The following is a 72089-nucleotide window of genomic DNA, read 5'->3' as shown; positions in this document are numbered from 1 at the left end:
GTCTTATATATTGCACAGTAGTTACACGTCATTGGCTAATGATAGGGCAACTCAGCTGTTTTGGCTGTAATTAGCATATCAGAGTCAAAGATTGGTTTAGAGGCAATTACCTGCTAATGAGAAGCATGTTAAAATGCAAGCAGCTGGCTATGAGCAAACATTCTGTATGTGACTTTCCTCACACAGAGCACACCATTACGAAACAGTACTAGTAGCACATTTCAACAGAGGAGTACTGCACTCCACCAGGTATGTAACTGTTTTTTGTATATAACAGGATTTGGATGGGAGGATAGAGGTATGGGGAATAGGGATTACAACAGTAAGCCTGTCTTAGACCTGTGGTAATGGCATGTCATTGATACCCTGCTGTCTTATAGATACAGGGGATGTACAGCATATCAGGGTTGCATTGTTTTTTGTCATTGTGGCACACTGCTGTTGTTGGACTGTCCCAATATAGTGGTCATAATAGCCCACTGCTATTTGTCCAGCACTGGTCTCATGACATTTTATTGGGTGGCTGGTCTTAGGGGACACACCACAGTGGAGCGGAGTGTTGGGTGTATGATCCTACAGCAGAATCTCTCATGGCACACAGGGAACTACCTCAGTAATGATATTATCTTGGTTGTATCCACACATGTTGTATGTTGTCACACTGTGGGGTATGACGTGTGAGCAAGCAGTGGATAGTGCCAGCTATTTTGTGCTTGCTGTATCTCTACATAAATGGACATCCATGTATTTGATCCTGTAATGTGTTTCCCTTTTGGTGTTTTTCAGGACTAATGTATCGGAGAAGGCATGCCCCCTTCTCAGATGCAGAGAATGGACCTATACTTCAAGGACTATGGTAGCATCCTCCTATCCAGGGGGAGGCATAACAGGACACTGTGGGCTGCATTGTGGGCAGATCTTGTCCTGGATGTGAATGAAACTGGCCACCAGGACAGGACACATGAGCAGGTTCAACACCTCGCTACAAAGATGGTGAATACTGCACGATGAAAGGCAACTGATGTTGCCAGGGATTGTGCCTTCACCGGTAGAGGGTCTGTACAGAACAACTACTCATGGCCACTGAGGAATTCCTGGCAAACCTAGGGTCACATGACAGCTCCCAGGCATCCATCACACTGTACATCATAGAGGTGGGTACCACAGTGTCCACAGCAGAGGAGCGTGCAGGTAAGCATACTGTGATCACCATTGTAATCTTGTAGCAGTCATTCTGTCAGGCTGTACATACCTTTACGTGGTTGTCAGGTCTATGTGCTGTGGGCAGGGTTTATCTCAGTTCTATACTCATACTCAGAATGTCTGCATTACATCATGTAACACAGTAGCTACTGTACATGTGACATATATGCAGAAATTACCTTGTGCTGAAACATGCGGTGGTACTGAAATTACCTCACCCTCATCTTTTTACAGGTCCATCAGGAGTTGTCCAAGGCCATGGTCCTGCTTCTGGTAAGCTTGATACTGTTTTGTTATGAGACATACATATGCTATTTATGGTAAGGGCCAGGATAGTTTCCTAGAGTGGGTAATCACAGGAGTGTAGATGAATGAGCAGAAACACCATTGCAGTTATAGATCAGAGTGAATATTATAGATCAGAGTGAATAGGCCTTTGGGTGTACATGAGGCAATTAATTCGACATGGCTTGTACATACCAAAAGGTCGATGGTACATACCTTAGGCACTGAAACTTGTTTTTGTATATATTTGCTAAGATAGGTATACTGGGTTTTATGTGCTATCTTATCAGATATAGTGCCATATTACATACCTAAATGGTACATTGTACTGACCAAGTGTCATGTGATGTACCTGATGTGCTTGTTATAAAGGCCTTAAGTCGAATGTGTTTGTTGTTGTGAGGATGTCTGTTATGCATGGAAGTGGAGCTGAGAGAATGAGAGAGTGGTAAAGCAGTTGTGGATCCTCATTATTATGACTCTTTGTGGATTTTCCATACATAATAGTGCAGGTAGTAATGTACTGCTTTTGTCTTGGTTTCCAGAGGTGACCTGGGATTTTGGGATCTCTCCCCCACACCACCTGAAGTCAGTGTCTCTTCCGAATCTGATGATGATGGTGGCCACAGTGAGGCACAGGTGAGGTTGTCAGGGGCTGAATCTGTCCCAGAGGTTGACATCCCTCTTCTGCCCCCATTGTCACCACATGCAGTCAGTATGTCCACACATACTCAGTCCCCACAGACCTCATATATGGAACAGTCAGAGGGTGGAGACATTAAACAGGCAGGTATGGCAACTATGGCTTCAGTGAGTGTAGACACTGGCCATAGCCAGAGACCTGGTGATGTCCCACACTGGTGGATTGACAGGGGTGCTCATAGGAGGACTGGTGTTGGTTCACTGCCTGTTGCAGGTGTCACATCATGGGACACTAGGTGCATGTTTCAGGCCATCATGGAGGCACAGACATGTTCTGAAAGGAACACCAAACATATGCTTAGGGTTATGGATGCAGCATAGTCTGACATCCGTGACTGCTTCCACCGCTTTGGGGACACCCTAGATTAGTTCACTGATGCAGTGGACAGACGGTGGACTGAGACAGCATCTGTCTTGGATTGCACAATTTTCTGTGCTAGGATGTGTGGTTGGAGTTGGGCATCGGACTCGTGGATGCAGGTCAGCAACATCTGCTGAGAGTCCATGTGGCCATACACAGTTACGCTCCTGTAGTGGCAGTACATCCAGTGCTACAGAGATGAGTGTGCTGTCCACACCATGATGTGGCAGGCCATGGGCACGTGGTCCTGGTTGGTTCTGTGGGGGACACGGTCCCAGCAGACAGCAGTCACAGTCAGGTACTAACACCAAGTCTGACCTTGGGCATGGTGGTGCCAGTGCAACTTCTGGCAGAGTCAGTTCCCAAGTTCAGCACCGGAGACAGTGAACTGTCACCTCTACCATGTACAGCCTACAGCTGTCCAGTATACACATGTGTAGGGCTAGCACTGAGCTTGACAGTGTACATGCACACACTCACACACCCTTGTCACATGCAGGTCATCTATGGACACACACGGCACCTCTCCATGCTCCATCTAACCCGCTCCCCCTCCTGACTCATACACATATTGTCAACTGTTTGGGACAGCCTATACCTCCAGCACCCCCACACATCACCCTGTGCAAGTGATTATACCTGTACTATATCCCTGTCATCCTTCTCATTGATGCAGGAGACTAAAGCTATGTGCCTGATGCACAGGGTGACTATATTACCTGACATCTACTTGTGCAATGCAGTATTGTTTTGCATGCCACTTGTTGTGATCACCAACATACACTGTATGCTGGCATGTGTTATGAGCATGTAACATACTTTCGTGGACCTTATGTTGTATGATGTTGTGCTGACGGTGTTGTTACACAATGAGAGGTATGTCACAGACTTGTGTATGTTTCTGTTGCAGGAGTCTGAGGGGCTAACCACTGGACACATGATGGCAGTGAAGTGGCACAGCATGGCATGGCAGCACATCAGAAATATGACTTCATCAAAGTACAGCAGTGTACGTGCATAGCGTCATAGGTACTCATCTGTATGACAGTCTACCAAGGTCAATGGCAGTGGTCAGTGTACTCATACAGTTATAATTTGTGATAAGGTCTGCTACAGGGCAAGGTGTAACCTTGCTGGAGTGCATATGCTGCTTATCTGTAGTGAGCTTAGTAGATGGATGACTCACTGTAAGGACACTAACCTACTATGTGACATAAGTACTACATGCTTGTAGGAGCCATTTGTCTAGCAGACATTAACACACCCTTGAAACAGATCCTGCCTAATGGTACACAGAGCACCTCAGTGCACCTCAGCACATGCTATCTGTTTGATTGGTTGGGCAGCTGTCATCTCAACACACGGCATCTGCCTGAGTCCCTTTTGGACTTTGGCAATATGTGCTGGTCCTGTACCAAGGGGTATACAGATGTCTCTGATTGTGATGGGTGTATGGCCATTTTGCTAGTTATGTTCACATATGCTACATTATGTATACTGCTGTAACAGCCTCACACACAAACATGGCAACATTCAGGCTAGCACCACTTCCACTCACTGCATACAAGACACGCCAAGGCACACACATACTGCAAGTTGGCTGTATGTAGAGTAGAACAATTACCTATGTACTGGTATACACTGCAGATCACAGAACCTGATGCACACAGCACAACTCATGTCTGCTAATGCTTTCAGTTTAGAACATATAATGCTTGTTGATATCAGCAAGCCTTGTTGTGGTCAGTCATTTGGGGGCCACATCAACCGCTAAAAAATTAAATGATGCAAAACCCTACCTATGTCTACTTTACTGATATTGATATTCACAAGCACCATGCTGAGCAAAGTGGGATTAGAACCCCTACCTATCTAGGCTTATTCATTATAGAATATAGTATTTATTGCACACGCCATGGCTTAAGTCTTGTTACTATGCTGTCAGCTGATAGTCTTAAGATGGCTGGCATCATCAGGCCTTGTAGAAAAGGGCAGTGTAGAAGGCAGTAGCAAGTTACAGGCCAAAAAGTGTATAACCATTGCAGGTGGATATCCTATGAGGGCATGTCAGTTGTTTTGCAGGGGTATATATACACACACACACACACACACACACACACACACACACACACACACACACACACACACACACACACACACACACACACACCAAGTAGCCTGGAGTGAGATTAGAACCCCTACCTATCTAGTATTACACACTAGAGATCACAGTATTTATCACACGCACCACAGGTTAAGTCTTGCTATTATACTGCCAGATGGTAGTCTTAAGGTGGCTGACATCATCAGGCCTTGTAGAATAGGGGATTGTAGAATCCAGCAGCAAGTTATGGGCCAAAACGTGCACACCTATTGCAGGTGGACAGCCCATGAGGACATGTCTGTTGTTTTGCAGTGGTATATATACAGACACACACAAAGTGAGCTGCAATGAGATTAGAATCTCTACCTATCCAGGCTCTTACACTATAGATCACAGTACTTATTACACATGCCACAAGTTCAGTCTGTTGTATGCGTGATTGCAGGCACAGTACTTGTGCATTACACAAACTAGGCTTGTGTTGAACAGCATCTGTGGCATGCAGAATGATATAAGTTTGTATTGTTATCTACATCTAGTATTTTAGCAGTGAGATAACTGATGTTATCCTAGCTATGTGTGTACAGTTACCAGTATGGCCATATGTAGCTGCTTGCAGTTAGACAGGCAACACTGTGGACATGGACAATGCGCCCTGTCCATAATGCATTGACACCATTATACATTACACCACCTGCTCACCTGTATCTGTCTCTGTGGTGATATCCAGCAGGCATAGGGGTCTGCAGATAAGTGGATTATGTACTGTTGCACCCTTACTTTGGATCCATTGAGCAACATTATGGCTGTGTGATAGTGCAGTTTACTCACCATTATTAGGGTATGTTGGACAATGCAGACATTCACAAACATATTTCTGAATATAATAGGGCTGTATATATAAATGTAGCTGTGTGTGTGTGTTTATGATATGTATATGTGTTCTGTAGATATATGGGGGAGTCTATATATCATTTTAGTATATATAGCTATATAGATCTATTTGACACTATATAGCAATATATATACTATGCATGTGAGAGACAGATACTGACAGATGGATATGTATACGTATATGTCTATACGTATAGACATTTATACATAATAGGTCATTTCAATGCAGGACCAACAGAACTGCATTAACTTTTACTGTGTACAGGCATGCCCAGTGGGACTGTCAGTGCTTATAATGTGACTACAGGCCACACCTACCTGTATTCCACTCCGTGATTTTGTATGTTACAGACATTAACATCCACCCCTGTTTCTGCAGTACTGCACTTCACTCAAAATGTCCACAGCATTCCCCAACTGTCTGCTATACTAAATATGTGCTGGGGTTGGTAATGTTACAGCACCAACAGACTGATAGTCTGCATACCTCTCAACTATCCTGATTTTCAAAGAACGTCCAGAGTTTTGCCTGATATGTTTGGTCTATTCCACACACATTTGTGGATTTCTGGTGCTTTATTCAAAATGTACACATCAATACATTGTACTAACAACAGACAAAGAATTGTGTGTTAGACTTTGTATCCAACAGAATATATGTACTACTGCAACACCTTTACATCCAGCTAGGTTTATGTGACCAATATTTAAACTCTGTCACTATGTTTGGGCCTTTGTCTCCCATTCATTCTGGCTTTGTCCAGATTTCTTTCACTAAGAGGTTGGAAGGTATGACATTTGAAAACACCAACATACTGCTACCTCACATTAAAAGGATGTGAGTAATTCCAAATTAGAACCATCATCACCATCAACCATGCTAGCTTCCCTAGTCCACTGAGCCACACAGGTCGCTAGACAGAGAGGGGTCATTCATCACAAAATCAACAGCATACATATTTACATTGTTATCCTGCGTGAAGAGAGACATACAATGTGTGAGTGCTATCTGTATTACAGGCCTGAGATTGCCTGGTCCAGTGATATACCATAGCTGATTTTCTATTAAAGTGGTTATATGGGTACACTGATGTGTTGGGGGTGAGAGAACAACAGCACATGATCAGGGTGGGTAGACAGTAGTCCAAACATCATGTGTGACCATTGTTTAACATCTCTCTTGCCTGATGTTGTGAATATTCCAACCATGAGGCCTAGGGAATATTAAGGAGGACATACTATTGGACTGGGTATTGGTTGTCTCATGTGGATGTTAAATGTGACCAACTAGCCCACTATATTTCCTTGCATAACAGCAGCAGATCTATACATATAATACCTTCTTATTGTAATCCTTACAATTAGTGTGTAAATTAGAGACTTACCTTGAGAATGCAGCAGTTGACAGAGTTGTAGTTCAGGGTTGACTCTGTATAATGCAAGGTGGTACACAGCCAATACATAAATATTTACAAGTTGTGTGGGTTGCCTGGCACCAGCTATTTTAATATATGTATGTGAATAGGAGCAAGGTGTCAGTCCCTGGGGCCCTAGGTTGTCAGTGAATGTGCTATGCATCTTCTCTTAGCCAATGCCAGGGCATACTTGTCCTCCTCTGAGTCCTCCTGTGAGCATGGCTGTGGTGATCTAGGCACTGGTGGTGGGCTGTGTATCCCTTCCTTATGCTGATCCTGCTGCAGCTGCTTCCGCAGGATCATATTGTGCAGCATGGCACACATTGTGAACATATGTGCACATGTGGCTGGAGAGTACTGCAAGACTCCACCAGATATATCGAGGCAGGGGAACCATGACTTCAGCAACCCAAACACATGCTCCATGATGTTCCTAGTTTGTGCATGTGCCTCATTATGTTATTCTTCTGTGGGTGTCTGTGCATTTCTGATGGGTGTCATCATTCACGGTTCCAGTGCATAGCCAGCATCACCCAGTAAATGGCCATGTGGGATGTCCCCCCCCCCTAGCAAACATCAGGGACAGCTGTGATGAGTGCCAGATATGAGAGTCATGATAGCTGCCAGAGCTGCCAACACACACATTCATGATAATGCCATGGGCATTGCACACGACCTGGCAGATGATGGAGTGGTGCCCCTTTGCAGTTGATGTAAATTCTGCACTCCTTACCGGGTGGTGTCTTGATGTGTACATGTGTGCAATCTATGGCACCCAGTACCTCAGGGTAGTGTGCTAGATGATAGAAGTGTTGCATTAATTGGCCCTCGCCTCAGGGTGAGGAAAAAATATATGTGCTCACTGGCATATGGTAGCATGGCAACCAGGAACTGGTTAAGTACCCTAGATGCTGATGCCTGCGAGACCCCCATCATGTCCCCAGTTGGTCTTTGGAAGATACCTGTGGCTATTATCCTAAGGGTGACACATATCTTTGTTTCCACTGGGATGGTTCCCCTTTGTTGGCTCTGGGCCTGAGTTGAGGGTGACAGAGCTCAGTGAGTTCTTGTGGTATGTCCCTGTCTACCTTGTAGCACTCTACAATCTCCAACTCATGTAGCTCCTGGAAGGTTACCCTGGTCCTGAACACGCTTCTACTTCTCTGCCTAGGACTATTGTCAGCAGCAGCAGCATTGACTTCAGCATCTAACACATACAAATGTAGCAGACCTGCAGCAGCCCCTAGCATTCTTTCAGTTGCAGTTCCCAAGTCTGTACTCCAATGGTGTAGAGTATGGGGGAAAATCAGACTGTAGGGTGTATGCATACTTTATAGTGCTCTACTGTAGGTGTTGCCTGTGTGATTGGCTACCTATGATGCATTACACCTGCCTAATATATCATTGACATAATTTAATGGCCCGAGTTCAAGTTAAGCAACAATCAACACTAATTAGTACATCATTGCCCTTTTAGATACTCTGAGCACTGTGGTGCAATGGGCAAGTGCACAGCCCCCATAAATGTTCACACTTACTAAAGTGTTGCTCCACGTAAACACACAGAAACACATGAACCCATAGGTAAACAAAACTCAGACATCAGTGCATACATCCCCTCAGGCTTCCACGCTCAGTATGGCGGTGCACCACACAAACTCCAATCAGCTCCAATCAGCTTAGAAGTTATTAGATACACCCTATCCTGATGTCAGCAACCTCCTGTGTGGACACCAACATGGTTTTCTGCCTACACAGTGGGGATATGCAGACATGGTTACCGCATTATTCTATTCAATCGCTCCACCTCATTTGCATGGGGATCTGTGCATACAGCCTGGATACTACATGCCCTTCCACCTTAGCAACAGCACCAATGCACCATTGTAGATACTGCATGCAGGGTGTTGTGATGCATTTCTCTCTCATGATATTAATATTTGATTTTTCCATGATTTATTTATTTTTGTTTTTCTAAGGCATGTTTGCTCACTGCGCCGTGCTGCACAAACATGTTAAGATTATTAAAAAAATGATAATTTAATATATGTAATGCCACTTTTGGCATACACAGAGGGTAGTTTTGCTCAAATATGTGTGTGCTATGCCATTTCTGTCTATCTACCTACATTTTTACAGCCCCTTTTGTCTGTCTACTATCCTGTACAAGGAATTTTTTTGTGTACACTATGGACACTGACACGGGGTCTGCAGGGCTGTCTGTCTGCCTCTTGGATCACTCTATCCACCTCATTTGCATGACATTCACTTGCTTATGAGGTGATTTGCATGCCACAGACATTTCTGCGTTGGCATGCACGTGTGCACAGCTCAGCAGAGCTTAGTGAATCTAAAAATGTTCACGTCTGTCTTAGCAGTGCTAAGCGATGCCTACATGGAAAAAAATTTCATGTAGGCTTTATTAAATTCCCTCCATGTGCTCTGAAAGACTAGCAACTCACAAAATGGAAGTAAATCAATACTTGTGACAGTCTTCAAGGAGAATACACTGGAGTACCTGCAGTAACTCATCCAATACAATGTCATATTAATAATCTATATTGCTAGCATCAGTTTAGTATATCACAGTGATAGTTGTAAGGGCAACTGAAAGTGAACAATCATATGAAGGAGGGCATTTATGCTCTATGCACAGTATATGCAACAGCCATGTGACCATATTCTGTTTTATTACTTCACTATAGTAGTAGTGATAAATGAGATAATATTTGCTGCAGTCCCGATTCCAAAACGCCCATCGATCTATTTTCAGTACCCGCTCTATATATCACAGTACTGTAAGGATCCAGAGCTTATTCCAGTAAGGAGTAGGCATAAGGCAGGAAATAATCCCAAACTGGTTGGGAGTTGGGTGGTTTATTGAAGGACACATGCACACACACACACACCCACACACCCACACACACACACACACACACACACACACACACACACACACACACACACACACACACACACACACACACACACACAAGGGCAATACTGAGCCTCACAAAGTCTCCTATCTCCAAGTTTTAGTGATGTGAAAAGAAACTGAAACCCCTAAGGAAAACACGTGGGCATAAGAAGCAACATGCAAACACTGCACAGAAGACACCCCAGCTGGGAAATGAACCAGAGAACCAGCCACTGTAAGACAGCATCAATAACTGCAACACCACTGTGCTACCCAGTTTTAAGAAAATAAGGAGCTATTTCAAAGGACACAGACCCAGAAGCATTATACATTTTGTACTTCTCAAAGGCATTTTTCAGAAACTTTAAGTAGTGCAACTGTCTCATTGTTTTGGCAAAATAATATAAGTTATTGGATGATTTATGAAGAATCGTGGTTATACCACCAGTCCTCCCAGCACTGTCTGTCTTTTATCAGGCAGGTGTAATTAAGTATCTAAAAAAGTAGTATGATCAAAGGGGAGGATCAGAATTTCACAGAAAGCCACTCGTGAAAGCTTATGCATTAACTATTGACCTTTTTGCTACAAAAGTGAGAAGGCTTGACATTCTTAACCTCTTAGCTTTGCTGTGTATGTTTCCAATCTGCTGGTAACTGAAACTGAATTTAATCTTTCTAGAAAGATTTGAATCGTATCTCTCTCCCCCTCTGTCTTTCTGTTGTGGCTGTTGCTATTTTCAGGAATGCCCTTAATTTCATGTTAAACTTTTGTTGTCTTTATTTATATTCTGTTGTTACTGATTTAATGTCTTTTTGTGATTCTTTTTGGCTTTGTCCTTGATTCTTGATTTAAAAGCTTGCATGCTGGCTCAGCACAGGCATGTTTGAAACTAGTATGCCACAAGGTGGAGCAATAGGACAGCAAAGCATCTTTCAGCTAATTCCTTCATATTAATGCAGTAGGGCAATAAATCTTATTTGTCAAAGGAAAGTGTTATATCATAATGTATCTGTTAGCCTTCATTCCAGAGGTACAGAACGCCATAATAAAAATGTGAAAAAAATGGCAAAATGTGAATGACATTTTTTTAACCCTGAAATGTAAGGACTCTTTAGGTATCTTTTTTGTATGATGTTTTCTGTTCATGAAACTTTCAAACTATTTATTATGAGTTTATGTTTTAATATTACAGTATACAAGGCATTATTGTCTCATTGTGGAAATGGTGATTTTGAGAAGTAAAATGTGTTCCTGTCATACTGCGATCTTGTTGACAGATACACATTCTATGAACTGTGACCACAGCAAATACCATGATTTGCCTGAATGTCATTTAAATTAAGACTATTTATTCATTTTATATGTTTTCCTTGTAAGGCCAGCTAGATACAAAGGCTTGTTTCAGAACTGTTATTAAATATTTGGGGTGGTCAAACAATTTGAGAAAAATCACTAATAACCAAGTGGAAAGGAAAAAAAGACTGAAAATCAATGTACTGTGTCACTAGCTCTGCGCTTACTGCCAAAACAAGACTAAGTCACACGGTTTCCTTTCCTCTGGTTATAAAGTCTGCAAAAATAAGAACAAAATCACACTTTTCAGCAATTATGAATTAAATCTCTTTCACTTGTGAAGGCTGACTGCAGAGGTCTTTCACAGTGACTTTACACACTACAACAGCCCATATCTAAAATTAAATCATTCTCTCCTGGATTCTCAAAAGCTTCCACAGCGTGCATGATTAGTGTTAGATGAAATATTGCCAATATGGCAGCCAAGCAATCCACGTACGTGCATGTCTGACGTGCGCGAGCACTGTAGCACTAGTGCTGCACATCCCCAGCCCCTGTATGCAAATCACCCCATTTGCAGGTGAAAACCATGTAAATGTAAATTTGCCATCCAGGAAGCAGGAATCAGGGCATGCAGGACTAGTGTAATATGCAGAAATGTACTCGGTTAGTAACCGAGTACGGAACTGCAAACTGCAAAACAGAGCTATGACAGCTCCAAATAAAGGCTGCATAGCATTGAGGAAGCATGCCAATGGCCAAGTAGAAGGCCATTGGCATTGCAAATAATGCCAAATGTACAAAATACAACTTTTATAAAATGTCTGCCGATCACATCAATTGAAGCATAGGGCAGTGGCACACAAATGGGATTGGGGGGAAATAAGAAAATAAACCTAAAATAAGCACTCCAACTAAAAGCAGTAGTCTGCCATGCAAGTCAGTGGCAGACACAAGGCAACCTGGCCAGTGAGTAATGGTTTCTAAGGGTGGAGGCTCAGTGTGAGACATGTAACTATGCATTAGCAGGCATTCCTATGCAAATGAAGTGAAGGATAGTGAATCCCAGTTTTCCCCAGGGTGTGAGGCAGGTCCCAAGAGTGCAAGAATATAAATACCTGGGTGCAATACTAGGATATAGGTGACATCATGGGGGGTGGGGTGTCAGGCATACTGAAAGTGGATTGGAGCCCTGTGGCTCGGGATTGCTCCTAGCTTAACACAGCTAAGCTAGGGGTGTGTCTAAACCTGCCTAGCACCCTTTACAAAGTGTAAATGGGTGTGCGCAACGCACACCAGGTTTTACAGGAAGAAAAAAGAAGGTAAACCAGGAAATAGCAGCTCTGTGCACATTTGAACAGGGAGGCAATGGGAAGGGAAAACAGCAGTAGGAAGGTAATCAAGGAGAACTAGCTGAGCTGACAGGTGAAATGTATCAGAATCAGCTAATTACACAGGCAGCAGACCAGCCCAGCCCAGAACACTACTATAAACTAAGCAAACACCTTCCCCTCTGGTTTTTCCACACTCTACACCACTGGTTTATACAAGCGGGGAAAGTTTAACCAACCTACACAATTAGAAGGGCTGCAGCAGGCAACATAGAACAATGTGTGCAAGAGGCTGAGGGTGGTGAGGATGTGAATGCTGCCGAACAACCCACAATGAGGAGACAGAGAAGAGTGTACAGACCCAGGATAACTTACCAGGGGCTACATGAGCTGGAGATAGTGGAGCACTATAGAGTGGACAGAGACCTCCTACAGCAAATTGTTGAGCTGTGTCGCCCACACCTGACACAACAAACTGGCTGAGGGGAACCCATCCCAGTGGATACCAAGGTATGTGTAGGCCTAGGTATACTAGCCACAGGTACCTCCCAAAGCACAACTGGGGATATCATGGACATTTCACAGACATCAGCATCCAGAGTATTCCACCAGTTCCTGGATGCCATGTCAGCACATGCCAGTGAGCACGTATATTTCCTCAACACACATGAGGTGTTGACCAGCAATATGTATCTCTTCCACCAAATAGCAGAATACCCTGGGGTAGTGGGTGCTATACACTGCATGCACTTATGCATCAAAGCACCACCCGGTGAGCAGGGTAGGGCCTACATCAACCACAGGGGCATCCCCTCCATCAACTGCCAGGTCGTATGTGATGCCCAGGGCATTGTAATGAATGTGTGTGCTGGCTGCCCTGGAAGCTATGACGATTCACACATATGGCATCTGATGCAGTTGTACCACAGATTTGCCAATGTGGACATCCCCTACAGTCAACTAGTGGGGGATGCTGGGTACCACTGGAGCCATGGCTTATGACACCCATCAGAAATGCACACACACCTGAACAACAATGCCATAATGAGGCACACGCACAGGCCAGACATATAATAGAGCATGTGTTTGGGATGCTCAGGTCATGGTTCCAATGTCTGGACACATCTGGTGGAGCCTTGCAGTATTCACCAGCTACATGTACCCAAATTGTTATGGTATGTGCTATGCTACACAATATGATTCTGCAGAAACAGCTGCAGCAGGAACAGCATGGAGCAGGGCCACACAGCCCCCCACCAATTCCAAGGCCTGTACAGACACAGAGTGACTCGGAGGAGGAACAACCTGAGCCTGCCCCAGTAGGCAGAAGGAGGACTGCCCAGTATGCCCTGGCCTTGGCAAACAGGCAACGCATAGCATATGCCCTGACACAGTAGGGATCCAGGGAATGACACCTCTCTCTGACTCACACGGACAGTAAAAGAGATGCCAAACATAACACTACCTGTGCCCAACCATGTATAGGGAGTTTACTATGTGCATCTGACATAGGCAGCCCTCCAGCACCATCCTCAAGTCCAGCACACCCTCAAGGTAAGTCAATAAACCTACCAATTGCCAAATGAAGTAGAATGTGTTGTTACCTGTAGCTATGGTATGGATGTGAGCATGAAAGGGAATTGGGTGGCCGAATGTTAAGGCAGCAGACAGTAGACACCCATAGTGGCACCATGACATGTGTAACACATACTGGCGTCACCATAGTAGCCAGTACTATACAGACAAAACCCATTACAGGAAATGGGCTGAGTGACATGTGTGTCCATAAGAGCCACACATGCCAGTCAGGAAAGTTCACATACCCAACAACAGTCTTAGCCAGCAGGGCAGGTGTAGACAAACACAAACAAATGCTGTACTATGGCCTCTAAATGAGCCCTATGGGTAACCCCTCCCCCAGGCCTGCACAGACAGACCACAGCAGGTCAGGCAGTTGGATGTAAGTTGTGAAGGCTAGGAAGTCAGAAACTAATATGTAGGTAAACAAAGCTAAGATCTGTAGTACACTGGTATGCCTCTAGCCAGCAGGATAGGTAAGATTACAGACTGAAATGGAGTACCTGACATACCAGTACAGTCCTAGCAAATGTGTCCAAGTGTCAGGTGTGCCCCACCATCCAACGTACACTTATAGTAATGGTCAGGTGTGCCCCCCCCCCCACTCCTGTGTAGAACAGTAGAAACAGTCAGGTGTCCCCCCTCCATTACGCAGAAATGTAGCAACAGTTAATGACAAATAACCGATGGATGCCCTGCAGACACAGCATGCTACCTGTCGGTGTACAACACAAAGGTCAACACCAAAGTACAAATTACCTGGACTTGATCCACACATGCAATACAGATCGCCATACTGGGCATGCCCACACACTTAGAGGAATGAAGGCACTGTCAGTCAACAACATACTGAAAGATTATACTGGGCATGCTCACACACTTGAACACATGAAGGCCATATCTGCAAACACCAGTGGACCAGACATATCTGGCATTCGCAGTTCTCAGTGCAGACACATGTCAGTATGCACCACTCCTGTCTTGCACACACAGTGGATAGGAATACAGACCTATATGTAAGGACAACACACTATAATAAGCCAAATGTAGATGGGCATAGATGTGTGGAAGAGGGTGACCATGACAAGGAGCCATCCGGGCCTGTCCCACCCAGCACACAGCCAAAGGGCCCCAAACACATTAGGTGTGGATGTAACTCACTGCAGATACTAGCCACCAGTACCTGTCAGCATGACAGACTATGTGGTGCATGTGCCAGCTGTGCAACATGACTGTACAAGGAAGTAGCCATCTCATAGCTGTATACACGTACCTGTGACATATGACCCCGTGTGTGTCCGCATGTGGCACGGTGAGTGGGGTATGGCCCATGCACACACCGCCCTCCCCATAGCAGTATTATGACAAGCCTGCTGAGGTCATCCAATGTGTAATACACCTTTGGGAGAGCTGTAGCTCAGTAATCTCCATGGTGCGTCCCATAACTATGTACTGCTGCAGTGATAAACTAGTTAGGTAGTAGTTCTAACCCCAAACTTGGCAATTGTGTGAGTGTGTGTTTGTGTGCGTGTCTGACTGTGTAGAGAAAATGCTTTTTAGGCTACTCACACTCCTTACAATTCATATACTCAACTTTGGCAAGGCTACTGATGTCACTCACTTAGAAATACACCTCTGGGAGAGTCACAGCCCAGTAATCTCTGTAGCATGTCCTGTAACTGTGTACTGCTGTAGTGTGCTAAAGTAGTTAGTAGGTGTTCCAATCCCAGACTTGGCAACTGTGTGTGTGTGTGTGTGCATATCTGACTGAGCCGGGAGCAATGCTTTTTAGGCTACTCACACCCCATACAATTCATATACTCAACTTTGGCAAGGCTGCTAATGTTACTCACCTAGAAATACACCTCTGGGAAAGTCATAGCCCAGTAATCTCTGTAGTGCGTCCTGTAACTGTGTACTGCTGTAGTGTGCTAAAGTAGTTAGGTAGGTATTCTAGCCCCAGACCTGGCAGCTGTGTGTGTGTCTGACTGAGTAGCATGCAATGCCTTTTTAGGCTACTCACACTCTGTGCAATTCATATACTCAATTTTGTCACTGACCTAGAAATACACCTCTGGGAAAGTCATAACACAGTAATCTCCATAGCGCATCCTATAACTGTGTACTGCTGAAGTACATCGGTAAGTGTTCTAACCCCAGACTTGCCAAATGTGTGTGTGTGTCTGACTGACTAAAGACAATGCTTTTTAGGGTACTCACACTACTTAGAATTCATTTACTCAATGTTGGCAAGGTTGCTGATGTCACCCACCTAGAATACACCTCTGGGAAGGCTGTAGCTCAGTAATCTCTGTAGCATGTTCTGTAACTGCGTACTGCTGTAATGTGATTTAGAACTGTGGTAGGGTTCCATCTCCATCCATAACAGTTCTGGATGTTTTTTGTGTGTTTCAATGTCTATGTATGGAGCAATGCATTATAGGCTACTCACTCGCAGTACATTACAAATGCCCTACTTTGGCAATCCTGCTGATGTCAGTCATTGTGAAATACACCTTTGGTGAAGAGTTTCTCTAGTGATCCCTGTAGTGTGTCCTATAACAGCTCCATGCTGTAGTGTGATATAGACCTCAGTCAAGGAGGTTCTATACCCACACGTGTCAGTTGTGGATGTTTTGTGTGTGTCTCACTGTCTGTGTAGGGCAACAATGCATTTTAAGTTAGTCACTTGTAGTGAGCTAGAGCTTCATGCTCTAATCTCACAATATCTCCCAGATATAATCAGTTTAACAGAAACATGGCTAAAACCAATCACCAAGGATACAGAGTTATTACCACCTGGATACAGTATCCTTCGTCAAGATAGACCAAAGAAGAAAGTTGGAGGCATTGCTCTACTTTATAAAAACACATTATCCATAGCTAAAACTGAGCTGACTTTACCCCCTCTGGACAAGGCAGAAATACTACTAACTAAGCTCAAAATAGGTAACAGCAAAACTATCAACTTAGTTACAGGCTATATCCCCCCAGGCAATAATATCCCCATCATGGAAAACCTACTCCAATGGCTATCACAAACCATGCCACAAGAAACTTTTCTGTTAGGGGACTTTAATATTGACTGGCTAACATGCTCTTCCCAGACTCCCGCTAATCATATCAACTTACTTAACTTCTCTCAAGTAATCAAAGAACCCACTAGAACCGACAGAAACAGTAAGAGAGAATCCCTTTTAGATTGGATTCTACTAAACAAAATACCTTGCTCATATTTAGCAGGTACCCTTCCTGACTCACTAAGTGATCATCAAACTACCTTTTTACTCAAATATAACTCCCACCACCCCCAAACCCCTATACTTCAAACAATAAGAAACAAAAAACACTTTAACTTACCAAACTTCTTACAAGACCTACAGCTCTACAACTGGTCACAACTGTATTATCTACCCCTAGACGAAGCTATCAAACACTTCAACTCTACCTGCCTAGAGATACTAAACAGGCATGCCCCTGCAAGAACTACCAGAATTAGATCTAAAACAGTTCCATGGCTATCAAGGGAAACAAGGCAAAAAATAAAAGAAAGGAATAGAGCCTGGATAGCCTGGAGGTCCAACAAAAACCCAGCAAAACAGCAAACATATCAACAGTTAAGAAATCTTACTAAGAAACTAGTAATGTAAGATAAAAGAAATTACTTTATCACCCATCAAACCCAACACTCAAACAATCCAAAAAAATTCTGGGCAGGCTTAAATAGGTTACTACACCCTGGAAAAACCACTACCCCACCTCCAACAACAGACCTAACAAAAGAAAATATAGCTGAATCATTTAACTCATTCTTTACTGAGACTGTACTTGCCCTTGCCCAAAACCAAACCTATTCAAATACTACAAGTGCCCCTCCCAAACCTAACAACTGCCCCACATTTAAGCTACAACCCACTTCAACCTCTTATATAAGAAAACTACTATCCCAACTAAAACCAACTACACTAGGAGCCGATTCCCTCCCCAATGAATTCCTAAAACTAGCAGCTAACGAAATAGCAAAACCATTCTCAATCCTAATAAACAGATCCATCTCAGAAGGTTCAGTACCATTGATCTGGAAAACTGCCTATATCATACCCCTACACAAAGGAGGCAATTCTTATGACATATCAAACTACAGACCAATAGCAATATTATCCCCACTTGCTAAAATATTAGAAAAATTTATTCACCATCAATTAATGACACATCTTATTGATCAAGAGCTCATATCTCATACACAACATGGTTTTCGGCCAGGACACAGCACAACCACCACCCTGCTAGCATTCATAGATACCATTAATCACAACAGGAATAATGGTAAGCTTTCCTCAGCCCTCTTCCTAGACCTATCAAAGGCATTTGACATGGTCAACCATGAAACATTAATCTCCCATCTTGTAAGCCTAGGCTTAGATAACTTATCAGTCTCCTGGTTTAAAAACTACCTCAACAATAGACAACAGGCAGTACTATGGAATAATAACTTGTCTCCACTCCTACCGGTAACACTTGAAGTACCTCAGGGATCTATACTAGGCCCCTTGCTGTTCTCAATCTTTACAAATAATCTTCACTCAGTTGCAAAAGGTTCAAGCCTTATTCAATATGCAGATGATTCAACTATAATATGTAATGCCCCCACTTTACAAGACCTCCACAAAAAGACACAGGATAACTTTCACTCAGTGGTAACATGGCTAACTGATAATGGCCTGATACTTAACCCCAAAAAAACAAGCTACTATTATTTCATCCCTCAACCACTACTGCCCCCACCTGCACCTTTACTATCCACTCTAATAATGGCACTCCCATATCACCTGAAACCCAAACAAAACTACTAGGTATTATTATTAACAACAAGCTCATATTTGATGCACACATCAATCTGGCCATTAAAAATACTAACAAAAAGCTAGGTAGCCTCTACAAACATAAAGCATTCCTGACCCATAATGCTAGAGCTACTACAGCACGCACACACCTTCTCACAACACTACTGTACACCTCACCCATCCTGATTAACTTATCCAAAACAGAAATCAACAAAATGACAACCTGCTACAATCAGATAGCTAAATTTGCTAACAACAGCTCCTACAGAACACATCACTGCCTAAACCTAAAGCAATTGGGCTGGATGGAACTACCTAACTTACTTATTTATAATCAGCTGGTTACTGCTCACAAGATACTCCATCAACAAAATATATCACCCTCACTAACTAACATAGTCCAACTATACTCCTGTCCTAGGCACCTCTGCTCAATTGACAAATTACTGTTAATTGTTACTAGATCCAACAACCATGCTGGAGACTCCCTTTACTCTTCTTATGTGGCCAAAATCTGGAACTCCCTGCCTGCATCCCTATCCCTGATTATCACACTACCTACATTTAAAAAAGCTATCTACAACTACCACAACAACAAATGGTTATGTCCCTGTTCAATTCCAGACTAATGCAAGATCCACACCATTACTATCATAACCATTGCCCTAAACTAGAGTCCTATCTGTTACTTGCATATAAATGTACACCACATCAAAGTTTTGATAACATACACATAACAGTGTTTGTCTGAAAAACATAAAACTGTTTAATGACTATTGTTAAATTTATCTGTCTGTAGACTATACCTATTAGTATCTGTTGCTTATACCTATAAGTGTCAATAACTAGATACCCTTATGGATCTAGATGAGATATGTACCAAAGTGTGTCTTTATGTACTGTAAAAAATTGTCTCTTTGGAGCTTTTCTCCCTGGGCCTCCACTGAAAATGGACATGTATCCAGCTGGACTATCCCGGTTAACAAATGTAAAATAAAAATAAAAAAAAAGGTTAGTCACTTGCAGTAGAGTTGACATGCCCTTGTTTGGTAAGCCTGCTGATGTCATTCATTGTGAAATACACCTTTAGGGAAGATGTACTTCGGTAATGTCGGTGGCACGTACTGTAACTGCGTAGTGCTGTAGTGTAGTAAACTAGTTAGGTAGGGTTTCTACTCCCAGACATGACAGGTGAGTGTGTTTGTAACTTGTATCCTGTGTAGTGGTGTGGGTGAGTGTGTGTGACACCTGTGGGCAATGGGGAGGGGGTTTTGCTTATTTCATTTATGGTGGCCCTACTATATATCACAATGTCAACCATACAGGGATAACAGATGTAAATTAGCTGAGAGACTGGGGTGCAAAGTCATACCATACATGTGACATCAAGGCCAGCCGATCACAGTTAGCAACCCCACTGTGCCTTCACATGTGACTCACAACAGACATACTATGTCTGACAACATGCCCTGTATGGACAGATGACACTGATATCAGGGAATGCTGTTAGCATGCTATCAATGTAGGTGCAGGGTAAACCTGCTGCCCATTACCAGTTCCTGCCACAGGTGGGCAAGACTGACACATCTGATGATAATCTGTGTTCACAACATGGGCCAGACACCCCAGGTACAGTTCCACATGTCACTGTACATGCATGTGGGAGGTGTGCACATCCTAGACACCATCCATGTCATGGACTATGGAACACATACATGGCAAGTGATGCACAGCATTGGCCACACACAATAGCCACCCAGGTGACTGGATGGGGGATGCAAAACCCACCTGTGTAGGCAAATGCAGAAACTACAGGCCTAAGCCACAATGCAGACCATTGTCATGTGGCCTGATGCCAAGGTATACCCATCACCTACCCTTGTACAGCCTGCTGGCACAGTTAACCACCACACACCCATGTAGACATGCACCTATGCATGTCAGAATTGGCACCCTGTGTGTTCGTGTGTGTGTTGTATGGTGCATATGTCCACATCCACACTCACTACAACCCCCCAGGGCATACTGAAGCATGCTGTCTGATGTCTGACATCTCCTCATACTCTTTGCCCATATGGGCCTCTGTATGACCCATGTGGTGCATGTGATACCTGCACATTGATGTGTTGTGGCAATCCCACTAGTGATGAGTTGCACTCCTGGCCCTGCCAAGTGTGTCAATGTGTGTGCATTCCTGTGTGAATGTGCCTGTGTTGACGCTGGCACCTGTTCATGCAGACAGGCAGGCACGTGTATGTCACCTACTGTATATCTACCATATCCTTGTTGCAGATGTCACTCACCGTCACATATATGTTCTGAGTGCTCCACAGCAGGTAACCCATGTGGCGCATCCAATAACTGCATTGAACTGTGGTAGCACTACATAGTTGTTGGGGGTTTGATACCCTGTGCTGGTAGATATGTGACACAAACATGCTTCAGTTTTACTCTCCCACCCCTCCCTGACATGTATTCACCTCTGTCTGCCTCCCTCCACTCCCTCTCTGGTGGATGTGGAGACCCACACCTGCTTTGCTTAGGCAGCAGCATGTGTATTTTAAGTGATGCTCATGATCAGCTGATGGCCTCTGCATGAATTGCAGCCCTCCCCTAGCTGATTGCATGTGGAACAGCTATGGTAACATTCCCATAGCCAATTGCATGGAAACACGCTCCAATACCTGGGAACATCATGGTGGTGTTGGCCCTTTTCTGTCACTGTGAGCAGGAACTAGATCTGTTGTTTGGCAAACAGCATCACAGATGGATTGGGGATTTACCTCTAACAACATACACTGTGGAAAGAGGACAACAAACAGGAGGGGGATGTGCCTGACCTGACTACAGACTGTAAGTGCTGCTATACTGCATTTGGAGTAATGCTGGTTTAACGATGTTTGTCTGGATATGCCTGTCATACATGTCGCAATACCTGCCATGTCAGTTCCATGTATATGAGGAATCCCCATCTGCAGGGTCATCTGCAGACTGGGCAGTGTTGTGCCTTTGGTCTCATGTGTTAGCCACGGTGCATCTATCTGTGGAATGCAGAAGGTAGTATGAGGATTGCAGTCTGTAGATGGTGAAGGCCATGACAGTTACTGACTTCATATCCCTCGCAGGACATGTATTGCAACAAACCCCCGTAACAATGGTAAATTTATGAGGTTATCACAACAACATGTCTACACTGGCCCTGTGTATGTGCTGTCAGCCACACCTCTGTCAACCTTTGTACATATGTCATGCATGAAGTGATGCATATGTGCTGTACACCATAAATAGTGTCATCTTATCTGAAAACAAGCCAGTGATATATCAGCATGCTATACATGTCATGTACAGTAGGGGTTAAATTTTATGACATAACCTGGACATTCTGTGGATGTTTGTACAGTACTGAGGTCTGTGTAGTGATGGTGAATGTTGGCAGTGTGTGTATTGTTAATAGGTACCTTAGCCTGTGTACAGACTGTGGTAGATGTCATTGTTCTAGCTCCCCTTCTATCTGATGTTACATGCTGCCCCACTGTATGGTACCATTTTGGCATACATGTTTGTAGGGCCATACACACACATGTCCCATACCACAGACAGCCATCAGACCAAACTGTGTAGCAGCCCAGTATATGTAGGGTCATTCTGTGAGTGGCACATATGAGGATGGTGTAGAACAGATAATCCATATACTGTAATATTATGCTAGCTTGCCATATGTGGCTGTGGCTGTGTTCACATTGGTTGTTGACCAATTGTTGTTTGACATGGCTGTTGAGCCTGCAATATATGCAGGTACATGTTCATTCCCCCATACGAGATGTAGGCTAGTGTTGTGCCAGTCTGCCTGTAGTCTGCACAGTGCATTGTTACATGCCTAGCAGCTTAGTGTACTTACCCAGTGAGATGTCATGTGCCGATACTTGCCAGATGTACCACTGCTGAGCCTCCCTTAAATGTCATGCATGTCACACACAGCGGTGGGATGCTGTACAGATGTATGTCAATATCTAGTGGGTAGTATGTGTCCATGGCACCCCTGTACCAGCAGGCATTATGTGTCAGGCCAGAGTTTGTGAAGCCAAACCTATGGTGGCATATGTATACCAGTCATTATGTGTTATACCCATCTACATGGCTGTCTACATCCATATTGTCAGGCCTGGTACACATGTTGTGCACTAAGAGATTATGTGTATACCTCTGGACTGTACATTGTGTGTCCGAAGTTCCACATATATTGGCCAATATCTCTGCTGCACTCCACAGGGGCATTACATGCTAGCAGCGGTACTTTACAATGATTTTCTTAGGATGTCTGTCAGTAGCCAATAGCACACATGTCATAAGCGGATGTGACCTTTCACACACACCATGTCTGTGAAGACAATCCCAATGACAGTAGCAATAGTCTAGTAATATACCTGCTATACATACCTGACATCCCCTTGTACTACAACTTTGGGACTATAGGGGCTGGGATAGGGCTACACTACATGTCCAGGACATATGGTGGAAATATATGTACATATACTTATCCAGATAGATATATCTATATGATTACACATGTGTAGTACTTCCAATTACCACCGCCATGGCAACCACCCACTATAAATCCCTACATCATGTGGGCGTGGTCCCTTTACATTTCCTGTGTGATGGACATCCTTCCTGTGTGTGGACATTAGTGTTACAGACAGCAGGTAGCAATACCACTTACAGGAGAACCTGCACACTCAGGGCAGCCACATATTTGTAGGAGGATCAGGAACTACAGACAGACTGTGAGTAGAGTTGTGATATACTTTGTATAGTACTGATGTTACAGGGTGTGTGTGTATGTGTGTGTGTGTGTGTGTGTGTGTGTGTGTGTGTGTGTGTGTGTGTACATACTAGTTTACCTTGGAATGCAGTCTGTCTGCATAGCTCACTACTGTGGGCTTATCTTCTTGCTGGACAGAGGTATGCCTATCATGTGTTGTCTGTCCACCTCACTGGTCCTGTGTCAGATATTACACTGGCAGTGTGTGTGCTGCATGCTATCAGTACATGGTTACATCCATTTCTGTTTCTAACCTCAATTCTCTGACTAAGGGTACATTGCAGACTATCCTGTAACACCAGCACCTTGCTTAGTGTATGGCAACACTGTTCCACATATGTGCCTGTGTTCCAGCCTCTGTCCTCCGTCTACATACCGAGCTTTGCACATATGTCATGCTGTTGGGGGTTGTTCTGTAGTGGGCTGTGAGTATATTACACTGCCGATGCTGCCATTAGTCCACTGCTGTTGTATCCCCCACACATACATTGGGGCTGGGGCCATATATGTGTGGGCATCACCTACACAATATATGTATGCCCTTATGCACTCCAGAGGCCAGTGTATATAACAGTGGTAGATGGGCCTGTATTATGGAGTTTAGGTGGGGAACACCATAAATGACCTAGGCTGTTACAACATGTGGGGGTATCAAGGGTGAGCTGCCGCAAGGTATCTGGATGTACAGTACCGTATACTTCACCTATATTTACATTACTTATATGAATTGGGGTACTGCAAGCATACTGCCTCCTGCCATATAGACTGTTCTGTTTGTTGGTGTGCTCATGATGATGTCAGTTATGCCTTGGTATGTACCAGTTACAACCCATGTGATCACATAACGTCTTTAAAACCTACTGAGTTTGTACAGAGTGTAGATAGAGGTTGCAGAACTACACACCTGCAGTACATACTGTTGATTGTTTGGTATCCTGTGGCCCAGTCTGTATTCACTAATGTACATTTTGAAGGGCGTGGCCTGGACAGCAACAGTTGTGAACCTTTCCAGACTACTGTATTAGTGTAACTGTTTCACATTTACAGTTTTCTGTTTATATGGTTGTCAGAGTCTGAACAGCTATATGACATGGCATATAGAACTGTAATAGTACACAATTAAAGGTTTCTCATTTCTGCAAACCTGTGTGTGGTATCTTTCCTATGACCTTTCTATGGGTATATGTTGCAGGCAATGAATGACATTTGTATGGGTGGCCCATATAGTGTCCAGTTGTTCAGGTGTTAACTGTAGGCATAGTGGCCGTTCCATATTGTGTGCACTTTCTGCATATGTATCATACTGTACATATATCTGCGTGTGTATGTGTAGTCACATATGTATATATATATATATATATATATATATATATATATGTGTGTGTGTGTGTGTGTGTGTGTGTGTGTGTGTGTGTGTGTGTATCTGCATGTCTGTGTATCTGTATCCTGGGGATGTTGATGGCTTCCACATATTATATGTCCTATGGGAGGCAGACTGTACTTGGTAGTGTATTGCAGGGTGCACGTGTTTGGCTGTGGGGGGGGATTCCTATTTGTACGAGACGGATAGTGTGTGGGGCCTCTTAACCCCATTTACAGTGCAGGTGGACATATGTGTATTTGTTAATCTGCCATTGTTATCTACAGATGTATGGCCATATATACCTATATAGATATATATATCTGCTAACATATATATATATATAAAACCATGTCCCTATATGCCTACATAGATATATATCTGTATACACATATGTAACATGCTGTGTATATGTAGACATATAAGTGTAGACACATATATGTGTCGATTTAGGCATATGCATGTATATATGTGCATATATATATATTGATATATATGTATATAGTAATAGGAGTATATATATATATATATATATATATATATATATATATATATATATATATATATATATATATATATACACACACATATAGATATGTTGTATATGTTTAGTTATTAATATCGTTACACACACAGACATCTAGGTGTTGGTGTTCATTCTCTGTACTGTTGCATGACAGGACTGGATGATATGTTTCTGAAAACATTGATTGTCTTTGTATCTGTCATGGCTTAGTTGTAAATCGCTTTGTGTATGGAGTGCAGGGTCCTGGCTTTGAGCCTTGCAGAGCCAATTTATTTTGTTGCTGGACAGAACATGGGCCATTGGATACAAAATGATTAAGGCACTTTAAAGCAGTTGTACATGGGTTTGTGCGGAGCTAAGCACTGCTAACCTCCGGTTACAGTTTCCCATACAATGTTAGCTTTTAAATTGCTTAACCTGTGTAGGCATAGCTTACCCCCGCACAAGAAAGCTTAAACCTGCTTACTGCTGCTTACAAGTACCTACTCCCACTTACCCCGACGCTAATTTCTTTAAAATAAAAGAAAAAAAGGGTTGATAGGAAAGTGGTGAAAAAGGGACACAGAGGGCAAGACAGTAGGAGAAATAGCTAGGCATGTGCAGGAAGGGTGTAGGAAAGGTCCATAGATACCCATTTCTTCTACAGCACCAGCTGTGCATATACACTGAATTTGGAGGTTGATTTGGAGCCTCAAACCCCTGAGAGAGAGGTGAGGACAACATAAATTCGTTGTTATGCCAATTAGACCAGATTACATGTGTTCAGTGGACATGTGTGCGAAATGGACAGCTCTGTATGGGGTGTGATTTTTTTTGTGGGAACAGATTGCCCTTTTATTTTTCAGGTGAGAGTGGGATGTTGGGGAGGGGTAGTAGGTATAATTGGGGAAGTAGGCTGGATAGGTTAACAGACAAGACAAACAAGACGCATACAGGGGTGGTATATGACACATGTGGGGGGTTAAACACATTGGACGGGGAGTGTTGTTTGGAAGTCGCAAGCCCATGAGTCCCCAAATGGGAACAGTGGGACTGAGGTCTCCACCCATGGGCAGTCTCCACTGCACCTTCACGGCCCCAAAGGTGGCTGTGCTGGGGGCTGTGTAGGAGGGGCAGGCTCACCCTTTAATTGTGTCACTCGGCCCTCAAGCTGATATAGCCAATCTCGAAACTCCAGATCAAGCTCCCTATGCAAAACAGCCCAGACATGTTGATGGGTGACAGGTTCTCCTCTGTACCCACTCCCAAGGGGGGGGGCCCATTCCCTGCAGCGGTTCCACCCGAAGGTGGCGCAGGGCCCACAGAGGAGGAGATCCCAGGCTGGGCCTCAGATATGCTGGTGCCCAGTGCCATGGCCAGCTGAGGTGGGACAGGTGGGTCCGCTGGGACTGGCCTTCCCATACGAGCTATGTTGTAGCAGGTTTATGACAGATATGGGTTAGTAACAGTCAACAGCATTCAGGATTAGTTATACCAGCATGCATAGGTATTGCCATTAATCCAAAACACCAGATGTAACACAGTTGCAGAGCAAGCAGAACACATGCATATATGGAACAACAGTGGCCATTAAAAGAGCATGCAGGTTTCATTGATGCAACAGGCCACCAATATGGGTGTATTTTAATATGGCACATGCATAGAAACAAATGTGAATATTTATAAACCATTAGGACATATGTCCCAACAAATGTTTGTAGTGTACACATACCAGATGAGGTGTGTCATTGGGTTATTTTTCACATATGGTAGGGTTGAGAGAGAGAGTTCAATTAACAACTAATATATCCTTGTAGTTTTCACAACATTCTTAGTCACTGCAGTGTCTTTCCCTTACATGTATTATTACACTTCCCAATGGCCTTATATTGTACACTGGTATGTTTATAGATTATTATATACATGACCTGTGTCTTACATACAGGCGTGACAAGATGCAGGTGTTAATGCAACAGATGTTGAGTATTGCTGTCATAGACTTTGGGTGAGGTGCTAGAATGACAGGTTTGTTTTCATATACATTCTATGACTATGTACACGTTGGACTATCAGTTATATGTCACTAATAGCTGCCTACATTTCTGGGATCATCACACTGCTTTTTTAGGGGAACAGGGTACCAGGCTGGTGATATGGGCCATTTATCTGGACATACTGGAACAGTTGTGGGGTATGAATATGCATACAACTGTCTATCTGAACATTCTAGCAAATTCTGTACAGTTGGGTGTAATTATGCATACAGCTTTCTATATGAACATTGTAACAAAATCTGTACAGTTGTGGTTTATGATTATGCATACAACTTACTAGCAATCCTGGGATTCAAGCTGCTGCTGTGTGTGACAACAAACTTATAGTTAACATCACAGTACACTGTGCCATCAGGGAATTTATGTGAAGCTTTCTACTGCTTCCTATCTAAGTCTCCCTCTCTTGTACAATATGACTGACCTCTTGGCACTTCCAACATTGTTATACAGAACTTCATACACATTTTATCTGCATACCACAGCGTGGGTAACACTGCTTAATACAACAGTACTATTTATAGTATGCAACAGTTCAACTACATATGAAAGAAGAGTAAATAGAAGCACTCCAGGGGTTTATACCTTTATTAACAGAATATTACACATTTATTCCTACTGGTACAACACTTTCTAAGGCTCTTATATTTATTTGTTATGACAGTACATGCAGAGAAATACTAACCTGCCTCGTGACACAGCCTTTGCAACCTAGCATCATGGGCTTGCTGGTTCACAGCCTGCTCATCTGCAGTTGTCGGAGGAATACAGTGATATTTAGCCATACCTATCCATAGTATATACAAGCTAGGGAATTCTTAACTACTTAGTGGAATGAGTACTTACTCAGTATTGGGGAATTAGCCATCTGCCGAGACTCCTGGATCCACTGTTCCAGTACATCCCCCCTCTGCCTCTTCAGGTCAGCATGGTGGTGCCTGACCTGCTCACCAGTCTGGGGGATACCTGTGGCTCTGGTGAGGTCACGGGCGAAACTGTCCCAAGCCTCCGTTATATACTGCGAGCCCTGGTACTGGCCCTGCAATAGTCTCTCCTCATGGTGTTTTGCCAGAAGCCATACCATGAGTTTTGACTCCTGGATTCCCCAGCGCTGCGCTCTAAAATGAGTGCCTTCACCTACACCAGTCATTCTGCCTGCAGTAGGATGCTACAACCAGTTATGGGATGTATTCCTGCCTGTGTGGTTTAAATACGGCCAGTTACCCTCGCTTTTCCGTGATTGGCTGGGTTTGAAGAGGCTAAGCTATGGGCACACCTGCTTACCTAAGGTTGGCAGTGCTTAAAGGGGTATACCGGTAGGCAGATTGGATTGGCTCCCCTACACATTACTTACTCTTACTAAGTTGAGCTGTGCTGCAGTTAGCATTGCTTAATAGTTAATTTGCACTATAAGTGCCTTTTGGCAGTGATTTATTATTCATTGCAGTTATATATGTGTCTGGTATCTGTGATTCATGTGTACATGCACTATATAGGGACCTGGAGACTTCTACACTTTATTACAATAACACCTCACATCTATGCTTACTGCAGTACTCCAGTTCACATATTTATGTTATGTAGCAAATTATACCATGTCACACTGTACATAAATTCAGTTCACATGTTTGGTTTGATTTTCCTGTGGTGAGGATTAGTTTGTTGATACCTCATTCATCTGTGTTGCTATGATGGCTTAGTGGTTGCCTACTGAGGCTATAGTGTACAGGGTCTTGAGTTTGAGCCTTGCAGAGGCAGTTTATTTTTTTGCTGGGCAGAACACATGGGTTTGCGCAACAGTAAGCACTGCTAACCTCCGGTTACAGTTTCTTAAACCAGTTAGCTTCTACTTTGCTTAGTCTGTATAGGCAATGCTTACCGCCGCCCACACAGGCATACTCCCACTTGCTGCTGCATAACCCCGTGCTACTTCATGTACATGTCGGTTTTATACATGCTTACATCAGGTGTACGTGTCAGGTATGATTGTTCATGAAGGTCAGTGTAAGGTTAAGTGGAATTCCAGTTTAGCATTTCTGGTTAGGCTACACTCAGGTATTTGGGTTAGGTTTAGTTATGCCACACCTGTGTTGTAGAGTAGATGTGAATAGTGGAGGTGTAGGCGGGTAGGTGGTGGGGGGACATTTTAACTGTATAGTAGGCCATTCGACTGATTGGTGGGGGAGCAGTAGTGCAGATTTGCAGGGCGTTGGGATATGTATGCAAGGCAGGACAGGAGGTGTCAGTAGTTGGTGTAAGGGTCTGGAGTGTTGGGGGTTGGCGGACTTGGCCAGGTGGTGATCCAAGTGTGCTTGGGTTTTCCCTTCATGTGTTTTTACATGTGTAGTCTGGGACAGCTGCAGTAGTACACCTGGGTTGGGGGTTCCAGATTCTGCCAATATGGTTATGTGGAGGGTGTCACCTACTTGTGGCTGTGGACATTATTACGAATGCAACAGGGGTCGATAGATAAGTGGTGTTATTGGGCCACACAGAGGGGCTGATAGTAGGGGACATGTCCAGGGATGTACAGGACAGCTGACGGGAAGGTCCACAGCTTGCCATTTCTTCTACAGTGACAGCTGTGTATATACACTGAACTTGGGGGTAGGTCTGGACAATCACACCCCTGGGTGGGGGTGAGGACAGCAACATAGCTCTCAACTGATCGGAGACAAATCTCAACAGAATCAGGGACAACTCCTCAAATAATCAGGGACTATCAGGGACATTTTCTAAATATTTGTAGTATTAACCTGAAACATTTGCAGAATAAGAGAATGTGGATTAATATAGGTTTTCTGACGTGAAACGTCTATAACTCTGAATTACTATCATTATTTATTAAAGGCAATTCACCACCTTTTCTTCAGCACTAACCAGTTTTCAGGAGGATTAAGAGGGACAGACCTAAAATTAGAGTCTATATCAGGGATGCCCCTGAAGATCAGGGACAGTTGAGAGGTCTGGACAGCAATAATACCTTGTGATGCCAATTAGTTCAGCTTACATGCCTACAGTGGGGTGTTGCAACTAAGTGTTTTTTGGTGTCATTTAGTGGGTTTGCAACAACACATCTGGTTATACCATCCTTTGCCATGTAAACTAGACTTGCTGCAGTGGGATTCATACTGGGCGTGGCTGCTCATTAGGCATCGGCTCTGCCCAATGCACACTATTGCTTACATCCCTCGGGCGGTCCTCATAGAACCATTCCAGCCAACACCTGCACAGCTAGGCCCATAATTTCATACCCATAGTTCCCAAACCGCATATCCTCTTCGGCAGTCTTCCTTACTCTGGGTGCAGATTGGGTCTGGCCACACCAGTACACACTACCCACTCCCCACTTCTCGGAACCCATCACGTATGTTGTCTTGCTCCATGGATCATCAGGCTTCCCCAACCTTGTAGAACGAGAACATGCGTGGCCTGCCGTTGGACATCGGTTTAATGGCTGAAACCCGAATATCATAGAATTTTTTGGGTGTCCCACAAGGGACATTCTTGTCTTTGTTTCAGAATTAGACTTGGTGGGTCTCTCCCATTGGTAGTATCCTGCCTGTAGTCTGGGAAGCAGTGGTGTGTTTACTTTTATTGTGTGTTTGTATGTTTTACCTGTCTAGCTGGGGGTTGATGCTACGTGTTACACGTTTTTTGATTGGACCCCCTCACCCCCACTGGCACGGCTGTGAACATATGTAATTATTAACTGCTGTATCATATGCTAGCTATATATATATATATGTGTGTATATTTACACACACACACACACACATATATATATATATATATATATATATATATATATATATATATATATATATATCTGTATACATATATGTATATATCTGTATATGTATGCATACATTATATATATATATATATATATATATATATATATATATATATATATATATATATATATATATATATATATATATATTGCTGTATATATACTTGCAGACTGGAGAGAAAGATGGTGCACTCATTTTTGTTGCATGGAGCAAAACAATGATTTGCTTATTACAGTCATTGCTTCCCAGCATGAAAGTGTGGAAACATTGCTCATTTCTACTGCTGCTGCCGTTACTGCCTGTATAATAACTGGCAATACTCAAGGAACTGTAACATCGACTCTGGGACAAAGCTACTACTGTTAGATAACATACACAAGCTCAGTACAGCAGGGTTACTACAGCCTATATATAGAGAGAGACCACCTCATCTACTTTATAAGCAGACATGCCATTTAGCATCACTCATTTAAACAACCTCCACACCATATTAATCAACTTAGGTACAGTTAGAAATTGAACTTTATTTCCCCCCTGCTGATACTCCAGAAATAATAAGAATAGAATGTTTCAGTAGGTCACACTGGTTGTCCTAACAAACCCATGTACAGCAGTTCTGAGACAAGCCTGCCTTCCACAAATAATAAAGTGAAAGGGCATTTATAACCCTAGCCAGAGTGTGTCGGCTTTCACCACCCCATTGATTAATTAACTGATCCTCTGTCAAGCAGAGCCAATGAAGTGATCCCATGGGTGTATTTTCTGTTACCCATCCACTCGTCAAGGTTTCTCTTGAAGAGTGTTAGTGAAGGGCTCTGCTTAATGTAGTTTGGAAAATTGTTCCAAAGCATGGGGAGTCTCTGTGACAGGAATGTATCCCTCCAGCATATTCTATTTATTGTTGTGGCAAGGTTTAGCTCACTAGAGTGCGTGGCTCGCAGTGACTTGGATTTCTTTAGATGGAGCATGTCCATCAATTCTGAGTTGGACATGGCTTTGTAAGTCAGGCAGAGACCACCTCTGAGTAAGCGATATTCCACTGAGTACACCCAGAGTTTTTTCAGTCGGGCTGCATAGGACATATGTTTGAGGCCAGCAGATTTTTGGGACACTACACTTTTCCGGTATTGTTGTGGGCCTTTTTGGAGGTGAGAGGGAGGGTGAAGTTTGCACTGAATCTATCTGCCAGGATGCTGGCAATATCAGTAAGTTCAGTATATTTTGTGCTATTTTGCACTAGTTCAGTGCATATCTGCGAGTTGCCACTTAGATTCTTAACATAGCTAAAGAAGGCTTTGTGGTTATCTTTTGAATTCTTGGCTATTTTTCTTTTGAAGTTAGCCTTGGATGATTTCATGAAGGACCTTAGTTTCTTACTGATACTGATCAGGGATGTCTTTCCTTCTTGGGATTTGCTTTTTTTTCTGAACTAGTTTCCTCCTTCGATTGTATAGCCTGTTTACTGCAGGGGTCCACCAAACTGGTTTCCTTCTCTTAGAGGAGTGAGTCTTGGTTTTGCTAGGGATGGCACAATCCATGCATCCTTGTAGGTGCTCATAGAGTGCATTTGTAAAGGTTTCTGCATCTTGGGCAGCGTTATCCTTTAGCGTGGGGGCTGTGAAATTTACCACCTCTGTCTTAAGTAAGGTGAAGTTTGCTTTAGAAAAGTTTTTTTACTGTTGTTTCCTTAGTTGGGGGTGGTGGTGGGGTGTGGGCATCCAGAGTGATTAGTTTATGGTCTGCTCTAACCAGTGACGGGTTGACCTCCAGTGTGGAACACCTGTCGTCCATGTTGATGATGACCAGGTCCAATATGTTTTCACCTCTGGTAGGGGAGTTTACCAGCTGATCCAGGCTGTTTGAGTTGATGAATTCCAGGAAGCGCTGGGCCTGGGAATTTGTACTCGAGTAGTTTTCCCAGTTAATGGTAGAGTAATTGAAATCGCCCAATATCAAGGTGTTCGGTAGGACCTTCATGTTTTCCAGTGTCTCCAGAAAGGTGGGGTGGTGGTCCTGGATCATGAAGGGTGATCTGTAGCAGGCCACAATTTGCATTGCAGATTTGTCCGATGTTAGTTGCACATGGTGATCTCAGAGGTATCATGCTGCTCCACTAACCTGGAGGTGTAGGTATCCTTGAGGAATATGGATACACCCCTTCTTTTGTGTTTCGGTCCGTGTTCTGTGGCCGAAACGTGTGGTATGAGTTGTAGCCCGGTAGTGCTGGGGTGCTCTCTGGAGCCTTGAACCAGGTTTCAGTTACTGCAAAGATGTCAACGTTCTCCATACTGAGGAGTGCTTCAAGAGCATGCATTTTGAGATTTAAACTCCTGGCGTTGAGTAGCATAACCCTCATTTTTTTATTTGTGTTGTTTACGGAGGTGGGTTTGACTTTTGAGCCTTGCCTAAAAAGGCACTATAGTGGCAGCAAGAGCCTTGGCCAGTATTCGAAAGCCTAGGGATGACAGGTTCAAGCCATCTCTTGCGAAGGAATGCGGCTTGTTGAGCATGTCGTCCCTGGCTGACAGACACTGGATCCCCTTTGAATGACACCAGAAGCTTAGACAATTGTTGAAATTGATCATTTTTTCTTTATACTGAGGTATCATTCTTGGTGAGGGCAGGATGCTACTCAGGGTCAGGGTCATACCAGCCTGGGCTGCATGATCAGAGAGCTCTTCCATGTCTCTTTTCATGTAGTCCAGGGAGGTACATTTCAGGGCATTCACACCAACATGAACAATGACAGAGTCATATTTCTACTTGTTCTGTAGTGACCTGAGTTCTTGTGTTATGTGGCGGATTCTGGCTCCCGACAGGCAGCTAACAGTAACCTTCGGCTTGTCCAGCCTAGTGAGTGGGACGTCAGTGTGCCTGACTATAGAGTCACCTATTACTAGTGTGTTAGGTATGTTATTTCGCCTTAAGGGCTGTGATTGTGTGGCACACTAATTTTGTGTTTTATGTGTTGTCTGGTTTGTGACAGGAAGTGCAGGTTGTTTGGGTGTCTGCTTTGGAGGTCTCTGATGCTTTTGCAGGTTTTTATTTAGAGCCTCCGAGTATGATTTTGTGTATTTATGTGTATGTTTTGCCAGTGCTGTTTTAGTAGGTCTGTGTGTGGCTGGAGGTGTGGTGCAAGTGTTAACCTTCTCCTCTTGACTGTCTGTTCCAGTCTTGGGTGGAGACAGTTTAGCTTCCAGTTTGGCTGCATAATTGCATTTCTCGCATATGTTAGTGTTTTGTGGTAGGAGGAGAGGGTTGTCTGTGTACATGAGGCAGCTGTAACATTGCCTCAGAATACCCAGATTCACCAGTTGGTCTGGAGAGTGTACCTGAAGTTGCCCTTTGGTCATGCCTGAATAGTAGGGTGAGCTGCTTAGTTGCTTGGTTGGTAAGGGGTGAATAAACAGCCTTGCCCTGCTGGGCAATCAGTGTCAGGGTATATTAGTGCTTGCTATTAGGTCTGAGCAATTGCTGGGCTGTAAGATGCTTTTTGAGTGCTTAGGTTGAGAGTTAGACTAGTTTCAAGGGAAAAACTGAAGAGAAGACTTAGTGGAGCCGTGAATAATTTAACCGTAGCTAACCAGCACTGCCCGGTGCGCAAAACTGTGCAAACGCGGTTTTTATAGTAGGGAATTGAAAGAGATAAAAATTAGCCCAAAATGGCCAATACACTACTAACTTCTGGGCTAGAACCACTCCACCAGGGACAGATAGGTTGCTCAAAGCTCCCCTCTCTCACACGTGAACAGAGAAACTTCCTTCTATCCAAGCAAGGTATGGGCAACTCAGAAACTAGTATAACAGCCCTGAATTCAGCACTAGCCTGAAAACTTGACTATACTAGCTTAGAAAGGTGGAAAACAAGGAATTTTTTTTTTTTGTTGTTTTTGAAAAGACAAGGCAAAAACTGTAAAATGATCAGAAAAGGCTATCACACTTTAGTGTGTAGCCTACAACAGTTAAACAAATCATTTAAACAAAAAACAACTTTTTAAAAGTACAGACAGTCAAATAAGTACAATATGTGAAAAAAACAAGCTTTTAAATCACAATAAACACTGGAAAATCTGCGTTTAGGCAGAAAACAGTTAAGTACACCAAGAAAGTACAGAAAACTGATACTTAATCACTCCAAACTCTCTCTTCTAAGCTAGAAGGCTTGTATCAGTTTAAGGCTTTTTAGTTCTACCCAGTAGGTTAGTTACAGGAAAGATGGGAAACAAGCGCAGATGTGGTCTTTTAAACTAGAAAGTTGAAAGAGACTGACAAACTGTCCAAATGGTCAATAAACTACAATTTCTGGGCCAAGAACCTCTCCTCTCATGGTAGACAGGCTACCTAATGCTTACCACTCCCACTGATAAGCTAGAAGGATTTCTTCGAACAGAGAAAGGCTTGCGGGGCCCGGAAGCTTACCAAAAGTCCTGGATACAGCAACTCTGTATCTGGACTAGGCTAGTTACAGGAAAGGTGGGAAACAAGCGCAAGTGTGGCTTTTAAACCAGAATGTTGAAAGAGATGGAAAAAGAAACTGCCCAAACGGCCAATAGCTACAATTTCTGGGCCAGGAACCACTCCTCTTGTGGTAGATAGGCTACCTAATGCTTACCACTCCCACTGATAAGCTAGAAGGCTTCCCTCCAACACAGAAAGGCTTTGGGGCTCAAGAAGCTTACAAAGAGTCCTGGCTACAGCAAATCTGTACCTGGACTAGACTAGTTTCAGGAAAGGCGGGGAACATGTTCAAACGTAGGCTTTTAAGCCAGCAAGTTGAAAGAGATGGAAAACTGCCCAAACGGCCAAATAAACTACAATTTCTGGGCCAGAACTCACCCTTCCCATGGAGGATAGGCTACCTAGTGCTTACCACTCCCGCTGATAAGCTAGAAGGCTTCCCTCCAACACAAAAAGGCTTGGGGGGACTCAAAAGCTTACAAAGAGTCCTGGATACAGCAAATATGTACCTGGACTAGACTAGTAACAGGAAAGGCAGGAAACAAGTGCAAACACAGACTTTTAAATCAGAAGGTTAAAAGAGATGGAAAAGCTTCCCAAACAGCCAATAAATTATAATTTCTGGGCCAGAAACCACTCCTCCTGTGGTAGATAGGTTACCTAGTGCTTACCACTCCCACTGATAAATTAGAAGGCTTCTCTCCAACACAGAGAGGTTTGGGGGGCTCAGAAGCTTACCAACAGTCCTGGATACAACAAATCTGTACCTGGACTACCCTAGTTATAGGAAAGGCAGGGACCAAATGCAAAACTGGCTTTTAACCAGAAAGTAGAAAGATATGGAAAAACTGCCCAAATGGGCAATGAACTACAATTTCAGGGCCAAAACCCACTCTTCCTGTGGTACATAGGCTACCTAGTGCTAACCACTCCCACTGATAAGCTAGAAGGCTTCCTCCAACACAGAAAGGCTTGGGGGGCTCAGAAGCTTACCAACAGTCCCGGATACAGCAAGTCTGTATCTGGACTCGACTAATTACAGGAAAGGCAGGAAGCAAGCTTAGAATTTTTTATTTTTTTTTTTTGTTACAGAAAAACAGCTAAAACAGCAGTAAATACAATTCAAATTGTATTGCAGGCCAGCACACCCAAGTGTGTAGCAACACTACGGCAAATACAGTTCAAATAAATGCAATTAAATTAACAAATGACTAAAAAACAAGTGTAGAAGGCAGTAAATTAGAAGGCTACTAACAAGCAGTAATAAGTGCAGAGTAAGAGCGACCGAACAGATAACAGCACGCAGAAAAACAGCTAAGACAGTTACAGTAAGAGCAGCTGAATAAAAAAAAAAAAAAAAAAATATATATATATATATATATATATATATATATATATATATACATATATATATATATATTTTTTTTTTTTGAGGGAGGGAATAGAGCAGGATTAAGAGGCTACAGGGGTTGTCCTTTCCAAATGCTCTCTTTGTACACAGTAGGAGTGCCTGAGGTCAGAATATGATCTCACTGCACTCAGCTGAGTGAGCAAATGAGATGGGCCCAGAAGGAGTATCCAAATACAAATCTACAAGAGGGGTGGGCAATTTCAAAGCCCCCAACAAACACCAAAACAAGAACAGGGAAGGTGGGTGGGGAACTAAGTGTAGAGAGACAGCCACAACTTCAGTTGAGTTAATATTCAGTGAAAAACACAAATAAATTAAATACAGTATTATATGCAAAAAAGCAGATAAAAGTGTACCTGAATTCACTTATACATCCAGCTGATTTTAGGTAGATGTTAGCTGGCCAAAGCTCTGATATTAAGCAGAGATAACTCAAAATGTATCATTTATATAAGGCAAGACAGAATGTCAGTAATGAGCTGAAACTACCCCCCACTGCTATCAATGGCTACACAGAAATTCTAAAATGTACTCTGTAGAGAGACAGCCACAACTTCAGTTGAGTTAATATTCAGTGAAAAACACAAAAAAATAAATTAAATACAGTAGTATATGCAAAAGAGCAGATAAAAGTGCACTTAAATTCACTTATACGTCCAGCTGATTTCAGGTAGATGTTAGCCGGCCAAAGCTCTCATATTAAGCAGAGATAACTCAAAATGTTCCACTTATATAAGACAAGACAAAATGTCAGTGATGAGCTGAACCTACCCCGACTGCTATCAATGGATACACAGAAATTCTAAAAAGTACTCTGTAGAGAGACAGCCATAACTTCAGTTGAGTTAATATTCAGTGAAAAACACAAATAAATAAATTAAATACAGTAGTATATGCAAAAGACCAGATAGAAGTGCACTTAAATTCACTTATACGTCCAGCTGATTTCAGGTAGATGTTAGCCGGCCAAAGCTCTGATATTATATTTGCTATGCACTAATATGCATAAGACAAAAACTCAAATATTTATGTCCTTTGCAATTCCTGATAATGATGCGAATTACTACAAATATTAACTTCTGGTTTACTTTAACTCAGACTAAAATAGATAAAATATCTTTCTTATTCTGATGCAGGGCAAAGTCCAAACATCAGAGGATTGAAGGGAATGCAGCCCCCTGTAAAAAAAAAAAAAAGCTTAAATGGTGCTTGAGGGGTTGCAAAATATGTATATATCCTGGCAGCAGGCTGTGCTAGTAGAAAAATCAGGGTAGTGATCATTTAATCTTTGGTCACCTCATCTTTGGGGGGGGTGTGATATTTGCACAGCATGCTGTAGTTGTATCCCGTTTTTGTTGTCAGATCAGTCCAACAAGCTATTCTCATGCCTCGTTCTGATTTACACTGTTATATTGATTTTTGAATGCCATTCTTGTATTGTAGATGGTAAGATTTTTTTACCTACAATGTCATCTACTATATGTCATGAAACAAAAGCAGCATATACTAGCTACTGAAGTCAGATATGTCAGAAAGCCCTTCTATTCAGGCTTAGAACAAGGTGTCCAATAAGATAGTATTAAAATAAGATTTAAATGTTGGAGACTAGTATGATTGACACAGTGTCCCTGCTACTAACAATAATAATAATAACAATAATAATAATAATAATAATAATAATAATAATAATAATAATAATAATAATAATAATAAAACATGTTTATGCTTGCCATAAAAGAGAATAGCAGTGCAGAAGCACAAACTTTGAAGGAAATGAAAAATTACTGTACCCATTATCCTGCCTGTTTGGTAATCTGCAGAGCTTATGTAAGCAATACCTTATGGTTTCTCTTCTTGATGCATGTATATATACTCAATGCAGTTTTCTCATCAATTCTGTCCCTCTGTTAAAGACCATATGGGGTAGATCCGAACATGTAGTGCACTGCACAAACCTTTTTCCAACAGATTTGCTCAGCGCCACATGTGTTTTTGTTTCAGTGACCACTGCAATGCTCTGGTGGAAGGTAGTCCAGGTAGGTAGTCTATGTGTGAATGAGTGTGTCTGCATATGCATCTGACTGTGTGTCTATGGCCATAGAGGAGCAGCCTTAGGTCAACTGGTGCCCGTGGCAAAAGGGCTTCGCAGTGCCTCCCCACACCACCCGGTGCCCCCATCCTGGTCTACCTACACCAAATAAATACTGGAAAAGCACCCCTGCTAGAACAACACCCTAGGTGGCTGCCTAGCTGGCCTATGCCCAAGGCCGGCTATGCTATGTGTTTGTGTGAGAGAATGTGTGTGTATGTATCTGCATATGGTGTGTGTGTGGGTGCGCGCTCGCACACGCGCGTGTGTGTGTGTGTGTGTGTGTGTGTGTGTGTGTGTGCGTGTGCGTGTGTGTGTGTGTGTGTGTGTGTGTGTGTGTGTGTGTGTGTGTGTGTGTGTGTGTGTGTGTGTGTGTGTGTCCCTATGTATTCATTTCAGAGATATGCAAATGCGATTTTGCTCCATGCAGTTCTTGTTTGTGTCTGAATCACTTGATAGTATTGTAGCACTAGTAAAGTTCACCAGTGAAGCACTATTAGTAATCTGGTGATAATGTGTATTAATGCTCCCACATCAACCATCCACTGCCCTGTTTATGAGAAAACATTTCTTACTTATTTGTTTGTTTGTTTTTGTTTTGCATTTGTTAACCAGGGTAGAGCACTGATCCACAATGACCTTTTTCAGACTCACCCTGGGGACATTGTCTGGCAAAGTGAATTTCTCAGAGTCACACAGTAGGCAAATGAAAGCCGAATGACTCAAACCCTGTACAACAATTAGCAGTCATTAGACCAGTTGTTGAATACAATGGCTCCTTTGGGATGTACATTTCTAGAAATATCAAACAACTAGAAAGATCCCAGAAGTTGGCTTAAAACCTCTAAGCTACCAGAAAAAAAAAATGGAAACACTGCCCTCTTATTCAGTATCTTATAGACTTCTGAAGGGAGATCTATGCCTCGCCTTCTGTGCCATTAGGGAACCCACTGGTCCTAGACCTCTTGTATCTCCACAAAATAAAATAGTTCCATGAATACCAGAACCAGTGATCTAAACTGTCAGCAGCAAATAATAAAAACATAATAAGCTCATTGTACAGTGCTCCCCCACCCATAGAACAGACTTCCGCTGCTAATCAAACAGGGTGATACATTATTTTCTTTCAAAAATTAACTGGATGATTGGATGGGTGTTCACAAACAGGAAATGGATGATTGGATAGATATTCACAAATTCACTCCTGGCTGGACTGTTTTAGCCCTCCTTGAAAAAGTATGGATACTGGTAAGACATAAATGGTTGAAGAATCACTTGCCTTGTATTTTGTATAATTTCTATGATTTCTATAACAGCAGAAAGCAGATTATTAGCAGCTTTTAGCCTTAATCCTCTGTACTAACTGCTAGATGTATCTTTCCTAATTTACTTACTAACTTTAATATTTTAAGGTAGCCACCCTTTCTCATACATCACCTTCAACTCTTGAGTACTTGTTTGTAGATCAAAGCTGGTTCTCCTTGGTTTTGTTTGAAGGATTTTTCCCCATTGTAAACAGGCCACTTATCTGAGGACAGTTTAAATGAACTCAGTTTTATCAAGTCCTTTTGGCTGAATTCAGATAGTCAGCTGTTAGTTATCTAATATTTGGGCACATCTGTGAGTTAGGGGTTACAGCTGTGATCTGAATTCAGATTAGTATTAAGATTTGGATTGTGACTAGATTTTAAGGTTAGGCTTAAGGATGGTGATGTGTGTACATTGCCGAGTTCTGTACAAGGATGCATGGTAGAGTTTGTTTCCCTCAAAAATATCTGAACAAGTATCTGCGTGTTGTGTAGTTACTATAAAATACTTTTTGTTGATTTTTACATATGTAAATTCAGTTATGTTGCTTTTCAGTGGGGTTGTTTTTTTTTTTAAAAAAGAAAAAGTAACCAAGACAATTTTCTATTAGTTTTCCAAATACTAAGGATATGCTGATTGAGCTATACATCTAAAGGTTAGTCTTCACCCCTTCCTCTTTGCGCAGTTGTACTGTTGTCATTTGCTTCTAGTTTTGAAGCACCTCCCTCTACCTGCTGGCCACCAGAAAGACAGGAATTTGATTGTAAAAGAATAATACAAAACAGACAAAAATAATGGAAAACATCCTTTAACTCTCATCCACTGCTTGGACACAAGATATGGGAGACCCACATGGGTCAGTTGGGTTGTGGTTGGAGAGTACAGAAGTGTGTGTGTGTGTGTGTGTGGGGGGGGGGGGGGGGCACACCAGAAGAAAGTACAGATATCCTGAAACAAAAGCTATAAGAGACTGACCATGCTTGTCAAACAGAAAAAGGAAGTAGCAGCAGTGGCATTGCTGTCACCCACAAAACCAATCTGTGCCAACTCTTGCATGTCACAAAATAAGAATTCTCTTTCTCTCTCTTTCTATGTATATATATATATATATATATATATATATATATATATATATATATATATATATATATATATATATAATACAGATACCAAAAGGTTGGCAGTTCATAATGTTGACACATCAAAATAACAGCACTCAAAATACCAGCAAAAACACTCAAACCATTAGGAAATAAATTGTAAAAAAAACCAAAACAAAACAATTAAGCAAGCAAACCCTCTGCTTCTCCGATCATTTTATAGTAAAACCCAATGAAATAAAACAAACAAAAATTCCTAAACCATAGCACTACCATAAGAAATGGCTTGTCTGTTACAAAAAAGGTTGTCTAAGGTAGGGTGCAGAGTTGGGGTTATAGTCAGGAGCAGAGTTAGAGTTACGGTTAGGATTAACACACATTAGTAAGGTGGGCAAGCCTGGGCTTATTCTTTCTGTAACATTACCACTGCATGCAGAAACATGCACAACACAAAAGCTAAACCTTATCTAACCCTCATACTAACCCTAACCCACCAACACTTACACAAACCCACTCCCACGCCTTACACCAGACCACCTACTTCTGTCTAAATTCTCAACTGTCATCATTTTTTACTGACTACATTCTGAGCTATCAACATTTAGATACTATAGTTCTATCAACATTGTGAAATGTTGACAGTTTTGAATGCAACCATACAAATACATGCTTCTTTTAGTTTTGTATATAAATCATTTATATTTTTAATTTTCTGATTCTTTTCAAATCTGATTTAGTAGCTCTTATTTTCCCCACTAATCTCTTTGTTGTTGTATGGAAATAAGATGTGGGTATTTAATTGTTTCACATTTGGTAAGTAAAGATGAGATGTGATAATATGAGTGTCATTAGCAGTTGTATTTCTGAACATTTTTATACCTGACACTAAAAGTAAAGGCCATGAAAGGTCAGCTAGTATCTTCTTCCTCCCTTCCTCCCTTCCTTCCTCCCTTCCTCCGTTCCTTCCTCCCTTCCTCCCTTCCTTCCTCCCTTCCTTCCTCCCTTCCTCCCTTCCTTCCTCCCTTCCTCCTTTCCTTCCTCCCTTCCTCCCTTCCTTCCTCCCTTCCTCCCTTCCTCCCTTCCTTCCTCCCTTCCTCCCTTCCTTCCTCCCTTCCTCCCTTCCTCCCTTCCTTCCTCCCTTCGTTTCATTCTCCCTTCCTTTTTTTCTGTCATTCTTTCTTTCGCAGTACAGAAGTGGACTGATTTATCTGGACTTGAAAGAACTTACAAAAAGCAGTGATACAGTGCATGAGATTAGTGAGTATATATAACTTTGCATGAACAACATAACTGGTTGATTTGCTAATCTTTGGAAATTGTTGCTATGATACATGTACATTCTTAAGAGTTAAAATAATGGAAAGAATAACAGGTAGGTGAGTAAGATGGGTGTGACTCATTGAAAGAAATTACAAATGGACAAACCTGTTCTTGGTTTAATGAAAGTGCACCACCATTGTCATATTCAGCATGGTCTTCCAACCCCATAGCTCTTCCTTAACTACCACCCTGACCAGAGTGGACATAATTATGACAAACAATGGCCTCTTTAACATTTCCTATCACCCTGACCAGATTGTACATAATTATGACAAACGATGGCCTCCTTAACATTTCATATCACCCTGACCAGATTGTACATAATTGCGATAAACCATGGCCTCCTGAAGATTTAATACCCTAACCATATTGCACAAAATCATGATAAACCATGGCCTCTTTAACTCTTGCTCCAAACTGTATGTTTCTAGCAATAGTAGATGTAAAAGATCCCACAACCCCTATCAAAAAGAGTAGACGAAGTTCCCTGATGCCCTGACCATATTTCCCCTAGTAGTATAAATGCAATCTCAGGTCTCCCCTGATAAGAGGCCTCTAGTCTAGTGGGACAAACCCAGTCAACAAAGAGTAACTAACTAACTAAAATTAAACCTTACTGCACTGCAGAATGCATTAGGGCACATCATCATCTACACATGCAGAAAGAACTGCAGGCAGACAGATTATATCTTGAGAATCAACAAATAGATTTGAATGGGAGCTTGCAGCTTGTCCAGATGAGACAGCATGTTTAGAATCAGATAATTTACTCCAACCATTAATTATGTGAGTGGTACCTGCATAGATGTTGATGTGAAAATGGATAGCTAATTATTCCTCTTTTATGTAGTACAATGTCTCATTGTACAGTTTTAAATTTCAGTAGCAGATGCAATGTGAGGTGTGGTGAGAGACTTCTCGTAGCAGAAATTTAGATTGCTCATATTAAATAAGTATTAAAATAACAGATTTTTACCTTGGGGTACTGTTGTAGCTATAAGCAAAACCTCAAAAGCTACAAGATGTGGTTGTGGTTACGTTCACTAGCTTATGACTAAGAAAAATAATGTGGTGTTTTTTCCCATGCTAAACAGCTATGATATAATCATATAACTCAATATTTCGGTCTTGAGTACAGTTTTATGTTCCCTATGAATTATCTTGGTGGAATAACACTGAGCAGTCTTTTTCTAAGAGCAGAAAGTGGTTGATTTGGAAGTGCTTCTATAATTAGCTATAATGAAAAATTTGCAAACTCTCTCAAAATATTTATGCACTCGTAAGCATCCTTTCTTTTTTCTGCTTCTTTTTGTTGCTCCTACATTACATTCTTCAACACGTGAGACCCTCCTGATCATGTGCTACTCCATTATACACAATCAGGCTGTATGGAGTAACCCGGCTCTGTGATATGATGGAATTTGAAAAATGTTTTGGGCAATGGAAGAGCTGGGCAGAGGCAGGTGAGGCTAAAATACAGACTCATGCTGGCTGTCCCATCCTGGGGGAGGGAAATGGTCATCATGGTTAGCCAAAATGTTCTATTTGCACGACTATGATGGCTGCAGGACGGGTGATGTGGACTTTAAATTCCTAACCCTCACAGGTGTGTATGGGAGCACACATGGCAGACAGGCCAAATCCCCCACAGAGATGTTGGTGCTTATGTCAGCCAACAGGGATGAGATTTGTGACATAAAAAACCCTGAATAATGTCTTTATGATGGCTCCTAAATATAAAAATGAACTGTACAGAGTAGGGCATAGAATCTTCCATGCCTTTATGCTATTTGCACAATTACCATGTAAACATAATACATTAACAGTGGTGTGACATGAGTAACCTCCAGATGCTTAACCCCATGCAGAGACACATGCAGACACTTATTTTGTAGTTTCTATGTAAGTAATAATGCCCAACATGGAAGGAACTATCAGAGAAATAACAGACTGCCCAGGAGGGTTGGGCAGCCTGATGTTGCAGGCACCTGAACTAGTAGTCACACTTGGGTCACCTGCACTGTGGTTGATGTATCCCTCTATACTGACTGGCTTCTCCATGCTGCTTTTTATACTCTAACCTACACTAGACCATGATCAGCTTGCCAATATGATCTAGCTTTGCTTCACAGAATCCTACCATATAAAAGGCAGCATTAACCTCAGTATTTTCTGAATAAAGTTCTGGAAGCTATTAACCATATAGTCTATAGTCCTACATCATACTTGTTTCAGCAATACAGTATCTACCAACCCGAACAGAGTTGGTGGCTTATAGTTATGCTATAATTTACTGGACAGTGATTTGAAAGATGGAAGTGCACAAATACCACCCAATAATGCACAAATACCTGCCGATAATGTACAAATACCAGCCAATAATCCATTCTGCTCTGCACTAACCCTGAGGGGATAGTAAAGGTGAAACACTCCTTGCACGTAGGATACTGGGATCACCATGGCTTCATCAATTTGACAGTCCTATAGTCTTTCCCTGTACTGCTGGGGTATTTAGATGCCTCATGTTGGAAGTCTGCCATAGCCATTAACAGTATCCTGAGTTCCATTGAACTATCGACCAGTTATCAATCGGTATTATCCTTCACTCAATATATTTTCAGGCTCTAAAATAACTACAAAACAAAACCTTGGATAGTCCACACTTTGGTCATAGGTAGAGGCCACTATAACTTCCTTGTGGTTGTTTAAGATTTCTCTGCCAGCCACCTGCATACTTTATCCTTTACACTTCAGTTAGAGAGAAGCCAAGATGTTTGCTTACCTTGATGACTGCCACCCTCTTGGAGGTCTAAGCTGAGCTCATTTTATCAGCACTAGTCATCTCCTTTGCAGGAGTTATACATCTTCTCAAGCTAGATTTTTCTACTTTAAAAATGTTATGTCTCAAAGAAATTCTTCAGTGGTCTAAACACAGCGGTATATTTTGTGGTAATAATCTAACATTACAGGCAGTCGGTACTAGTGGTTACATTTCCTGTTCAAAATCCCCATCTGAACCCCTTCTATGCTTCTCAACGTACCTTTTATTTCCACTATTCCATCTCTTAATTTGAGTTATTGCATTACCCTCTTTACACTCCCCTACCTTTATTCTTAATAGAAGCTTTAATACAACAAATTTATCACAATCCTATTTAACTTAACCTGAAAACAGTGAAGGACACGTGTTGCAGCAATAGTCACTCCCAGGCTAGCAATCTATGTTGATGCATCAAGCATCCTATCAGTCACTAGCCTGAGGATACATTACTTTGGAAAACAGTGACTTTATCATTCTTGGACAGAACTAAAATCAAACTGACACTTATTTTCTGGCACTAGTCTCTAATTTCTGCTTGCCTGACCTGTCTGCCACTTTAATGCCATGTGTAGTACTGCGCCATTCCAGTTCTACCAATATTCCATCCAAATGCTTACAGCATCCAGTCTTGGTGTCTAGTCTAAACAGAGGATGAAATTTGGGGGCTTTTGGTTGGGACCTTATTGTTGTGTCTAAGAGATGGCTTATCACTTTTCATTTTTCAGGTGATATTTTGTTTTAGCTGTCTACATATTTGACAGCAGCATGTTTTGCTCAAGTAGTGGATAGCCCTGTAGTCACAGGTCCTTTTCTTATTTTCTGCTTAAGTTGTCCTATGACACCATTACTGGCCATGCTGAATACTGGTTTCAGTCTGCTTCAGATGGATTCCCATAGTTTCTGTAACAGCCAGTGGCAGGGAGTTACAGATAACAATGCTTCCTCAGGGGTACAAAAACTGTAGGATTTTCCCTCCCATTTCATCAGGAGTATCATTGGGAATTTGATGGTGGAACAAGCTTTAGTTTAAGGTCAGATCCGGTATCCAGGTAATCAGCATTATCTTTCTACTTGAAATATGACCTAGATATAGAGTAACACTCAGAAATCTCTCCATGCCTTTTGGTTTCTTCATTTTCCTCTTACAGATCATGAAGCTCCTGCAACATTTTTTTCCTATTCACATCTTGCACTGTTTTAGAAAGTATTTGTCTCAGCCTGCACAACACAGAGTATACAACACAACATTCTGTAATGTTTGCCACTGATCACTACTCAGAATTTTATTTATTGAGATCATATCTTGCTGAACCTGAAAGTTTGGTGGCATAAAGTAAATACAACAAGTAAAGTGAAGGCATTTTCCAAACAGTTAGCTGATGTAGATATCTTATGTGAAGAGCAGGGCCTGGACCATAAGAGTGTTTATTTTAATCAACTTAAGTGGTTTTATTTCATGTGAAAATGTCTTGCTTTTATAAAATGCAAATTGAGTAATATAATGAAGTCTTTCTGAAGATGAAAACACTGTGTATGAGTTTATATAAAGGAGTTGGTAGTATTTTTTGGTCGCATTTTATCAATATCTTCAGGTTAAATTGTACACTGTCTATTGATAAAATTTTTATTATTTTGTTCTTAAATATGGTATCTTAGCTGACATACAGCATCACTTTCTTAAGAGATTTAGGACCTTGGCTAATACTGACCATATAATGGGCTTTAAGTATAACAACGTGGATAGGGATGGCTTACTGATACAGTTTTTGTTGACATTACTCGAGCTTTAAGTTAATCAGTCAGTCAAGAGTTTTTTGATGGGGTGATGAGATAGTTTCAGAGTTGCCTAATGAACTACACATTTCATTGTTTTTCTTTGTCTTCTTTCACATAGGCACCTTTATATCTCTCACCCTTCAAGTTTCAGTTTTAGGATCCACTCTCTTATTTCTTTAGAAAATTAACATAATTATGTATGCTGATGACATGTTTATTATAAAGTAAGCTTGTTTCAAGGATTCCTGCAAAGGAATGTTCAGAATCATTTCTCAGCTTTTTCACTGTTTATACTAACATATCCATCAATCCTAAAATTGATTTATTGGCTTGTAGCACGATATAGCTGCTCTAAGATTCTAATGTTATTATTTTACGCACCCACTAAATAATCCAATTAATCAGGCCTTTTAGTATAAATACAGACCCACTGAACAACCCAATTAACCAGACCTTCCAGTATAAATAGAAAACCACTGAACAACCAAATTAACCAGGCCTGCTAGTATAAATACAGACCCACTGAACAACTCAATTAACCAGGCCTTCCAGTATAAGTAGAAAACCAACTACCCAATTAACCAGGCCTTCTAGTATAAATATAGACCCACTGAGCTACCCAATTAATCAGACAAATGCAGACTCACTGAACAACCCAATTAACCAGGTCTTCCAGTATAAATAAAAACACTGAACAACAGAATTAACCAGGCCTTCCAATATAAATACAAAACCACTAAACAACCCACTTAACTAGGCCTGCTAGTATAAATACAGACCCACTCAACAATTCAATTAGCCAGGCCTTCCAGTAAAAGTAGAAAACCACTGAACAACCCAATTAACCAGGCCTTCTAGTATAAATATAGACACACTGAGCAACCCAATTAATCAGACAAATACAGACCCACTGAACAACCCAATTAACTAGGTCTTCCAGTATAAGTACAAAACAACTGAATTAACCAGGCCTTCATGTATAAATACACGGGGTACTTTTTGAGTAATCACTTTCCTTCAAAGATCATAATGAGACTTCTATTAGAGTCTTTAATCAAGTAAAACGCTTCTATAAAATTTAAATCTGCTTACTTCTGAAGCAAGGAAAACCACTAGGATCAACCTACTGAGCTATAACCTTCTGCCTGTTACTGCTCTCATATCCCTCAGCAATATGAAACTGTTAAAGAAAGTTTTATTCAAGATATGTCAATTTTTTCTCCCAGCCAGTGGTTAATAGGATACATTACCTCCTGTGACTGCAAAGGATCAGGTGGCTTCCAATTGTTTTAGACAGCTGCTCTTCAGCTATGAGCATTTATATTTAAACTTCATAACATGAAACCCCACTAGCTAATATGCAACTTATTAAACACCCCAGCTGCTCTGTCATGTTTAATAAGTGGAAAGCATTGGCCTAACAGAGAGTACAAATATATTTTTTAAGCCCCCCCCCCCCACTGCTGGAACCAGTTACCTCCTGAAATTAGAAACAAGCCCATCCTGCTTACCTAAGCAAGCTGAAAGAACATTTATGAATGCCATTGCAATATGGATAATGGCTAATTTAATTAACTTAAGACATCAACTTTTGTAAATGAATAGTTGGAATGATATGACATTATGAATATATATATATATATATATATATATATATATATATATATATATATATATATATATATACATATATATATATATATATATATATATATATATATATATATACACACACACACACACACACACACACACACACACACACACACACACACAAAATATTTTCAGCTAATTATGTGTTGTTCTACAGCTTCTAGTTGTAACATATTGTATTACACTGATTATTTTCCTGTATGTTCATTCCTAGCTACATATTATATATGCAATACTTTAAGTTTTCACTATTGCCTTTGGGCTTCATTTTTAATGTCTTGACCTGGAATATTCTTTGCTGTGTCAGATATTTTAAGTGTCTGCAATGATACTTGTTTGTTGTACCTTTCATATGATGAACAGTGTACGTATGCTGTAAGTTATGTATATTACTCACTCATTTTCTTTCTACTGTGTTGTAACCTTTTCCTCCAGCATGGATTGTGACTACATATACAGGCACACTTGAAAGAGTTAAGGGAAGTGGTGGACAGCACAGCTTCTGTTATTGATATTTTTAAAAGGGAAAGAGGTTTAATATGTTTTATATAGGGGTATCTTTAGGTGGACACCCTGTTGTTTGCTTTAAAGAATGGAAAGGGGGTGATAGGTAAGACTGAAATGGGGAAGACTTAGCAAAGAGGGAAGCACAGAAGGAAAACATCAAGAATGTTGTGCTGGAGGAGTTGGGAGACAAGGAGTGCTATGTTTTTGTTGGAGGACAGACCCCTATTTTTTCAATTTCATTTTATATAAAATTGCTGTTTGGTTGGGAAGTAGATAACAGGGTATAGGACAGAGGATAAGGGAAGGAAGGAGGTGATAAGGAGTCCAGCCTAACAAGAACCCCTGGCCCACGGGACCTCATATGTTTATACTGCCTGCTGTTGTTATGGTGAATGATCCCAAAACTGAGGAGGCAGGGGTCTGTGGTGGCTTTATGTTTGGCACCAAATGGGGCAGTTAGTTTTCAACCCACTGAATAGAATCCTAGACTGGCTAAATGTTTCTCTCTACTTCCTGTGTCATCACACCCTCAACCAAGTCCTGAAGCCCATGATCAGTGAGTCTTGATAGGCTGTTGCATGCCAGGGTGCCTAAAAGTCCAGTGCCACTGCCCTGACCATGTGAGACCATCCCTGGACTTGAAGAGGGTAAAAGTTCCCTGGCTTAGGAGGCACACAGCTAGGCATTTCCTAAGGATTATTGACTTATAGAAAAATTAACAGAAATGGAAGAGAAAGAAAATAAAGAAGGATAAAGGAATGCGTAATTAAAATAAGAAAAAGCAAAGAGGAGACACAAAGAAGAAAGGCAGATAATACATTTGCACATAATGTTATTTATCATTCCAATCTTTATTATAGTTATTATACTGATTTTGATGATATGGATTTGGCTGCAGTGTTGCACTAAAAGCACTTCAGCCTTCTATTATCTTTGTGCATGCATATTCTTGCAGTTATAGTAACAAAATCAGTTAAAGAGAGAAAAAAAGCAATTATTACATAACATTTACTTTTTTATTCATACTTATAATGACCCTCAATCAACCTTTCCAAGCTGAGTTGTACTGTGTCTCCTCATCAGCTGCAAAAAGAACACATAACAACATTATTATTTACCTTTGCATTACATACAGATACATATTTGCACTTACACATACATTTCATCTTGCATTTATCTGCATTTTTGTAGTATTTATCCAGTAAATGTTTTAAACCTATTTTTATTTGATTAAAAAAATAGAAATACTTACTATACAACTCTGGCCTTCTTGCCCTGACCTGGTTTACTCAGTCATCCAGCTGCTCAGAACTTCTGTACGTCATCGTACCCGTGTCAGCACTGGAGACTAAATCAGGTAATCCTTGTCAGGGATGAGAGGTGCTCATCCAGCTTCTGCCAGATGTCAATTTTTTTCCAGTCCAACCCTCATACACAGGATTTGATTTTATCCAGACATGAATCACTCAGAAGGTAGAGCATAATATTGGTCTCCTTGTCAGACCAGCTCAGAGCTTGGCCTTGTGCCTTCACACGTGCTACAGTCATTAGAAGCATCAGTACTGGAACAAAGAATGTAAGAGCAGGGCTTTGGTTCACAGATTTAGAATTACTCCTTCTGGGGTGTGATTTCACCCCAACCAAACCCAATTAAGAAGCAGGGGCATTAAACCATTAATTTTACCAAAAATGCTTGTCACCTACATTTTTGAAAAGAATATATTCACATTTCATTTATATCGTGGAAAATAATCATTATTGAAATAATCAATTTTTATGTTACTTACACCTGTTACTGCTTCTGTGCCTTGCTGTTGCTACCTTTTTGGATTATAGGTGGAGGTGGGATTACATTAAGGATCAGATCTGAGCCCTTTCTTATTTTCAATGGTGATGGACAGGTTGACAGACGAGATCAGACAGGAGTCCCTGTGGACTATGATGTTTGCAGATGACATTGTGATCTGTAGTGAGAGTAGGGAACATGTGGAGGAGACCCTGGAGAGGTGGAGATATGCTCTAGAGAGAAGAGGAATGAAGGTCAGCAGGACTAAGACCGAATATATGTGTGTGAATGAGAGGGAGGATAGAGGAATGGTGAGGATGCAGGGAGTAGAGGTGGCGAAGGTGGATGAGTTTAAGTACTTGGGATCAACAGTTCAGAGTAATGGTGAGTGTGGAAGAGAGGTGAAGAAGAGAGTACAGACAGGATGGAGTGGGTGGAGAAGAGTGTCAGGAGTGATTTCTGACAGACGAGTACCAGTAAGAGTGAAAGGGAAGGTCTACAAGAGGGTAGTGAGACCAGCTATCTTATATGGTTTGGGAACAGTGGCATTGACAAAAAGGCAGGAGTCAGAGCTTGACGTGGCAGAGTTGAAGATGTTAAGATTTGGACTGGTTGTGATGAGGATGGACAGGATTAGGAATAAGTATATTAGAGGGTCAGCCCAGGTTGGAAGGTTTGGAGACAAAGCCAGAGAGGCAAGATTACGTTGGTTTGGGCATGTGCTGAGGAGGGATGCAGAGTATATTGGGAGAAAGATGCTAAGGATGAAGCTGCCAGGTAACAGGAAAAGAGGAAGGCCTAAGATAAGGTTTATGGATGTGGTGAGAGGGGACATGCAGGTGGTTGGTGGGACAGAGCAAGATGAAGAGGACAGGAGGAAATGGAAACAGTTGATCTGCTGTGGCAACCCCTAATGGGAGCAGCCGAAAGAAGAAGAAGAAGAAGATACCTGAATGTAAGGAAGAAACAGTTTCTTAGGTTCACAGGTGTTTACTAAGTTAATGACCAGAAGGGACTTTTTAATCCTAGCCATGCATCCCAAATTTCTAACAAGTTCTGATATCCTTGATAAGTGCAAGCAGAGGTTTGGGATATGAAACATTTACAAGCAAGGGCCTGGGAGATGAAACATTTACAGGTTGCCTGTGTTCATTAGAGACACCAAACCAGGGATGAATTTCCTGATCCCCATCCAATTGTCCAAGTTGCACTTGAATAGGATTTGGGAGGAACTCTGCTTCACATGGATGGGGAGACTGTTCCATAGACAGGGTAGTCTTTGGGATGTATACCTGTCTCTCCACCAGGTGATATTTATATCACAGGTAAGGCTTAAGTCTTAAGAATGGATAATTCTAGTGCTGTTCTCCATTCATGAGGCACAGGGCCTGTGTGGAGGCTACAGTTAAACAGTAATTCCAGAGGCCCTGATAGGTCATGTTTCATGCTATTTAGAAGGCATCCTGTGATATTGACTGGGCCAATTGATGCAATGTTCTTGGTCTTAGACAGAGTATTAAGGATCCATTCCCTAGTGATAGTAGGGGGAGTTATATTTGATGGTATGCTTTCCTTCTGCAGTATAGCAGCAGAATAAATGTTAATATATATTTTTGCCTTATATTTTTATAGTCTGCAGAAATAAATCTTCTTGCATGTGTCAGTATAAACTTTTATTAAATGCAGATTGATTTGAGGTGATGAGGTGTGCCAGATTATGTTGGATGGCCAGGGATTATGCTTCATTTTTGAAGGCCAGATCTGTAATGCAAGTGACTTGAGAGTTAATGTGTTAGGACAAACCATGGAGGCCTAAAGAAAATAAGACCCACACAGAGACTGCTGGTTTATAACTAAGCCTGTATCTACAGGTTCCAGAACTGCTGGCTATAGCATGATTTACACCCTAGACTACTTGTAATCTAAAAGGTATATTGCATCACATACCAAATATTTGATAGTATCAACTGCTTTAATGTGTTTTAGAATTGATTTTTTGATTAGCATGCATACATACACACACACACACACACACACACACACACACACACACACACACATATATATATATATATATATATATAGAGAGAGAGAGAGAGGGGTATAATGACTGCTGAGCCATTATATATATATATATATATATATATATATATATATATATATATATATATATATATATACACACACACACACACACACACACACACACACACACACACACACACACACACATGCGTCTGGCCTAAGAATCTGAGTACCACACATCTTATTGTAGTATTGTGTCTAATGTGGCCTTTAGTAGATGTGTCACAGGAAGTAAATACACAGCTCCTATGACTGAAACTAGTAGGCAAATGAGAGAGAGGGAGAGGAAGGTCTTCATAGTACCTAATAAGAAACAGCTATCACTAGGTGTATATAATTGCCACTACCTTTTGAAGGAATCAAATTCATGACCACTAGACTTCCAGCCAGTAGTGAAGAGGAGTCTCCAATGAGTTTTGTGTGAAGGTTAAAGGCTTTAGTCCATCAAAGGAAAAACTAATAGAACTAACCTTAAAATATATCAATGGGAAAATACTGGTATCTGTAAGTATGGCTTATGTTACTTGCCAGCTTTGGGAAAAAAATGTATAATTATAAGGAAAGAATAATGAAACTATATTGACTAAAAAATGTCACAGTGAACTGAACTTTGGAAGGTACCTTTGTGCACAATTGTAAATAAACTGTGTTTTGTAGACTTGCATTTACAAGAGCATTTTCTGAAAAAGGTATTTGTTGAATCAGACTAGCTGAGCATTTATTACTGAATTTCTTTTTTGTTATTCCACATAAGTTTTGGCAACAAATGTATTTTTATGTTCAATCTTTAAATAAACATTAACTTAAAACTGAAATGCTGGTTCCTGTGACTAGTTTGTTACTGCAAGCACAGCAAATAGCTACATTGGTGGAGAATGTGAGCATATACACAGTTTAATTATAAAATGTGAGTTTTCCATGCTACCTGAAAGTGAATGCTCGCCATACATCTCAACTTCTTAAAGCAAGAAATCTGGACAAAGCCATAAATAAAAGTGAGACATAGGTCCGAAATAAGGGCATTTTTAAATATTGCTCTTACAAACTTAGAAAGTTGACAGAATAACAGGTTTTGCATTAGCATGAATTTTCTGAAGAGTATAAAGTCTGAAACTCAAATCGCTGTCATTATTTTCTAACTCTAGTCTTTAATGATTTGCTACTAATTTGCCAGAAAACCACAATTTTATGAAAAACAGAACAAAAATATGAGTCAAAAATCTGGACATTTTGTGAAAATCTGTACAGTTGAGAGATATGATGCTCTCCTTGAGTTGTACCCCCATAAAGGAATGGAAGCCTTCTTGAGTTAATGTAGTTACCATTAAACTGATCATGATTATTGGCTCCTCCCAATTTGTATGTGCAGTAAAACTGCATGTACTGTGTTCTATTCAAAATCAAAAATTAATTGAGCAGTCTAAAAAAGCAGAATGATGAGATGACACCAGGTTCTCAGCATAAAACAAACAATTATTTTAAAACAACATAAGTGCTTTCACAGTTCTTGCTGTTTCTTCAGATGTCAGTATAAAAATGCAGTCACACACACAGCAATTTATATAGAAATACAACTAGCAAATCAACCAATTAAGCAACTATGTATTAAAAGAATACCAACAATAAATGTAATAAAAATTTAAAATACGAAATAAACTTAAAATCAACTAATGCACATAAGTGTATGTAAAGCTCATCTAAAAAGTGAGCGTGTCTGTAACAAAGGTTTAACAAGGACTTTATCATTTAGTCCTGAGCCATGATCAGCCCTTAATCTAGCTATCCACTTGCTCTCTAAACTTTCAGTAGCATTACTAACATCACCCAGCCTCTTAGTAGCTGCTGCCTGTGCTATAACCTGAAACTTAAAACAATGTGTGTGTGAGGTGAGCTTCAAATTTTTAGAAAGAGCACTGCACTCAGTACCATTATTTATATGTCTTAAATGTTCTACCATACGTTCCTTCAACTGTTTATCAGTCTTGCCTACATAAAACTTTGTGCAGGCAGTGCAGCATGCTAAATAAACTACATGAGAAGAAGTACAAGTAGCTTGAACATCAAACACATACTGTAGCACTTACAAGTATGACACGGTCTAGTTCCTTTATAAGTGGAACCCATTTTATTCCTAGTAGTTTTACCATCAATAAACTGCTTTGGATAACAAAGCATCTATTTTAAAGATCATTTATTCTTAAAGATAAAGTTAGGTGTTCACTCACTATCTTTTTAAGATCATTATTCATTGTTATAATGGGCCAATTCTTCCTTATAAGATCCAAGACATACCCTGTAGTGTAAGAATAAGTCACCAGTACCCTGCATTTACCACCACTCAGTCTCTTGGGGTAAATAGAAGTTTGAAGAAAAGAAGGGCCTGACTCTACCTTCTCTAACATTTTATTTATTTATTATTTTAGTTTATTTTACATTTGTTAACCAGGAAAGTCTGACTGGATACATATCTATTTTCAGTGGAGGCCCGGGGAGAAAAGCTCCACGTTAAAAAAAAAATTAGTAACACTTAAAATGCAGGTTACATAGATATTCAGAAAGTTAACAGTAAATCAAAGACAAATTCAAATTAAGGTTACATTTAGATAGGAAATAAAAAAAACATTGTTGATGATGGAATAAATATACAGGGGAAACCATCATTTAAGAAAAGTGTGTCTATAAAAAAAAGGATTTTCAGTTAGAAAGTAAGGATGATGATTAAGAGAAGGTAGGTTAGATAAGAAGGAGTTTATTTAGTGTGGGCAGAATAGTAAGTTATTTTCCTGATATTGGAAATTAGAGACATATAAAGGAGTAAAGAAATATCTAGTATGAGAGTGTGGGAAGAAAAAATAAGGGTAATTACATTTGTGAGCTAAGTTTGGTTTAATAGTTTCTTGGTATATTTTTGGTTAGTCAAGGTTTAGACATGAGCATGACTATTTTTTGTCTTACTTCAGTCTGATTATTGTATGGGTTAGTCAGGGTTTAGACATGGACACAGCCAGTCACTGTGCACGTGTGTCTTTAGAGATATTTTGAATTGAGGCAAGGAGCATTTAGTGGTTAGCTCAGCAGGAAGGGAGTTCCATTTTTTTCCAGCAGAGTTGGAGAATAAGGAATCTCCGGCTGAGTTGTTGGCTTTGGTCGTTTGTGCTAGCATTCTGCTGGATGAGCGGAGGGATGCTAGGTTGCTATAGGGGATAATAATATTAGTCAGAATAGGGATACTGGTAGGTTGGTAGAGGATTTTATGAATAACTACGAGTTGGTTATAGTATATTTGATTGGGTAGTTCTAGCCAGCCTAATTTGTGATGATTATGACAGTGGTGGGTTCTGTATGCTGAGCCTGTGGCAAATCTTGCTATATTGTTATAGCAGCTGGTGATTTTGTTGAGGTTTGATTTAGATAGATTAGTGAGGATGGGTGAGGCATAGAGAAGAGATGACAGAAGATGTGTACGAGCTATGGCGGTTCTGGCAGTTGGGTTTAGAAATTTCTTAATCCTCTACATGGAGCCTATTTTTTGTTTACTGTTTTTATGGTTTTGTCTATATGGGCATCATAATTCAGTTTGTTGTCAATGATTATACCTAGTAGTTTAGTGCAAGGTTCAGGAGAAATTATGGTGCCATTGTTAGAAGAAACTGTAATTATTGGTGGTGTTAGCTTACGGGTGGTGGAGAAAAGTAGTAGTTTGGTTTTGTTTGGGTTCAATAAGAGATGACGATTATTAAGCCAGTTCTCTACTTTGTTGAAGGTGGTTTGGGATAGGGGTTGTAATTCTGTGGGAGTAGAGGCAGATCAGATTAGCACAGAGTCATCTGCGTACTATATAGTAGTTGCCTGTGGGATAACTTTGGGCAGGTCATTGATGAATATAGAGAAAAGGAGGGGACCCAGAATAGAATCTTGGGGTACTCCAAGGGTGACAGGTAAAAGGGGGGATAGATTATCTTTCCACATGACAGCTTGTTGTCTACCGTACAGGTAAGGGTGGAACCAGTTGATTACTGGGTTATCTATGGACAGTGATTTGAGACAGTCTAAGAGTAGGTTGTGATTTACCATATCGAATGCTTTTGACAGATTGAGGAAGAGGGCAGAGGTGAGCAGGTTTTGATTATGGTTGTAATTTATTGTGTGAGAGAAGGAGAGAAGGGCAGTGGTTGTACTGTGGGCTGGTCTGAAACCAAGCGGGGATGAGGCTAGGAGAGAATTGTGAGTAAGGTGGGCTAAAAGTTGCTTCTGTATGCATTTCTCCATTATTTTGGCTAAGGGAGATAGTATGGTGATAGGTCTGTTATTAAAGAGTTCAGTGGAGTTTCCTGCTTTATGAAGTGGAATAATATGAGCAATTTTCCAAATGGAGGGGATGTAGGATTCCTGGATAGTACAATTGATTAAGATGGAGATAGGGTAAGCTATTGCATTAGCGGCCTTTTGTAGAAACTCTGCGGGAAGTAGGTCGGCTGCCAGGGTGGTAGGTTTTAATTTCTTAAGTAAATATTTGATATAGTCTGTGGGGATAGGCTCAGATTTTAAGGGGGGGGTTCACCTGGGTAGGTGAGATTGTAGTAGAGGAGGAGGGAGATTGATTATTAGCTAGGGACTTGACGGTTTTGGTGAAGAAAGTGTTAAAGGTATTCACAACAGATTCAGGGGGTAGTTATAAGGTAGCTGAGGGGGTGGGAGTAGAATATTTACCTGGGTGAAGCAGCTTATTCAGACCTGACCAGAATCTTTGTGGCTGATTTTGGTGCTTTGGCTGTAAATTGAAATAGTAGTTTTGCTTGTCTAACACAATAGGCCTTTTGGCTTGATTTCTTATTATTTTGAATGTTATGTGGGCTTGTGGGGATTTGGTGGCTCTCCATGAGGTCCATGCTGTATTTCTAGCAGTAAGTTTATGTCTAGTAATATTGGTTAGCCATGGAGCAATTTTGTTTTTGGTTCGGATTCTATGTGTGGGAGCATACCTGTCTAAGATGGCCAGGAATCTGGTGTTGAATTCCGAGACTGCTTGGTAAAGGGAAAGTATTTTAAGATTGGCCTATCTGCATGAGATGAGCTTAGATCAGCTTGGAAACTATTTAAGTTAAAGTTCTTTGTATACCTAAGGGTTTTAAAGGTGGTTTGGTGGGGCATGTCATCTCTTTTCCTGATTATGTAGGTTAGGAGGTGGTCACTCATGTCTTCAGGTAGGGTGCCTGATTTGTATAACTGAGGTTTGTTATTTATTAAGATCCAGTCTATGATGCTTTCCTTTTTGTTGGGCTTGTTGATTCTGATGGGGGTAGTAATAGTTTGGGAGAAACCATGTAAGTTAATATGGGTGGTGGGGAAGTTTGCTGAGCAAGTTGTCCAGTCGATGTTGAAGTCCCCAAGAATGATTGTTTCTTGGGGGCAGGTGGAGGATAACCATTGGAGGGTGCTTTCTAAGGTGTTTATGTTATTGCCTGGGGGAATATAACTACATACTATGTTTATAAATTTGTTTTTGTTAAGTTGGATTCTTGAGATGATTGTTTCGATGTTGGTAGTTATTAGGTCTTGTGGAGTGCTAATTGTGGATAACCCAAAAGAGGATTTATATAGGATGGCTACTCCACCTCCTTTTCTACCTTTACGATCCAGTCATATTATATTGTGCCGGGGGGGGTGGGTAATATTTCATTGTCAGGGATAGTGGGTTTGAGCCAGGTTTCTGTAAGGCAGAATACATTGGGGGAGTGCATGTCTAGGAGTACATGCAGGTAGTGGAGTTTATTATTTATACTTCTGATATTTAGGTGACAGACTAGAAATGATTTGGAGGCATTATGTGAGCTTCTTATGTTGGTAGGAGTTCTATTTATGGGGTTAGTGGTAGCTGGTGAGTTTGGGCCAGGGTTAGGATGGATGTCGCCGTCAGCTATGAGGTTAGGTAATATACTCCTTATGAGTTTGGTGAACTTTAGTAGGAGTTGGTAGTAGTTCTTAGTCCTTGGGTTTAAGTATGTAAGTATTATAGGATGGAGAGGTTTTGGAGTAGTGCAGTAGGTGAGGAGGTGGGAGAGTATTGATGGAGAGGTGTGTGTTTGGATATAAACGGTTGTAATTGATGTTGGATGCTGAGAGTTAGGCAGGTAGTGGAATTCATAGGCGGTGAGAAGATAAAGTATTATAACTGGGGTATGAGGTAGTACAATGGTTTCAGTTTTGGTGATGAGGAGGGAGTTAGTGGATACATAGTGGCTAGGGTAGTAGATAAGTTAAGAGAATATGGGTGTGGTGATAGAGGAGATTGAATGTAGGAGAATTGGGAGAAGGGGGATGGGTGTGTAGAAGGATGAGTTGTGATAGGATGAAAGTGGTTACTGGGAATGGCCAATTAAGTAGGGGTGTGGTTAGGATAGTATAAGTTTAGGAGTACTGGGAGTGGGTGGAAATTGGGGGCAGGGTAGGGGAGCGGAGTGAGCCTGCAAGGCGAACGGAGTTGGAAGAGCCAGAGAAGGACAAAATGCAGGGAAAACAATCAGTGAAGTGCTGATTGTTAGGGTAAGTTTAAAAAGGAGATAGTGAATTGTGCAGTTGAGAAATATATGGAAGAAGTGGGGTAAAATGGGTCTATCAGATAGCTAATTATAGTGTATAATGGTTGTTTGAGAGAAATTTGTACAATGGAGAAAAAATTATGCAAGGGGAAAAGACCTGGGAGGAGGGTGCCACCTAGTAGGCAAAGGTTGTACTGCAACCAAGGCTACTCGCAGGGCTTGCAGCTCTAAAGTGTTAAGGTAGGTTAACGCAGGAGTAGTATAAGGAGGCTATAAGAGTGGATACTCAGATGGGAGGGGGGAAGGGTTTGGCTGCTGGCTGTCCTGGCTATGGAGTTTACAATATGCACCTGGGGTGGAAATAACAATTGTATCTTTAGGTAACAGTCAGTATAAAATGTACTTTCTTGTATCCTTTAGGGGAAAGATGCCCAAAGAGGTTTGGCTATGTTCCTTAGCTTGGGGAAGAGGCAGCAATCCTGGACAGGGTAATTAACCCAAGACCTAGTACAGGGCAGGCAGTTGTAGTGCTGGGTACACAAAGGGAGAAGAAAAAGTGGTGATGTAAGCAGTAGGACTAACACACACTATAAGCAAATTACTAGTAAAGACATTACATTTTACTATTTATGAAACAATTGCACATTTGACACTGGAAACTTCCTTTTTTGTGCACGCTTTTATTCTCAAGTCACAACCAACAAGTCCCCACCGAACCTCACTTTGGATGGTTTGCCACTGAAAGTCCTGTTCAGACCATAAAGTACAGCTCCTTCTTTATGAATCTTAGTTTAGCTGCTTCTTGATAAGGAGTTAACAGCACCAGTCACAGTAAAGATGCAAACTTTGAATGAACCACTGTTCCAATCACTGTCACTGAACGTGATCTGTTTAAGTGCTCTTGGAGTAAAGCTTTAGTTGTAATTCACATGGCTATCTGGATTCTCACAGCTCTCTCTTTTTCTCTGAGTATTTTCTATAGTAGTGACAAGCCACACAGATGCATGTGTCCAGCACCTTGCAGCCTGGAGAGTCCGGCCTGTCTTCCCTGGCACACAATTTTGTGTTCTATTTCCTTCACCTTTTATACTATAGTTTATCTTGCTCTGGTGATGCCAAGCCGTCGCTCATTGACTCAGAGTGACCAGGCTATTCTAGGGTTGTTGCTCAGGTCTGGTTGTGCCCCAGTGACCAAGACACAGCAGGATACCAACAAACTCCAAAGGCATGTTCCACAGCTGTACTGGGAGAGCCATGATTCCTCATCAGTACTGCGTGGGAAATTAAAAAGCTAAGATAAGAGAGGAAACACCTTTTTAACCAATCCAGGTAGGGGATACTGCAGTCTAAGGGTCTCAGGCACACTTCACAATACATCCAGCAGCTCTTTCCTCTCAAACACTCACTTAACAGCTCAGACGTTAAGCTCTGGTCAGTCCCAATCTGCAGTTTCAGTTCATGTCACTTGTTGTACATTATACCTCTTGTAGCCCCTATCCACAAATTTATTCTCCAGGTCTTTCATTTCAGCCATAAAATTGCTATCACTGACATTCACCCTTGAGACTCTAAGCCCTTGCCCTTGTATTATGTTTTCAAATACATATTTAGGGTGCATGCTTGTTCAGTGTAAAACGTTGTTCCTGTAACAAGGTTTCCTATATAGTGAAGTAACCATCTGTCCACTGCTTGAAACTCTGATAAGTACATTTAAGTAACTAATTTCTACCTTGGAATACTCAGTTGTAAATCACAGAAATGTAGTACTAACATTAATCTCTTCTTTAAATTTAACCAACTAATCTTGTGTGCCCTTCTAAATCAAAAATAAATCATCCACAAAACGTCTATAAAATAAAATGTGTTCCACATATGTATCAACCAATATGTGTTTAAGTTCCCAGATGAGCATAATGAGATTGGTGTAGCTGTTAGCACATGATGTGCCCATTGCTACGCCATCTCTTTGTGAAAAATAATTACCATCTAAAACAAATACATTGTTATATAAAACCAACTCAAGTAAATAATGAAGTAATTCAACCTTACTATCACTAAATATATGTTGTTCCATCAGATATTGTACCACCCATTCAATACCTAACATATTTGGTATAACTGAAGAGGGAACTTGCATCCAGAGTTACCAAGTACTGTCCCTCTTCATCAAATGTAGCCTGTGTAAACTCATAGAGATCAATAAGAAATTGTCAAGAGTCACTCAGGATATGTAATTTGGTATTGACAAGTGGTCTAAAATGCTTTTCTATAAAAATGAACATAGACTCTGTACTCCATTTTCTACCGGAGACTATAAGTCTAATCGGTGGATTTACAGGATCCTTGTGTAACTTGGGCAGGCCTTGTATAAAGGAAATCAAAGGATGTTGTGCAAAAAAATAATCAAATAAACTTCTACCAGCCCAGATGACATCATACAACTCAACTTGTCTTTAATACGAATTATCTTGTTGTTAACATCAAGCAGTGTAGTTTTACTATAAAAAGAATTGTCAGACAACATAACATTCATTTTGTCAGCATACCATGAAGAATGTTGTTCACGATAGTGCCCCCCTCTAAACCTAATGTGCTGGTCATAGGCAATTCCATAGTGAGACAAACAGATGTTCCCCTCACCATGCTCGACTAGGAGAAGGTCATGCTCAGCTGCCTGTCAGGTGCCAGGATCTGTCAAATCATGCATGCACTTAAGTCACTCAGCAACAGGTACCGTTATGACTGTCATAATCCATGTTGAGGTGAATGACTTGAGACATAACTCTCTGAACTATATGAAGAAAGACATGACTGAACTCTCAGATTATGTGTCCCAGGCAAGTATGTCCCTAGCCCTAAGCAGCATTCGACCTTCACCCAGGATGATGCCATAATATAAACATAAAATTATCAACTTCAACAATTGGCTTAGCTTCTGGTGTCAGTCCAGGAGGCTCCAATATCAGCCAGGGATGACATGGTCGACAGGTCATACTGCTTTGCCAGAGATGGTCTGCACCTGTCTCCTCTAGGCTTTCAGATACTGGCTAATGTGCATGCCTCCCCCATAGTGCCTTTTTAGGCTGTGTCAAAAACATTTCTGATGTAGCAAAATGCACTCAAGGTAATCTCAAGGTTCTGCTGCTTAATGCTAGTAGTCTAAACATGAAGTCTCACTCCTGAAAGCACTTTTCACCTTGGAGGATGCCGACATCTGTGCAGTCACTGACACATGGTTCAAGGCCACGGAGAGCACCCTGGCTGTGTAAGACTACAATGTCTTCCACACATTCAGACCTCAAAATGGGCATGTAAGAACCAAAGGTGGAGGTGTATCCATCTTCATTAAAGCCAAATCCACCTCAGTATGACTCTCTCAAACTACTCCATGCTCAATTAACTATAGGCAAAATACCCTACCACATCATTGCCAGTTATAGATCCCCCAACATAAACCAAGAAAAGCACACTGCCTACCTGGACTTACTGGAATCACTCGCCATATAGCCCAACACCTTAGTCATGGGTGATTTCAACTATCCTTCCATCAAATGGGTGACATACATGAGCACAAGCATGCTCTCCCGTATTCCTGGACTTTGTCAGTTCAAATGCTCTGGAACAGATAGTCTGCACCCACACAAGGGTCTCAAATGTCCTAGACATAGTACTAACCAACATGGGGAGTCACTGCAGTCCCCCATGTGACACCTTCCCTGGTAAGGTTGGATCATAAAACTGTCTCATTCAAAGTAACTATTGAGCCAGATACACCCACAGAAGCTAAAAGAAAACTCAAAAACTTTTCCAAAGCAAACTACAGACTACTAAGAAATGGTATAAAAAAACGTATACCCCCTGCATTCATAGACAACAATGACTCCTATGCAGAGGTGTATTCAGATGCCCTGTATAAACACTTAAGCAACTATAGAGACTGGACTGTACCTGACTGTATCAAAACCAGGTCCTTCCGAAAAAGCATGCCACCCTGGTGGACTTCAAGTATAAACAGATTATATAACAAGAGGAAGGATGTCTAAGAATAAGAGGGAACTCACGCAACAGAGGAAGAATTCCCTTCACAGCTTTAACAAGCAAATCAGAAATCTTGTAAAATCCTCTAAAGCTAATTACAAAGCTAAAATATCATCCTTAGCTATGGATAATCATAGTGTGTTCTTTAACTATATCTGAAATCTAAAAGAGAATGTCCAGCAATGTGCCAAACTGATAATAGATGGTAACACTCATACTGCACCAGAGGAAATTGACAACCTGCTAGATGATAGATTTGGCACAAACTTCACTCCCTGTCCCCACAGGGCATACTTCAAAGCATACCTGACACCAGTCCTCTGCCTAGTATCTCTAAAGATCAGGTCACATCTGTGCTGTCCAAGGCTGAAAACACGGCCTCAGTGGGACCAGATAACATACCAGGTTGCTTATTAAGCAATCTAAAACAAGACCTAGTGGACCAACTTAGTGTTATCTTTAGCCAGAGCCTGAGAACTGGCTTTTTTCCAGCAGAGTTGTGAACAGCAACAGTAATTCCCTTGCCCAAAGGGGGGGCTATCAATCCATCCTGGGAACTATTTAACCAGTATCATCTGCAAGGCCATAGAAAGAAACATCATGGACCTTATCAACAAGTGATGAAATATATGTACAGAACAGGGTAATCCAAACACTCGAAGCCAGTACTATCACGAAAACCACTTTATTGTGTGTATCATCAAGGTTGAGCGCTTTCATCTGCTGACATGCAGATTTCTTCAGAACAATTACCAAGGCATAAAATCAAGCTTAAATACTTATTTCTGGCGCCAAACTCTGATCGATAGAATAAATCTTAAAACGGCCATGTTCAAAAAGACCAACTCTGCCAAAATACTTTAGCACAAGACTGTTAAAACACAGAAATATATTATGAACATAAAACAAACTTGCTTAACTTGTACATAAATATTCTAAAAAAGTGTGCATCATATAAAAATGTTTAAAAACTATACTTGTACTGCATATACATACAAACAATACAAAAAATACAAAATATATTGCATAATAATAATGAATGAATTAATATACTGTTAATTCACAATAGTTAGGTACAGAATGTATTTGTCCTGTTGATTAAAAATGCTTAAAGCATTGAAGATCTTTATAAAACTAGGGCATACTGATGTAGTGTAACTACTAATCTATGTTATGAACGGATCCAAATGAATTTAAGATCTAGATCCACCGTCTATTAACACAAACTACATGGGGCATGGATTTTGAAATATATACATACTGAAATAAAATAAAATAAAATACGGATCCTACAATCTCAGTTCAAGGCTAACAAGGGTTTTATACTAATGAAGTCATTAATCCCTGGCCTTGTAGTGGCATCAGTACAAATTTGCCATCTACTTTCTTTCCACGCCAGGTATGTTTTCCAATTCCCCCCCTTGTCCTTGGTGTTTACCTGATCTATAATAGAAAACCTGAAAGAGTGGTCTGTACCTTGATCAAGAATATGTCGGTATAAAGCGTTCTTCGTGTCTTGTTTGCTTATCTTATACATATGTTCGTATATCCGTGTCTTGATCTTTCTTTCAGTTTTGCCTATATAATAGGCCGGACACTTTGTGCATTTGGCAATGTACACTAAACGCTGTGAATTACAATTACCTTGAATACTAGTTATCTTAGTATGCATAATATTCTCTAGTCTGATGGTAGGTGTGGTGTTGATAAACTTGCATTGATTACAACGTCCACATTTGCTGGTTCCTTTATTGGTTCCTTTATTGTTTCTAACTCTTTCACTCTTTATACCACATTCTAGTAACTTTTTAATGTTATTTCCAGTTTTATACACTGTACATATCTCTGTTCCGACTATGTTCCCCAGGTTGCCCGCAGAGATGATAATACTCCAATACTTCTTCAGAATATCCGTAATTAAATTGACAAAGGGATTGAATCTAATCACACATACCATCTTGTTTAGATTTGAACTTGATTTGTTCTGTATAGGTATGGGGCTGCCCAAGAGTGGTTTATATTTTAATCCCCATTGTGCTTTAACATAAGTAGTAACATTGTCTAATAACTTTTTGGGATATCCTCTATCTCTAAAAAGTTGGGAGATGAAAGCAAGTTCACTGTTCATGTCTTCAACAGTAGATGACATTCTGGCTGCTCTAATGCATTGGCCCTTCACAATATTTTTGAAGATGTGTCGTGGGTGACAACTAGTGAAATGAATATAATCATTTGAGAAGGTAGGCTTCCTGTATAATCTGGATATGAATCCAGTACCGGTATTACCTATCCAGGTGTCCAAATATGATATACCCTTGTTGTCATGGTGGTACGTGAATCTCAGAAAATCAGTGGTGTTGTTAAGATGTTCTACAAAAGTGGGTATCAAGTCAGTTGGTCCTGTCCAAATAATAAACACATCATCCAAGAATCTGGTGTACAACCTGATGTGTCTGTAAAATTCACAAGTAAATAAATGGACATTTTCCCACTCCAACATTACCAAATTGGCAAAGATAGGGGCACAGGAAGCTCCCATTGCCACACCTCGAGATTGTCTGAACAGTTCACCCTGATGTTCAATATAATTATGTTCCAGCACCAAGCTCATCATGTCCGTAATTAAATTCACTCTATCCCCACTACATCCTAAATACTTGCATAGACTACTGTGAAAATAGTCTAGACCTGTATTCACCGGTATACTGGAGAAAAGATCTTGCACGTCGATTGTTAAAAACGTCAGGTTTTCATCCCACATGTCCCTAGTGACTTTACTCAAAAAGTCCCATGAATCCTTAACCAGATGATCAACCTTGCTGTAAATCGGTTTGGTCCATTGGTCAATAATAGTACCTATCTTAAATGTCTTAGACTTAGATCCTGATATGATAGGTCTAAGTGGTGGCTTGGTTAGGTTTTTGTGTATCTTGGGGATTCCGACAATACGTGCCAAAATCGGGTATTCTGTTTTGACAAATTCATATATTTCACTGGTTATTCGATTGTCAATAAAATACTCTTCCAAGGTGTTATCAATACGTCTGTATCCAGTTGTGATCTGGTTTAAAGTTACCTTCTCATAATGACCTGAATCATACATAATACTATGTATTTCTTTCTGATACTGGGTATTGTTGAATATCACTACCCCTCCACCCTTGTCTGGTTTCATGATTCTAATCTGTTTGTTTCTAATAATGTCATTCAAACATTTCCTTTCCTCTGTGTTGAGGTTGTCCAAGTAACTATTCTCAGCATTGTTGTTATACCTGCTTTCTTGATGTAATTTGTAGATATCATGACAGACCATATTCTCATATATGGTGACCTGTGGGTTCGCCATAGGAATATATGTGCTTTTTTTCTTTAAGACATGGTGTTGGGTCTGCTCTAATGTATTAGTAGTGTTGTCTTTAAATTGTAAAGCCAAATTTACCCTTCTACAAAAGAATTTTATTTCCATTATAACATCAAATAAGTTAGATTTTACCGTTGGTATGAACTTCATGCCTTTACTGAACAATGTGATAAAATCTTTAGTAACTGGGATATCTGTGTAGTTGTATACTTTGAACCCGTGGTGGCTAGTAATCCGCGGAATTTCGTTTGGGTCTATCCTATCCAAAACGCCATCTGTTCGCTTATTTGGGGATGATCCCATCTTAACTATATCCATGTCTGACATGGTACCAATAGCTGTACTTGTACTGCCCTCTATTGTAGTGTTAACATGAATGCCTAATATCTCCTTTGTTGTTTCCTTTGTGCTGGGAAAAACCTCCCCCCTTGAAAATTCTCTTCCTCATATCTCCGTGCATTTCTTTTGTTATTTCTAGAATGGACCACTTCAAATTGACAATCATCTTCTCCATTATTGTACTTGGGCCATACATATGCTCTGTCGTGTTTGTATAGATCCATGTCCCTTTCTAATTTGTGCATCTTCCTTTCGTAAGCTTTTTTTACTTTTACTGTAGCCTGGCTAAACTGACTGGAATAACAGTCATACCATCTATCAAATAATGCATCCTTAATAATGCTTTCATTAAGGTTAAACACTTCTTCTAATAATGCCTTGGCCTTTATTTCATTGTGTTTAATAAGATGTTGCATATAAGTGTACCCAAAATCGTTGAACATAAGATTAAAATCAGAAATAATAGTACTATCTATCTTTAACCCTAGTGGAAGTTTAAAGAACCTAAGTCCTTTAGGCACTATTTTCAATGATAAACATTTCTCAAAATATGCAATGTCCATCTTGACACATTTGAGTTGTATCAGTTTCCTACCTAATAAATGAATACGAGATTTTATATCATCCTTTGTATTGTTATTATTATACTTATTAAAATGAGCTCTGTCATATTTATCATTAGAGTCATACTTATTCATAAAGTCATATTGGTCTAATACAAAATCATTAAACATGTTAAACACTCCTGTGTCCTTAGTACTTTCAGTATAAGTTTTTTTAGGACTAGATAGTAAATCCTTATTTACAGTACCTTTATTGTTGTGAGATGTTTTATTCACAACAGTAGAATATGTCCTGAAATACTCGTTCCGCTTCTTGGGACGTGCACCCAATTTGTCATTGTCAATTTGCAAATTCACCATACTAAAATCAAAGGTGAAATCTTCCTCAAGTGATATGTTAGCTGGGTTAGCTACCATATCAATGTGTAGGTGGCTATCTCCCACTCTAGCGTCTCCCTGGCCGTTAGGGATATCGCTAGTGTAACTGTAATCAGCTGCTTCGTCTACAATTATAAAGTTTGCTCTAACTGTGTTATCGGCGCCATCCACATTCCGCTCAAGGACATTCTCAGTAAAATCGTGTTTGTTCATGTGAGTGGTACTGCCGCTCTGGATGAAAGCACATTCAGTTGAAACATGCTTAGTTGTACGAGCGGAATCTCCGTTCTCCATAACGGCTGCTGTGAGCCTGTTTACCATTTCCATAAGCTTACTAACGTCACCTTTCAGTGACGTTACTTCCTCACGGAGTGCCTTATACTCCTCCGGCTTCCATAAAGTGCTGGGGGAACCCTCTTCTGCCATAGCACGACTGGTAACTGCAATCAAGAGAAATAATCCAACTGATGAAATATATGTACAGAACAGGGTAATCCAAACACTCGAAGCCAGTACTATCACGAAAACCACTTTATTGTGTGTATCATCAAGGTTGAGCGCTTTCATCTGCTGACATGCAGATTTCTTCAGAACAATTACCAAGGCATAAAATCAAGCTTAAATACTTATTTCTGGCGCCAAACTCTGATCGATAGAATAAATCTTAAAACGGCCATGTTCAAAAAGACCAACTCTGCCAAAATACTTTAGCACAAGACTGTTAAAACACAGAAATATATTATGAACATAAAACAAACTTGCTTAACTTGTACATAAATATTCTAAAAAAGTGTGCATCATATAAACCACTCTTGGGCAGCCCCATACCTATACAGAACAAATCAAGTTCAAATCTAAACAAGATGGTATGTGTGATTAGATTCAATCCCTTTGTCAATTTAATTACGGATATTCTGAAGAAGTATTGGAGTATTATCATCTCTGCGGGCAACCTGGGGAACATAGTCGGAACAGAGATATGTACAGTGTATAAAACTGGAAATAACATTAAAAAGTTACTAGAATGTGGTATAAAGAGTGAAAGAGTTAGAAACAATAAAGGAACCAATAAAGGAACCAGTAAATGTGGACGTTGTAATCAATGCAAGTTTATCAACACCACACCTACCATCAGACTAGAGAATATTATGCATACTAAGATAACTAGTATTCAAGGTAATTGTAATTCACAGCGTTTAGTGTACATTGCCAAATGCACAAAGTGTCCGGCCTATTATATAGGCAAAACTGAAAGAAAGATCAAGACACGGATATACGAACATATGTATAAGATAAGCAAACAAGACACGAAGAACGCTTTATACCGACATATTCTTGATCAAGGTACAGACCACTCTTTCAGGTTTTCTATTATAGATCAGGTAAACACCAAGGACAAGGGGAATTGGAAAACATACCTGGCGTGGAAAGAAAGTAGATGGCAAATTTGTACTGATGCCACTACAAGGCCAGGGATTAATGACTTCATTAGTATAAAACCCTTGTTAGCCTTGAACTGAGATTGTAGGATCCGTATTTTATTTTATTTTATTTCAGTATGTATATATTTCAAAATCCATGCCCCATGTAGTTTGTGTTAATAGACGGTGGATCTAGATCTTAAATTCATTTGGATCCGTTCATAACATAGATTAGTAGTTACACTACATCAGTATGCCCTAGTTTTATAAAGATCTTCAATGCTTTAAGCATTTTTAATCAACAGGACAAATACATTCTGTACCTAACTATTGTGAATTAACAGTATATTAATTCATTCATTATTATTATGCAATATATTTTGTATTTTTTGTATTGTTTGTATGTATATGCAGTACAAGTATAGTTTTTAAACATTTTTATATGATGCACACTTTTTTAGAATATTTATGTACAAGTTAAGCAAGTTTGTTTTATGTTCATAATATATTTCTGTGTTTTAACAGTCTTGTGCTAAAGTATTTTGGCAGAGTTGGTCTTTTTGAACATGGCCGTTTTAAGATTTATTCTATCGATCAGAGTTTGGCGCCAGAAATAAGTATTTAAGCTTGATTTTATGCCTTGGTAATTGTTCTGAAGAAATCTGCATGTCAGCAGATGAAAGCGCTCAACCTTGATGATACACACAATAAAGTGGTTTTCGTGATAGTACTGGCTTCGAGTGTTTGGATTACCCTGTTCTGTACATATATTTCATCAGTTGGATTATTTCCCTTATCAACAAGGGCATAGGTGGCCTTCAAACTCTAGACCTAACCCAATTTAGCTTTTTTAGGGGCAGATCATGCTTATTAAACCTGGTAGACTTCTTTGCGAAAGTCACCAAAGCCCTGGATGAAAGTAAGACAGTCTATACTGCCTATCTTGACCTAGCCAAGACTCTCAATACAACCCCCCACTTGGGTATCATTGAGCATCTCTCCAAGATGGGGATTAACCCTTACATCACTAGATAGGTAGCCAATTGTCTCACCAACAGAACACATAATGTCAAAGTTGGTGACTCCATCTGTACCAGTAGACCCATCACCAGTGGTGGACCACAGGGATCTGTGCTGGGCCCTTTACCATTCGGAATCTATTTCTCAGAAGTCCAGGCTAAAGTAGATGGCTTTTGGCTTACCAAGTTCACCAATAATTTCACATTGGGTGCAATCATTGAGTCCCCCAATGATATTAACATATTACAGGAGGGGCTAACACAGAAAAAATGGTTGGTGCCAAAGCCACTGTCTAAACCTAAACACAAAAAAGTGCATTATTATTCCCTTCAGCAAAGTGGAATTCTCCACTAATTACAGTATTGACAACCCCCCCCCCCCCCGCCCAAGCTCAAACCTAGTGGTGCAAGACCTTGGGACACAGGTAGATAGCAATCTGAACTCCGACCACTAAGTTTCCATGATGGTAAGGAAAACCTTCTCCGTTATTAACCTCATAATTAAGGTATTGTATCCAGGTCTAAGGATGTTATAACTCCACTGTACTTGACACTCATCAGACCACTAATAGAATACAATGCTCCTTTTGCATGTACTTCACCAGGCACCTGCAGCAGCTGGAGAGACCACAGAGGTTTCTCACCAATTAAATA

This window comes from Protopterus annectens, chromosome 2.part0, assembly GCF_019279795.1.
Source record: "Protopterus annectens isolate FY-2018-M chromosome 2.part0, PAN1.0, whole genome shotgun sequence".
In the NCBI taxonomy this organism is placed as follows: Eukaryota; Metazoa; Chordata; order Ceratodontiformes; family Protopteridae; genus Protopterus; species Protopterus annectens.
Note: the sequence above shows the minus strand (reverse complement) of the source record.